A 72,089-nucleotide genomic window follows, 5' to 3' on the forward strand; every position below is an offset into this window, starting at 1 on the left:
TAACCTATCCAAGTCATCCTGCATCCTCTTAGCATCCTCCTCACAGCTACCACCGCCACCCAGCTTCGTATCATCCGCAAACTTGGAGATTCTGCATTTAATTCCCTTGTCTAAATCATTAATATATATTGTAAACATCTGGGGTCCCAGCACTGAGCCTTGCGGTACCCCACTAGTCACTGCCTGCCATTCTGAAAAGGTCCCGTTTACTCCCACTCTTTGCTTCCTGTCTGCCAACCAATTCTCTATCCACATCAAGACCATATTCCCAATACCGTGTGCTTTAAGTTTGCCACTAATCTCTTGTGTGGGACCTTGGCAAAATCCTTTTGAAAATCTAAATATACCACATCCACTGGCTCTCCCCTATCCACTCTACTAGATATTCAAAAAATTCGTCAGACATGATTTTCCTTTCACAAATATACGCTGACTTTGTCCGATGATTTCCCCTCTTTCCAAATGTGCTGTTATCACCTCTTTGATAACCGACTCTAGCATTTTCCCCACCACCATTATGAGACTAAGCGGTCTATAATTCCCCTGTTTCTTTCGCCCTCCTTTTTTAAAATGTGGGGTTACATTAGCCACCCTCCAATCTTCAGTAACTAATCCAGAACCTAAGGAAATTTGAAAAATTATCACTAATGCTTCCACTATTTCTTGGGCTGCTTTCTTAAGCACTCTGGGATGCAGACCATCTGGCCCTCGGGTTTTATCTGCCTTTAATCCCTTCAATTTACCTAACACCACTTCCCTACTAACATGTATTTCCCTCAGTTCCTCCATCTCACAGGACCCTCGGTCCCTTACTATTTCCGGAAGATTATTTATGTCCTCCTTAGGGAAGACAGAACCAAAGTAGTTATTCAATTGGTCTGCCGTGTCTTTGTTCCAAATGGTCACTTCACCTGTTTCTGACTGTAAAGGACCTGTGACCAATCTTTTTCTTTTCACAGATCTATAAAAGCTTTTACAGTCAGTTTTTATGTTCCTTGCCAGCTTTCTCTCATAATCTTTTTTCCCTTTCCTAATTAAGCCCTTTGTCCTCCTCTGCTGGTCTCTGAATTTGTCCCAGTCCTCATGTCTGCCACTTTTTTTTTGCTAATTTCTATGTTTCATCTTTGGACTTGATACTATCACTAATTTCCCTTGTCAGCCACGTGTGCACTACCTTCCCTGGTTTATTCTTTTGCCAAACTGGGATGAACCATTGTTGTAGTTCATCCATGTGATCTTTAAATGCTTGCCTTTGCATATCCACCGTCAACCCTTTAAGTATCATTTGCCAGTCTATCTTAACTAATTCACGTCTCATACCTTCAAGTTACCCTTCTTTAAGTTTAGAACCTTTGTTAACTATGTCACTATTATCTATTAATTAACTATGAATTAACTATGAATTAACTATGTCGCTCTCCATCTTAATGAAGAATTCCTTCATATTATAGTCACTCTTACCAAAGGGGTCCCGCACGACAAGATTGCTAACTAACCTTTCCTCATTGCTCAATACCCAATCTAGAATGGCCTGCTCTCTGGTTGGTTCCTCGACATGTCGATTCTGAAAACCATCCAGCATACATTCCAAGAAATCCTCTTCCTCAGCACCCTTACCAATTTGGTTCACCCAATGTATATGTAGATTGAAGTCAATCATTACAACTACTGTTCCTTTATTGCACGCATTTCCAATTTCCTGTTTAATGCCATCCCCAACCTCGCTACTACTGTTAGGTGGCCTGTACACAACTCCCACCAGCATTTCCTGCCCCTTAGTGTTATGCAGCTCTACCCATATCGATTCCACATCCTCCAGGCTAATGTCCTTCCTTTCTATTGCGTTAATCTTCTCTCTAACCAGCAATGCTACCCCACCCACTTTTCTTTCCTGTCTATTCCTCCTGAATATTGAATACCCCTGGATGTTGAGCTCCCATCCTTGGTCACCAATGGAGCCATGTCTCTGTGATCCCAACTATATCATATTCATTAATAACTATCTGCACATTCAATTCATCCACCTAGTTACGAATGCTCCTCGCATTGACACACAAAGCCTTCAGGCTTGTTTTCATCACACTCTTAGCTCTTATACAATTATGTTGAAAAGTCTTTTTGCTTTTTGTCCTGGATTTGCCTGCCTGCCACTGGTCGCAGAGTTGTGTTGTTTACTTAAGCATATTTATCACACCTACATTTGATCAATTGTTCAAAGCTAACTTTACACTGTTATTTGACAAAATCAAACAGGACCTTTAACAATGGAGCACTCTTCCCATTTCTTGGCTTGGCCGAATATCCTTGCTCAAATGAACAGTCTTCCTCATCTACTCTACCCAATACAAATGATTCCAGTCATTTTTACCCAACAAGTGCTTAAAAAATGACTTTTTTTTCTTTCATCTGGAGCAAAAACAAAACCCAATATTAAAAAGTCTAAGTTACATCTTCCTAGTAGTCCAGGGATTCTGGATTTTCCAGACATCAAAAAGTATCAATTAAGTTCCTTTTTATTTTATGTAGTTGACTGGGATTGCCGGGGCCCCTCCTCAATTTGGGTAGACATTGAAGCTTCACTAGCAAAATGCCCTCTTATTAATGTGCTTTTCCTGAATAATATGCAACTATTTTAGGAATATTGTCGCAATCCAGTAACAATTAATACAGTCAGGGCTTGGAGGGTGGTGTGACATACTGTGGGCACCGCAGCGAAAATATGACCTTTCACTCCTCTAACTGGCAGTCCAGATTTTTAGCCTGGCATAATGGAGTCTGGATTTAAACTTTGGATTTCTAAGGGTATTTTCCATCTAGGGGATTTGTTTGATGAAGGAACGATGGTGTCTTTTAGTCAAATAGTACAGAAATTTCACATAACAACAAGAATCTTTTTTGTTTCTTTCAGATAAGAGACTATAAACTGAAAAAAAAATCATCGGTAACTGATTTCTATAGTTCTGACATAGAAAAGAGAGTGTTTCATTCTAAGAGTGAAGTATCCATTAGTACCTTTTACAGCATCCTGAGGGAATGTTCTTGTGGAGAGGCTCAGCTGCTGGGAAGGTTCTGTGAGGAAGAGTTGGGAGTAGAAATTGCAGCTGAAAGCTTGGAAGACAACTGTGATAATGCAAAGAAGATTTCACTTTTCAATAGAACTAAACCATTGCAACTCAAAATTCTGCATAGAACCCATCTGACTTCAGATCGGCTCTCAAAATTTAAGATGGGGGTTTCTCCAAAGTGTTTTAAATATAAAATAAATACTGGAACCTTCACCTATTGTCTTTGGACTTGTCCCGAACTTCAGGCATACTTGAGTGATAATCTGGGTGAAATGGAAAAGATTCTGAAGATGGAGCTTGAACTGCACCCAGTGTCTTTTCTCTTAGGCTTACCCAGCAGGTGTATTATTTATGCACATCAGAAGAAACTTGTAAACATCCTGACTTTTTGTGCGAGGAAGAACATTTTATTTTGTTGGATATCTGATAAGGCCCCTTGACTTTTTGGTTGGCAAAAAATAATCACATAATACATTCCTTTGGACTTTTTGACATGTATGGTACACTCAAAAACAAATAGTTTTCATAAAACATGGCAAGCTTTTCTGCAGTATATAAATGTAAACCTGTCTGCTATACTAATAAGGGCTTTTGTATAGGATGTTTTGGTGATATATATATTTTGATGGATGTGTTCTGATACCTGATATCTGTGAGGGGAAGAAATATAAATGCAACTGTATCTGGAAATTGGAAGTTTTGTTATGCTGAGCAAAGGAATAAAATAGATTAATTAAAAAGAATGGATAGTAACATTTCAGGTTCCAGACTGACTCTACTAATTACGAAGGAGCACTACCAGCTCAGAATTTCTACATAGGAAAGACTGGAAAAACTCAGTATGGGTTTATAATATTGATCAAATGTCAATTTTAGTCCTGCCATGTGTCTATCTATTCCCCTCTTCTGTGAAATCATATGAGAGGATATCTGTATTAGTGTTAAGGACCACAGAGTTGGGATGATAAGGGTTATTATTCCGTTCATGATTTGAAGTTTGTCAGTATTTACATCCTACTATTCTGTTCTCAAAAATATACATTTTAGCAATGGCTTCATGTGTTAAGTATCTGGATCAGAAAATGGATCCAATAACCTTTTTGAGTCAGAATACAACATGCTACCAAATATAGAGTTGGCATTTCCATATTTCAGATTAGAACAAAAATAAAATTTGCCATAGCAGGTGTTTCCTGTTAGCTTAACAGCTACCGATAACAGTTTTGTAGAGACATTGCTGTGCTGTTGCAGAATGCTGCAGCAGTCTCTGTATACAGTGAATGAAATGAAAAGAAGTATTGGGCACAATGTTCAGTTATTAATGCCACAATAATTGCTTGCATATAGTTGGTAAGGAAAACAATACTCAGTTATCTTATATTGAAAATCTTTCAATACTGTAAAGCAAGTGTGTGGGTGATTGCATTTCCTAAAATACTTGGGAAATGACCACAAGTACACAAAATGTGTACATCTGTCTTGTTTTGAAGATGTTCTGAGAGTCAACCGTCTGGCAAAATCAATTAGTGTGGGAAGTTTTCGAACCACAACAATCTCTGCTTCCAGCAGAGCAGAGCAAACTTGAGTATAAAATCTGACAAAGAAACAAATAGTTCACTCCAAATGGACAACTTCTACAACATAGTCCAAATTGTTCTACTAAATTAATAGAAAATATCTGATTCACATTGACAGACAGACATACTTTATTGATCCCAAGGGGAAACTGGGTTTTGTTACAGCCGCACCAACCAAGAATAGTGAAGAGATATAGCAATATAAAGCCATAAATAATTATTAAGTTAATAAATAATTAATAAGCCATAAAATATTAACTTAATCATGCCAAGTGGAAATAAGTTCAGGACCAGCCTTTTGGCTGAGGGTGTCTGACACTCCGAGGGAGGAGTTGTAAAATTTGATGGCCACAGGTAGGGATGATTTCCTATGACGCTCAGTGTTACATCTCGGTGGAATGAGTCTCTGCCTGAATGTACTTTTGTGCCTAACCAGTACATTATGGAGTGGATGGGAGTCATTGTCCAAGATGGCATGCAAGATGGTGATGTGAAAATTGATAAGAGTGTAGGCAAAAGTTTGAGACCTAGCTGATTTTATTGAAAGTTGGCACACTGAATTTTGTAACAAGTAATTTCTGTCCTATTCTTCATCGCTCTTCTTTCTTCATTTTGTATCTGTACATTTCCATCCCTTCAATGGGAGTATGTCAGACATTTTTTTAATTAAATCAGCATTGAGTTCAGGAAGTTTATGTTGTAAACAGAGCTCAACTTTAAAAAAAGATAAAAGATTATGTTATTCTGTATGTAGGTTCAGAGTTGTGCTCCACATTCCAGTAAGCCTCTTTGTTCATCTCTTTACACTTTGGTCTTTCATTAGAGCACTTACTTGTAACCTTTCATATTCATGACATTTGTGACAGTTGAACGAGTCTTTAAGTGGTCTGTTGAGTGCTACTAGAATTTTTTATGTGATTTGTTCTTCTTTTAACTTGCAGTGTCTTTCATTAAATCTCTATATTCTCCTTTCAGTTTGTGTTGTGATTACTTCTAGGAACGTGAGTATGTATTATTCGGTTCTAATTTCCAGAGAAAAGTTGATTGCCAGCCACCTTCCAGAGATGGAATTCCCACTATCCTCAGGACAGTCATTTAACGCACAGCGAGGAGAAGGCACATAAACAGGCAAAGAAAACACTCTTGGGATACATGTCTGGAAACAAGTCCGTAAAAAGGAACACAATGATGATGACAAAGAACACATCGAGCGCATACAAACACACTGTAAGTGGGATATGTCAGTGAATATAGAAGGGAGATCACAATTCTGCTTGAGTGGTGGCACAACAATCTCCTTTCATTGTCAGCAGAATTACTGATTTCAGGAGGAGGAAACCAGTGGTCCATGAGCTAGTCCACATCGGGTATTCTGAGGCTGAGAGGATTAGCAACTTTAAATTCCTCGGTGTCATAATTTCAGAGGATCTGTCCTGGGCCTAGGAAATAAGGGCCATTGTGATGAAGCACAGCAGCATCTCTGTTCCCAAAGATTTGGCATGATATTGAAAACTTTGACGATCTTCCACAGATGATCAGAGAGGTGTATATTGACTAATTGCATCGCGGCCTGGTATGTTATTACCAATGCTCTTGAATGGAATATCCTGCATCCAAAACACGATACAGCCCAGTCCGTATTGGTACCAATACTGCTAAAGCCCTAACCATCACTGAGCACCATCTTCCATCATCAAGGACATACACGGTCTAAGTCATGCTCTTCCCACATTGCTGCCACTAGGAACTACACTGCAGGAGCATCAGGACACATACCATCAGTTTCAGGAATGGCTGTTTTCCATTATCTATCATGTTGTTGAATCAGAGAGGATAACATCACTCAACTTCATTCGTCCAATCGCTGAACTGCTCTCACAGCCTATGAACTCATTTTAACAATGACTAATCAAGGGCTTTTCATTTGATGTTATTAAAATGTATTACTTATTGTTTGTAGTCATTATTATTATTATTATCTTTTGCATTTGCACAATTGGTTGTCTTTTGCACGCTAGTTTTTTTTTCTGTCTTGTATTGTGATTTTTGGATTAGCGTTTGTGTCCCTGAAAAAAAATCTTAGTGTTTTATATGCTGAAAGAGAAACACTTTGAAAGTAAATATACCTTAAACATTGAAGAAAATTGCAGGTGCATCAAATATAAAATGATACAGAAGTGGAACAACCCTTGTGCCCATAATATCTGTGTGGAACACCACATCAAGTACTACTCATGCATTCTTCTTGCCCATTTCTAGTTTTTCTACCCCATATCTGTTCAGGTGCCCAGATGAATGTCTCCTAAATGCAACTAACACATCTGCTTCCAGTGGCAGCCCTGACAACGTTTATAAGTACTCATCTTCGTTGTGTCATGAACATGCCCGACATACTGCCTTTAAACATTCACTCCCCTCTGCTTAAAGCTATGCAGCGTAGTATTTGACTTTCTAACATGGGAACGAAATTCTGGCTATCTGTCTCACTTATCACCTGTCTCATATAAGTTGATGAATTTTTATCTTGTCCCTCCTTGAAATAATCCTAGGTTATCTAGCCTATCCTTACAAGTAAAGCTTCATAATCCCAGTAGCATTCGGTTAAGAGTCTTCTGCACCATGTACAGAACTTCCACATGTTTCAGAAATCGTTGATGAAAGTGGAAAGTTGTATCCAGGTGCAGCCAAACATACGCTTTATACAGCTACACCATGTAATCCTGACTCTTATCCTCGGTGGCCTCTGCAATGTTGTTATAGTGCAAGGTTTCATCCTTTCCATCCACTGAATTTACATTTTCACTTTCAGGAAGGGATGGACTTGAACCCCCAGATCTCTCTGTATAATAGTGCACCTAACCATCTATCATTGACGGACTGCCTTCCCATTGTCTTGCCTCATGTCCAAGTGGAACACGATTTGCCATTTTCTGCCAGCAACTTTTAATGATCCATATCCTGTTGCATCAGCGATGATATTGCTCCACCTGCACACATCCACCATTTTTATATCATCCTCCAAGTAAAATATAAAAACAGATATATCTAAATCAACAGAAATTCTGCAGACACCATGATACATATATCCAGCTAGATAATCCCTTTCACCACTACAAAATGCCATTTATGTGCAACCCGTTTCAGACTCCAAACTATCATGTAACTGTGCTTTCTATGCACGTTCGTCTTCCTGATCAATCCAGCAAAATGGATATTTTCAAGTACATTTATAAAAGGACAACATGCAAGCATAACCACCATCAATCGTCTTGGTTACAAATTACAATCTTGTCTACTTATTTGGTACTTTCCCATATCGTCTAGTTCCACGCACTTACTCTCTCATACTTGAGCAGTCAATCCATCACTCTATTCAACCTCTTGTTCAGTATCAATGATAAAAATAGATTGTCGTTCTTTTAACCTAACTTGCAAAGTTCATGCTTATACGCTGTTAATCTGGTTTAATCCCACCCGTGTACAAATTGTGAACCTTACTACAAGGGACTCGGTGCCTTATCTGTCCTGCAGCATCGCATCTTTCTACATGGGTTGCAGCTGCCCCAGAGGAACTCCTAATAAACAACATCTTTAAAGCCTGCAGACTGCACCAACTGCTGACACATGCAATGACCTGCACTCTCTTTCAATTAGATACCTCAGCAGTATATGCCAGAAGCAGTAAGCTTCCAATGTCAGCCCGGGACCTCGTATTTTTTAGCTCCTGCCTAAGTCACAGAATTCTGTTTGAAGATCTACAAATTATTCGGTGCCAAATGATGCATGACTAATTGCTACACAGTCTCTCCATCAGAATGTACTATGCCCGCTCAGAGACGTACTTGACCTTGGGACCAGTGAGGAGAAATAGCATTCTGGATTCTGTTTTGTACCCACAGAAACAGCTTCCTGTACCTCTGCTTTAAGAACTTCCTATCGCCTCAGTACCCCACGACTGAACAGCGGTGGAATGTATTGCTCTTTCAGGCTGCTGATACTATTTTTTTCCTGAGGGGACACCCCAACTCATCTCTTCAATGGTGCTTTCATATCTGGTTAGCCCTTGGGATTCACTCAATGCTTCCCTTTCGGTTACTTATCTAGATGGCTGACTGTCTTCTACAAAAATCTCTAACTCCTGTATGACGATCAATGGGCTCAGTGTTACTCCAAACAAATCATTCTTCCTCACAGGAACAGCAACTGTACACATCTCTTGCGAACAGAGTCGTGGGGACCATGGACTGTCCCCTGATTTTCCATAACTGGCAGGAGAACCACACTCTATTGAATGGTATTGCTGCTCACCCAATAATAAAATAAGTCTGGAAGTTAACACGGAAACAAAGAAAACCTATAATACGTACAGGCCATTAGGCCCGCAACGCTGTACCGAACATGTCCTTACCTTTGAACTTACCTAGCGGAGCCATATCCCTCTATTTTTCTAAGCTCCACGCACCTATCCAGGAGTCTCTTACAAGACCCTATCGTTTCCACGTCCACCACCGCCGCCAGCAGCCCATTCCACGCACTCAACACTCTCTGCGTCAAATAATAACCCCTGACATCTTCTCTGTATCTACTTCCAATCACCTTAAAATTATGCCCTCAAGGGCTGGGCATTTCAGCCCTGGGAAAAAAAAAGTCTCTGACTGTCCACATGATGGATTCCTCTTATCATCTTCTACATCCCAGCAGGTCACCTCGCCTCCTCCATCGTTCCAAGGACAAAAGGCCGAGCTAACTCAGTCTATTCTCGTAAGTCATACTCCACATCCAGGCAACATCCTTGTAAATCTCCTCTGCACCCTTTCTATGGTTTCCACATCATTCCTATAGTGAGGCGACAGGAATTGAGCACAGTACTCCAAGAGGAGTCTGCCCTGGGTCCTATATAACTGCAACATTACCTCTCGGCCCCTAAACCCAGTGCGACGATTGATAAAGGCCAATGCACTGTTTGCCTTCTTAACCACAGAGTCAAACTGTGCAGCAGCTTTGAGTGTCGTATGGACTAGGACCCCATGATTCCCCTGATCCTCCACAATGTTATATTCTGCTGTCATATTTTACATACCAAAATGAACCACTTCACACTTAACTGGGTTGAAATCCATCTGCCTCTTCTCAGCTCAGCTTTGCACCCTGTTAATGCCTCTCTGACAGCTCTCCGCACTATGCACAACACCCTCAAACTTTGTGGCATCGGCAAATTTACTAATTTATCCCTCTACTTCCTCATCTAGGTCACTTCCATAAAAATCACCAAGAGTAAGCGTTCCAGAACAGATCACCAAGTCACACCACCTGTCACCGACCTCCATGCAGAAAATTACCCGTGTATAACAACACTTTTCCTTCTGTAGGAAAGTCAGTTCTGGAGCCACAAAACAGTGTCCCCTTGGATCCCATGCCTCCTTACTTTCTCAATGAGACTGGCATGGTGTACCTTATCAAATGCCTTGCTAAAATCCATATACACGACATCTACGGCTCTAATTCCATCAATGTTTAGTCACATCCTCAAAAATTTCAGTTAAGCTCGGAAGGCACCATCTGCCTTTGACAAAGCCATGCTGGCTAATCCTAATCATATAATGCCTCTCCAAATGTTCATAACTCCTGCCTCTAAGGATCTTCTCCATCAACTTACCAACCACTCAAGTAAGACTCACTGCGCTATCTCTACTCCCTTTCAGGAATAAGGGAACAACTTCCCCGACACTCAAATCTTCCGGAACCTCATCCGTCCACATTGATGATGCAAAGATCATCGCCGAATGCCTAGCAACCTCCTCCCTCGCTTCCCACAGTAGCCTGGAGTACATCCCGTCTAGTCCCGGTGTCTTATCCAACTTGATGCTTTCCAAAATCTCCAGCACATCCTCTTCCCTAATATATACATGCTGAAGGTTTTCAGTCCACTGTAGGTTATCCCTACAATCGCCAAGATCCCTTTCCGCAATGAATATTGAAGCAAAGTATTCACTAAGCAGAAGTAAACAAGTAACTTAACTTCGATTTGCTCTGTTGTTCTTCGTCCTTTTCCAGAAGTCTGATATATTCATAGTCCACTGCTTAACCCAGAAACCGTATTTTCACCCCCAAGTCGTCAGAATGAAAAAGTTGCCGCGATACTGCGGGTCTTCCATATTTTCACTTCAAACAAGCGCTTACTGCATGTTGTCTCCTAGTCGCCATTGTACATCTCATTGCAAGCACGTTTATATACCTGCACTGCAACAATATTGGAAAATGTTCTTATACGTATCAGGTTGTCTAATCTGACACGGAAATAGGAAGAACGAGAACTCCGTGAACGGTGTTTATGTGTGTGTGTGTGTGTGTGTGTGTGTGTGTGTGTTGCGTGGTGTGGTGGGGATGATGATAAACTTTCACTAGGTTGAGTGCCAGGATGAGCCAGTGGGAATATCATTGAAATAAGTATTTCTGAGAAATTACAAAATCATCAAAAGTAGAGGAGAGGTACTAAAAGAACACGATAATGGAACAATCATACATTTCAGGCAAAAAAAAAAATGGTAGTGAATACTGGATAAGCACCGAGAGATAAAACATCATTTTGGTTTAAATGTTTAGACTTTTCGGATGCAAATAACCTAACAGATTTGTTGTGACGACGAACAATATTGATTGGTAAAATGGACAAGAAAATAAAATTGATTTGCTCTTTTTGATGTAAGTGGGAGTCCGGGCAAGATCACTGACCAAATCGCCAAAGTGTCCAACTGCCTGATATTCGGAAAGAGGGAGATATGTAATGTGGTCTCACAGAAAACCCACCGAATAAGTAACAACCTTTGCAATGATCTGAATAACCTACTCCTTCGCAGTTAGCTTCTATGACTGAATATTTTTTTTGGTTGAAGATACCACGTCGTTGCATCATTACTTTTTCTCATTATCTCAGCTCATTGCGTCCTCAGAATGCAGAACGCATCAATACCTTTAATGGACAAGTCCTTTCCCATTGGTGCGTTTCAGCAAAATAAAATTCATGTGTCAATTGAGGGGAAAGCTATTGGGTGTCGAGAGAGAAATATTGAATACTCAAAAAATTCTCGAAGAATTTGCTTTCAGATCAATACTTCAGGTATTGTTGTGCCTGCTCGTTGAACATACAGGTCTGATCGCTCAAAATGACGACCGAGAGATTGCTGTTGTCTACCTTGGCACTGATGGTGTTGAAGATCTGGAATTGTGAGTTCATTAAGAATATTGAAAATATTAGATCATTTATTGACATGGTCATTATCATTAATGTCCAATCTCGCGTAATTTTACAACACTGTTACAGAAAATTGAGTGAAATCGAAAGAAAACAGTAAAAATAAATGTTCAGTTTCCCCTTCTAACTTTCTGATAAATCAATGTTGATATGGTAAACAAAAAGCAGAGGAACATATCTGTCGCCCTGCGAATTCCCGACGAAATCAATATTTCATGTGCTTCAACATTTGGAGCGTACTGGTTGAATAGATCAGGAATCGGCCGATTTGTTTCCAAGAAACGATGACGGAAATGCTCCGTTGTAATTTGGCATTGAATTTCGTGTTTGTGTTTCCTTTCTCTAAGCAAATTTCTATTTCTATCTTTTGCAGTATAAGTACTTCTGTTAATTACCTGGAGTTCCCATTGAGTTTCTGTCAAATACTTCACTGTAAAGTTGCAGCGAAGGGTAGATTGATTGTTTTAACTCGAAAATTCGCGCTTTAGAAAACACGCGGCTGTTGTCATTTTATATTCGAAACAAATTATTAATCGATGTTGGATAGTGGGCACACTTGGGAAACAGCCAATCTGATTTCACAGTATATAATTCAGTGAATGCGAGCAACAACCAAAGTTACAGCTGCTGCTCTTGTTTGACGCTCGTACTCATTCCTATCGCTGCTTATGATCAGTTCTTTCAAAACACTCTGTTGCACAGTTAAGTGAACAAGTTTTTCCAGTGGATTTAGTCTCAGGTTCTGGAAATTATTTTCATATTTTACATTATTGAAATCATTGTGTATGATTTTAATTAGAATCTTCAGTTAAACGATATTTTGTATTTTGTATTTTTGAGTGGCTGGAGAAAAGTACCAGACATTTTTCTTGCAGTGCGTGCTTCCGTGTTCCATTGCAAGTATGAGAGAATTTGCCGTTCCTAGAATTTTGAACTCTCCATTCCTTTTCTTTCCAAGGTAAAACTAATAGTGCAAATTTTAGTGGGAAATGTTTTCTTTATCTCCTTTACGTAATGTAAAATGTTTAGTGCGTAACTGCCGTATAACGGAAAAAAAAAACCTCGGAGAACTTCAAGATGCACTGACGGACAAAATAAATTAACATTAAAGCAGCGTACACAGTATTCGTGGAATGCTCAACGAAGTAAACTGTCTGTTTCTCTTTATGCAGATACATTCTAATCTGCCGCGTGTTCTTGAATTTATCTTGTTTGCTGAATACTTGTTTGCTATTTATTTAAAAACGAATGCATGTCATATATCACCTTTTATTCGAATATGTTTTAAACTCAGGGAAATGGTGTAGAACATGGAGAAAGTTAAAATATTTGACCGTATGTATCCCTGAGTACTTGGTTCATGGGATCCTAATTGCCATCGGGTACTAGATCATTTATATATAGATACGCTTTACAAATCAGATCATAATAACATGAGACATTCAGGTATGAATCTGTGGTGAAAATTAGATTCCAATTAAAAAAAACTAATTTAGTTCAGAAATTCTGATTAAGCTAATAACTATGCGAACAGAATATCGATAGATTTTCATAAACTTCAATATTCATTTACACTTAAATATACTCTCTCCACGACGCCTTAAATGAATGCAAACTATTTCGTGTTATTTCTGGATGGAAATGAATTAATTTCTCTCTTGGAAAGTAGAGCTACGTATATAGTTACTCACACACACACACAAACGCTCATTCGCTCCTTCATGCCTTCGAGTCTGTGCCGAGCGGCAAACATCAACTTACAATTGAATGCTATTTAAAATGTTCCTTCTTTCTAAATCTCCAACCATAGATTTTCCAATCACCAACAAACCGGATCGTAAATTGCCTCCCGGGTGCCAGAGTCCGGGAATATCTCTGATTGAGTCGTCAGCATTCTTAAGAGGGAGGCCGAACAACCACAAGTGCTGGTTCATATATGTACCAGTGACATAGGTAGAACAAGTTACGAGATTCTACATAGGGATTTTAGCGAGTTAGGTGCTTAGGTAACGGGCAGGACCTCTTGATTTGTAATCTCAGGACTGTTATCCGTACCACGTGTAAGTGAAACCAGAACTGGAATATTAAACAATTTATTACATGGCTAATGTTCGTATTGGAAGGAGAGCATACAATACTTGGATCATTAGGATCTCTTCCAGAGAAGACGGGACCTATACAGAATGGACGATTTGCCTTGAACAACGGAGTGTTCAATCACTAGCGGGAACAATTGTTAATGACGCATGGTGGGTCTTAAAACTAGAATTGCATTGGGGTGGCAATTTGAGTATTAGAACAGTTAGTGGAGTTGATATGGTGCGAGATGTCGTTATGACCTTAGACAAAATTAGCAATCAAAAAGTTGAACGTGGTGCCACTAATGTCCTGAGCCACGTGTATTTCAATGCATGCAAATTCATAGGAAAATCCGATGATAGTGCTGATGATGGTTTACAAATAGTGGCAATGTGTACTGAGAAGAGGCTGTTGATAGGGCAAAATTTCAGACAACAGGATGAGTTGGAACGTAAAAACCGGACAAAATCGGAAAGAGTAAATACAGCACTGAAGGTGTAATATTTGAATGCGGTCAGCATGTGGAATGAACTAAATGGACTTGCAGCACAATTTCAGATTGGCAATTCTGATATTGTAGGCATCACAGGATCATGGATGAATGAAGATTATAGCTGCGAGTTAAATGCCGAAGGGTACATATTGTATCGAAAGGATAGGCAGGAGGGCAGAGACGGCGTCAAGGCTCTGATGATAAAATAGAAAAGCAAGCATTATAATGAACTGAAATCAGATCCGAAGATGTTAACTTATTGTGGATAGAGTTAAAGAGCTGGAAGGGAAAAATGACCCTGATGGGAGTTGCATTGAACTTTTCAAACAGTTGTGTTACGTACCCTGTAACTGGGTGTCTAACCAGCAGAGAAAGAAGAAACCGTTGGAGTCTGGTGGTACTATATTCAAAAGTGTGTATTAATAAAATAAGCAAATCAATATCAATAATGCAAATATGTAGATAATACAAGTTACCAATCATAAACCTAAAAGTGTGGGAATAATAATAAGCAATAATAAACAAGCTCTATCGATCTTTAGGAGATAATGAATTGTCATACAAAAGTATAAAGTTCAGTTCTGTTCATACGTGCTGAGGTAGATAGTGGTTGTTGTGTTGTAATCGTTGGAGAGAGAGAGAGCGAGCGAGCAGTAACAGCGACAGTCAGGCATACATTCCTCTTCGTTCTTGACCCGTCGTGTCGTTGTTGTGGTCATTCAGTTAATGACCCCTCTGTCCTTCAGCTAGAGCGTTCTACTGTGGTGGACTCGTCAGTCTGGTATGAGTGGACACACACACAAGTCCCCACCGGCCCTGCTGTGAGTTTAACTGACCGTTCTCTTTGTTCAGTCTCCGATGCCCCACACCTTTCCGTGGGTTCCAACACTCAATCAGTGCTCAATAGTGTGTCGCCTGGTGTGTCTGAAGGGTGTTTCTCCAGACCTCACTCCAGACTCATGGGGACTCAGTTGTAAATCAATTTTGAATGGCTGTGTCCTTCAAACCAGCCCCCTCCGGCTGTCCACTGAAGAATTTTAATGAACAGAATGGTATAAGATTAATAACCCTCTCAGAAGTCATAAGTCTCTCAGAAGTCATAATACGGTGAATCAACAAGTCTCTCTCCCCTTTCTTACCTCTCTCTTATCTGTAACCGAAGTTCTTGCATGTTTTCTTTTACATCGCTCTCTCTCATGAGCAGCAGAGCGACAGTAACTGTTTGTGATTCTCCCGGTGGGGGGGAGGGACATGAGTAACTCTGCATCCTTCTGCTCATCAGAGCTGTTCATCCTTCATATCACCCCCATCCTTCTGGGAATTTTCAACAAGATGAAAATTAAATAATACAGCAGTTTACAGAATTACAGAACCTAACAAAATACAGAAGTGGACTTAACTACAAAAATAATACAGATACACATTCAAATTAACATCTAGATAAACAGTCAGCGATTACATTGTCACTCCCTTTAATATGTTCTATCTTAATATCAAATTCCTGTAGCATCAGACTCCAACTTAGTAACCTATTTTTATTTTTCATATTAGCCAAAAATACCAAAGTGTTGTGATCTTAGCTTAAGTGTTCCAAAATGTGAACCAATACATGTGTGATTATAAGAGAGTACAAGACAAAAGTTTGTGCAAATATTAATCTTTATTTTACTTTAAAACTTAACATTCAAACAGTCAATGTTCCATGCTGTTTTTATCTTTATTATTCACATGCTTTGTCAAATTCCCTCAAAACCAGATCCTGTTATTCAAAGTGGCATTTGGTCAACCTTTGTCCCTTTTCCACTTAACTCTCACGTGGTTAGCTTGCTCACCAGTGTGGAATAAGCGTTCACATACTCCTTTCACAGGAGTTATCTTATCACCAATGTTTTCCAAACTAAGCCCATTTTCTGAACTTCCACACAATTCTTTATTTTTAAGCAATCATTAATTTTATCTTCAGGATCTTTCATTCTATTTGTTTTCAGTTTAATATCTGCAAGTGATTCCTCTTTATCAAAACAACAGTTTTGGTTCTGTCCCTCCAAATCACCTGCTTGAATAACATCAGCGAAATGTTTACCTTTAAATTCAAAACAAAGTGTAATTGATTCACAGGCACCTTATTCACAAGCCGTTGTTCAGTTAACTGTCCCTTCCCTTTTGTCAATCCTTCTGAAACAAATTCAGTCTTTAAATTTTCTTTATTCAATTTAGGAACAGCACCTTTCTCTTCTCCTTCAATAATATTCACATCACCAGCTTTCATCTACTCACTAACTTTTAACACACCTTCTAACACAAACAACTGAGAATTCTCACTTTCCACTGGTGCCAAGGTTAACCCTTTCTTCACTGAAACAAGTCCATCTGACCTAAAAGGACTGCATTCATTCTCAACTAAACCAGATACCTCAGACTTTTCCTGAGTTTCCATAATAAGTTCAGTACCCTGGAAGAAGTCATAAGTCTCTAAGAAGTCAAAATACGGTGAATCAACAAGTCTCTCTCTCCTTTCTTATCTCTCTCTTATCTGTAGCAGATGTTCTTGCATGTTTTCTTTTACATCTCTCTCTCATGAGCAGCATAGCAACAGTAACGGTTTCTGATTCTCCCGGGGCGCGGGTGGACATGGGCAACTCTTCGCCCTTCTGCCCATCAGAGCTGTTATGTTATGAAGGATGTAACCTACAAATTTCAAGGTAAGGTAGCAAATTCATGACAAAAGGGTAAGGTTACAATAGTCATGGGTGATTTCAATATGCAGGTAGAACGAGAAAGTTATGTTTGTGTTGGAATCCAGTAGGGGAGATTTATCGAGTGTCTACGAGAGGGCTTTTCGAGCCGGTCATAGTTGAGCCCACTTGGTGATCAGCTATTCGGGATTGTCTTTTGTGCGATGAACTGGAGTTTATCAGAGAGCTTGAAGAAAAAAATCCTCAGTGGAGAAGTGATCATAATATAATTGAATTAACCTGAAATTTGAGAAGAAGGAGTCCAGCTCAGACGAATCAGTAGTATAGTGGAGCAAAGGAATTAGAGAAGCATGATAGTAGTTAGCCAGAATTAATTGGAAAATAATACTGGCAGGGCTGCCAACAGAGTATAACGATCTGAAAGCATTTCTGAAAGCAATTCGGAAGACACAGGATAGACAGAGACAGAAATATGGGAAGAGGGGTTGGGGTGGCCCTGTTGGTGAGGAATGAGATTCAGTCCTTAGCAAGCGGTAACTTGGGAACAGGGGAAGTAGAGTCTGTGTGGATTGAGCTGAGGAACAGTAAGGGTAAAAAGACCCTAATGGGTGTTGTGTACAGGCCCCCAAACAGTAGCGTGGATATTGGGTACAAGTTGATTAGGGAGTTAACATTGGCATGTGCTAAAGGTAATGTAGTCGTTATGGGAGATTTCAACATGCAGGTGAACTGGGAGAATCAGGTAGGTGCTGGACCCCAGGATAGGGTGTTTGTGGAGTGTCTAAGGGATGTATTTTTGGAACAGCTTGTGCTTGAGCCAACCAGGAACGAGGCTATTTTGGACTTGGTGATGTGTAATGAACAGGAATTGATAAGTGATCTTGAAGAAAAGGAGCCATTAGGAAGTAGTGATCAAAACATGATAAGTTTTTATCTACAATTTGAGAGGGATAAGGGCAGATCAGAGGTGTCAGTGTTGCAATTAAATAAAGGAGACTACGGAGCCATGAGGGAAGAGCTGGCCAAAGTTAAATGGGCGGATGCCCTTGCAGGAAAGACAGTGGATCAGCAGTGGCAGATATTCTTGGGCATAATACAAAGGATGCAAAAGCAGTTCATTCCAATGAGAAGGAAGGATTCAAAGAGGGGGAAGGGGCCACAGTGGTTGACAAAGGAAGTCAGAGATTGTATAGCATTAAAGAAAAAGAAGTATGACAGGGCTAAGATGAGTGGGAATTCAGATGACTGGGAAAGTTTTAAGGAGCAGCAGATCTTAACTAAAAAGCAATACGGAGAGAAAAAATCAGGTATGAGCTCAGTCTAGCCAGGAATATAAAAGGGGATAGCAAAAGCTTTTTTTAGCTATGTGAAGAGAAAGAAGATAGTTAAGAACAATGTTGGCCCCTTGAAGAATGAATTGGGAGAAATTGTTATGGGAAACAGGGAAATGGCAACAGAATTTAATGCGTACTTTAGATCTGTCTTCACCAGGGAGGACACAGGCAATCTCCCAGATGTATGGATGGGCCAGGGTCATAAGATATCAAAGGAATTGAGACAGATTGACATTAGGAAAGAAACTGCGATGAGTAGACCGGTAGGACTGAAGGCTAATAAATCCCCGGGTCCAGATGGTCTGCATCCGAGGGTTCTCAAAGAGGTGGCTCAGGAAATTGCGGATGCATTGGTAATCATTTTCCAATTGTAACCCCTTGGGTCGCCTCAGGCTCGCTCAGCTCGTTCTCGTCTAGGGGGAGCAGCCTTCGGCCCCGTCAAACTGGGTAATCAGCTGGTGTGGATGCTGTGTGATGTCCCCGCCTCGCCAAAAAACAGACAGTACACCATATGCGATTAAATGAGTACAATTTATAAAGGTTACTATAACTAAGTGATTAATAACGATACAGTATATATGAAGAGAAAATTAAAGAAAAGGCACCAAACTTATCAAAGTCCAAACCATTTCGTGCACAGCCGTTGGAGCTCAATTACTGAAGTCTTCTGGCCACCATTCGCTCCCCTCCGAACTCTTCGACTTGCAGCTCAGGACCCTCCGAACTCCTCGACTCTCCAAACAGCTCAGGACCCTCCGAGCACATCTAGCTTCATCCCCCCCCCCTCCTCGGAGAATCTCCCGGCCTCGGACCCCCCTTTGCGGTCCGATCCTCGCCCAGTTTAGAGCATTGCGTCCTCTCTCTCGACCCCCTTGCGCCGATCTGCCCAAAAGGCCGTCAACAAAAGCTTACAGACTCAGAAGAAAGAACATTAATCCCCATTTGGTTTACAAAGGAATACCATTCTCGTTATCAGTAAATTAGCATTCCTGCTAGTTAACAAAAAGAAGAAACCCTCTTTACACTCTCCCTCCACCAAATAAAAGTCATGTCCTCATGACTACTAAATAATTCGCCACCTTTCCTGCCAACACACCGTAACCCAAGCACAAACAGTGACATCTCCTCCCTACACAGTAACCCTCACGCCTTGTCTTTCAGGCGCTATTTAGGCCAACTATCTGGGAGTTCCCTAACCCTTCTGAGACCTCCGTACCCCCTCACCTAAACCCTTCAGGCTCGGACACAACTGGGGATACCTTGGGCCCACTACCAACTCCTCTCTCAACCTCTCACTCATGCCCCACACTGCACACAGCTAACCCTCCCCGCTACACCTGACTCAATGGGAGAAGGGCCAAAGGTCTCTTCCTCAATCGAGGGAAAGTCAGCAAAAGGCAGCATGTACCACACATCCAGCACATCATCCATCGAATCTGTATTCTTCCTCATTCCTGTGATCGGTAGCTGCTGTTTGATCTTCTCCAAACGGAAATACGTGGCCTGCACTGTTCCCGCAGTCTCTTCAGCCTCCTGTTCAGTATTCACTGCACTTCTCTCCAGCTTTTTCTTCTTCATGACTTCTTTCAGATCAACTTTCAGGTTTTGCTCTTCATTTGAACTGTCGATGGTCACCTTCAGGTTCCCTTCAAGCCTCCGCTTCTCTCTTCTGAGATTTGTCTGTAATTTCTTCACCTCCGCAAACTCCCCTCTCCGGGTTCTCAGTTTGCTATTACTCTCAGTCAGACAACTTTCTTCATTCTCTCCAACTTGTAAGTCTTCCGAATGGTTCCAGATCACTTTCTCCAGACTCTCCGTCTTCATTTCAAACTTGGTTCCGTAGAGACAGTCACTCACGAGCTGCGACCTTCGCCAGCCCTGGCACGTGTCCCGAAAACACTTTAACTCGGTAGTTCTCAGCTGCTCCTGCAACGACCTCACTTCATATTCTCCTGAGGCAAATCCAAACACCAAGAGATCATCCACATACACCAAAAGTCCAAACGCCTGCACATCCCTTATGGTCTTCCACCTGCCCAGCAGGAAGTTTGCAAGGGCTCCAGATATGCCGTGTGGCATCTTTTTGGACCCCAAGACTCCTAAGGAATTTATTACGGCCGTCTTCTCCTTGTCGGCCCCACTCGTCGGGATCTGGCAACATCCACTCCTCAGATCCAGCACCTTAAACCATTTCGTACCACTCAGACAGGCCATCGCCTCTCCGGCCCTCAGGGCCATATTCTGGTCACTGACAGTGCGCCTCTTCAACGCAATACAATCCACACACACGCTGCCTACGTCTTCCACGGCTTCAGGGGCCAGTCGCCGCAACCTCTCTCTCTCCGAGGTGTCTTCAGCAGTCAACTCCGCTCCCTCGTGGTATTTCGCAGCGTCCACTAAGAGGGTCTCACCCTCAGATACTTCCCCCAGGCCGTACCGCCACTGGCTCTTGTTTGAATTCGGTATCAGCCCAATGCTGCTACACACGTCCACACAAGCAGCTCGAAACTCTGGGTGCATCGACAATGCCTCCAAACAACGCTCACCCGCCTCTTCCGGGCAGGCCCCCAAGCACACCAGCAGGATATTGGTTCTCTCTAGAACAGAAACGCTGCCCGTCTCAACAGGGTCCGGACACATCAGCATTAACGATTCATGAACCTCAGTCTCCTCCACATTTGCCTCCAGGAACTCCATTTTCACTGACCAACAACCGTCGTCTGGATAATCACCGGCACTGGTACCCCGAATCTCCAGTGTCCACAATGTCGTCAAGGATAAATGCTTCCAATAACGGTTATGAAACAAACTGTACAGCAACTTAACCGGCTCCCCGGTGCCGAGGATGGCTTTAACTTGACTTCCATCCATCCGTAACAACACCTGTGCGCGTTGCCCCTCTAAGCCTTCAGGAACAGAGTCTGTTCCTTTCGGGAGTTCCTTGGTACATTGCTGGGAACGTGCTCCCCCAGAGACCCCAAGCCGTTCCCCCACTGGGCCTCCTCTAAGTTTCCCGACACCTCTCGAATCAACGGAACAACTGATCCCATTGACAGATCCCCTTGGCACCACAAGCAATTTATCTGCCCCCCCCTAGGAAAAAAGAGATACCCTAAAAACTTCCCACCAATCTCCTGCCACGGATATGATAAGCCCCCCAGCTGCGGCATTTGACTTCCAGTCGAAACACACGCATTTTCCCACACTTTCCCAGAACTGGCAGCGGTCACTTCGAGGTAATTGCGCCCGACAGTTCTAACAAAGTCACCAGCCCGCCTACTCAAACTTTCAACCCGTCCATGTCGCTTTCCCTCAGCCAAACACTGCCACTCACCCAACAAATGAGGGGTCCGCTCCGCCCACACCTCCGCCCCTTTAGGGCTGGACGTTATTCCAACAACCGGGCGGAGCTCACCACTGCTGAAACATCCCAACCTGTCACTCCTCACTCTCCAAACAGTACGGACAGCCCATGGTCCCACCACCATTTCGTCAGCACTAGTCGGAAATCGAACAACGACCTCCAGGCTACCAACAGCAACCACCTCACCCAACACACACGTAGCGATAACCAGCAATCACACACCCACAAAGGCACACCAGCTCTTCGCCGCAGACACAATCCAAAGAGGGCGATCCCACAGCTTCCACAGAAATCATCCCCGGACGAGCACCCCACAATGTAACCCCTTGGGTCGCCTCAGGCACGCTCAGCTCGTTCTCGTCTAGGGGGAGCAGCCTTCGGCCCCGCCAAACTGGATAATCAGCTGGTGTGGATGCTGTGTGATGTCCCCGCCTCGCCAAAAAACAGACAGTACACCATATGCGATTAAATGAGTACAATTTATAAAGGTTACTATAACTAAGTGATTAATAACGAAACAGTATATATGAAGAGAAAATTAAAGAAAAGGCGCCAAACTTATCAAAGTCCAAACCACTTCGTGCACAGCCGTTGGAGCTCAATTACTGAAGTCTTCTGGCCACCATTCGCTCCCCTCCGAACTCCTCGACTCGCAGCTCAGGACCCTCCGAACTCCTCGACTCTCCAAACAGCTCAGGACCCTCCGAGTGGTCAACCAAGCACATCTAGCTTCATCCGCCCCCCCCCCCCTTCGGAGAATCTTCCGGCCCGATCCTCGCCCAGTTTAGAGCATTGCGTCCTCTCTCTCGACCCCCTCGCGCCGATCTGCCCAAAAGCTTACAGACTCAGAAGAAAGAGCATTAATCCCCATTTGGTTTACAAAGGAATGCCATTCTCGTTATCAGTAAATTAGCATTCCTGCTAGTTAACAAAAAGAAGAAACCCTCTTTACACAATGTTCCTTAGCTTCAGGATCAGTTCCTGAAGGTTGGAGAGTAGCTAATGGTATCCCACTTTTCAAGAAGGGAGGGAAGGAGAAAACGGAGAACTATCGCCCTGTTAGCCTAGCGTCAGTCGTGTGGAAGATGCCTGAGTCCACTATTAAGGACGAAATAGTGGCACATCTAGATGGCAGAAATAGGATTAGGCCGAGCCAGCTTGGATTTACCAAGGGTAAATCATGCTTGACTAATCTGTTGGAGTTTTTTGAGGGTGTAACAAGGATGTTAGACGAGGGTAAGCCAGTGGATGTTGTATACCTAGATTTTCAGAAGGCAATCGATAAGGTGCCACATAGGAGATTGGTGAGAAAAATCAGAGCTCATGGCATTGGGGACAGGGTTTCCACATGGATAGAAAACTGGTTGGCAGATAGAAAGCAAAGGGTAGCAGTGAATGGGTGTTTCTCGGACTGGCTGGAGGTGACTAGTGGGGTACCACAGGGCTCTGTATTGGGACCACAGCTCTTTACGATTTATGCCAATGATTTAGATGAGGGCATTGAAAACTATATCAGCAAGTTTGCTGATGATACTAAACTGAGTGGCAGTGCGACATGCGAAGAGGACGTTAGGAGGATACAGGGAGACTTGGATAGGCTGGGTGAGTGGGCAGATACTTGGCAGATGTCATTCAATGTGAATAAATGTGAAGTTATCCACTTTGGAAGCAGGAACAAGAGGGCAGAGTATTGTCTGAACGGTGTAGGGTTAGGTAAGGGAGAAATGCAAAGAGACCTAGGAGTCCTAGTTCACCAGTCAACGAAGGTGAATGAGCAAGTGCAACAGGCAGTGAAGAGGGCAAATGGAATGTTGGCCTTTGTTACAAGGGGAATTGAATACAAGAGCAAGGATGTCATTTTGCATTTGTACAGGGCCCTGGTGAGACCACACCTGGAATATTGTGTACAGTTTTGGTGTCCAGGTTTAATGAAGGACATTCTGGCAGTTGAGGAAGTGCAGCGTAGATTCACTAGGTTGATTCCTGGGATGGCAGGGCTGTCTTACGCAGAGAGATTGGAGAGACCGGGCTTGTACACGCTGGAATTGAGGAGATTGAGAGGGGATCTGATTGAAACGTTTAAGATTATTAAAGGATTTGATAGGATTGGGGCAGGAAATATGTTCCAGATGTTGGCAGAGTCCAGTACCAGAGGGCATGGATTGAGAATAAGAGGTCAGTTATTTAAAACAGAGTTGAGGAAGAGCTTCTTCTCCCAGAGAGTTGTGCAGGTGTGGAATGCACTACCTCGGAAGACGGTGGAGGCCAATTCTCTGGATGCTTTCAAGAAGGAGCTAGATATATATCTGATGGATAGGGGAATCAAGGGATATGGGGCAAGGCAGGGACTCGGTATTGATAGTGAATGATCAGCCATGATCTCAGAATGGCGGTGCAGACTCGAGGGGCCGAATGGTCTACTTCTGCACCTATTGTCTATTGATAAATACTTCCTGCAGAGGAAGAAAGGAAAAAGTATTCTTAAGGAAAGATGATACAACCGTGGCTAACACGAGAAGTCAAAGCCAGCATAAAAACCAAAGGGTGGGCATATAAAAGGCAAAACCTGGTGGGAAGTGAACTGATTCAGAAGCATTTCAAAACAACAAAAGACAACTATAAAGTCGGTAAAAGGTAAAGAGGGAATATGAAAGTAAGCCGATTAATAATATTGAAATGGGCACCAAACGTTCTGAGAGAGGTGGCTGAAGGGATTGTGGAGGCATTAGTAATGATCATTCAACGATCCCCAGAGTCTGGCAAGATCCTGGAAGACCGGTACGTCGCAAAAGTCACTCCATGCATCAAAAAGGGAGAGAAGCACAAGAAATGAAACTATAGGACAGTTAGCTGGCCTCAGTGGTTGGGAAGGTGTTGGTGTCGATTATTAAGATTGAGATTTCAAGGTAACTGAAAGCACATAATAAAATAGGCGGCAGTCAGCATAGTACTTCAAGAGAAAATCTTGCCCGACAAATCTTTTGGAGCTTTCTGTTGAAATAACTAGCAGTATAAGTGAAGCAGAAATCGTTGATGTTGTGTACTTGGATTTTTAATAGGCAATTGGCAAGGTGCCAGAGATGAGGCTGCATAACAAGTTAGGAGCCGATGGATTTACAGGAAATAATTTAGCATGGAGAAAGAAATAGCTGATCGGCAGGAGGCAAAGTGTAAGAATAAAGGCAACGTTTTACAGCTGGCTGCCGGCGACTTTGGTATTTCACAGGAGATTGTGTTGGGACCGTTTCTTTTTGCTTTTAATGCCAATGATTTGGATGATGGTATTGATAGTGCTATTGCAGCTTGCGGATGATATGAATATACTTGGTGGGGCAGGTAGTTTCGAGAAAGTAGAGAGGCTACAGAAGGTCTTCGGCAGATGAGAAGAATGGGCAAAGATATGGCAAAGGGATTTATGTAACAGGAAGTATATGATTCGTGAGATTTGCTGGAAGAGATGAAAAGGCTGACTACTTTCCAAATGAAAAGAAAATACGAAAAAATAACCGAGGCGCAAAAGATGAATTTGCAGGCTGAATATGTGGTGACGAAGGCAACTGCAATATTAACATTCATTTCAAGAGGACTAAAACATAAAAGCAACGATCTAATGGTAAGAATTTATAATGCAAAGAGGATGCCTTACTTGGAGTATTGTGAGCATTTTTTGGCCCCTTATATTCGAAAGGATATGCTGAAATTGCAAAGGGTTCAAAGGAGATACAAAACAATATTCACTATAATTCAGAAGAAAGTGCTCTTATGTAATTGAAAATTGTCAGATACAGAAAGAACCTGAAAAAGCCGATGAGTAGAGTATGTTTCCAGTCGTAGTGAAGTCAAAGACCAGACGATAGAGCCTCAGAATATAAGGGCGTAATTATAAAACGCATACGGAGGGTAATTTATTTCTTTCTTCCACAGAGAATGGGGAATCGATGGAATTCCTTGCCACATGCAGCTTTGGAAAGAGAGTCGTTACGTATATTAAAGGCAGAGCTTGTTATATTCTTCATTGGTCAGGGGATGAAGGGATATAGGGAAATGGCAAGAGATTGGGTCTAAGAGGAATTTGATGAATTGGAGGAACACACTCGATGGGCCAAAGATCCTAATTCTGCTCCTATGTCTATTGGCTTGTGGACATATTCCAGGAATATTTTAAAGTTCCCAGTTAACTTAAAATTAAACTCTATCCGGGAAGTGGGCAAAGTCCGAGTTTCCGATGCAGTACCTGCTACTCCACACAGGGAGAAGTTGAGTTTAGAACTGAACGCCGATCACATGTGCCTGAGCGGTGTCTCTATTAATGCAACATACTAGAAGAATCCTTTAAGTAATATGCGTTGTAATAATGCGTCTGCAACTGTGTAGTTGCAGAAACGTACACTTTTGTCTACTCGAAGGTGTTATCTTGCGAGATCTTCAGTGCATGTTTCCCTGTCAGCTCGCCTGCTTCTCTCGGTACTCTGAAACCTTCCCACATAGGATGGCTTGTAAGTTGGTAGTTTAATTGGATACCATGAACTATTGCTTGGTGGAACCCTAACGATAATGCAAAGGGCAGCTCATGGGATTTCGTGAGATGTAATAAGTGCAGGATGAAGGAAAATAATGAGTAGAAGAAATAAACTGATTTTTTTCGGAAAAGTACGTCGATTAGAGAGTTTGATGGGTTTCTTTTTTATCATCCGATAAGAAAATAATTTTAAAAAAGTTCTCAATACACAGCGTATGGGTTTAAACAACAGCGAATTGATAATGTTTCAACTGTTACGAAAAATAAAGAAATGATTATCTTTACCTATTTGTCACATGTAGATCGAAACATATAGTGAGCTATGATGTTTGAGTCAAATCCATTCAGCGAGTCTTCCGCTGCACTGCGCAAAAATATCACTACGCTCATGGCGGCAGCATTGCATGTCAACAACTCACCTGCCATAAGCATACGCCTTTGGAATGCGGTAGGAAACATGAGGAAGCCCACACAACCACAGAGCGAATGTAAAAACTCCTTTGAGGAGGGAAGTGTTCCCAAGCTGGCACTCTACATCGATGCGCATTAGCTACCGCTGAATAAAAAAAAAACACTCGTTATTTTATCCAGTTCTGAGGCTGAGTTAATTTATTCGTATTATTGTTTATGAGTCATAAACCTAATATAATGAGCGTAAACATTGCCTATTGACAACATAAGAAAATTGGGTCCTCGACTTCCTAACTGGAAGAAATCTTCTTCTCGCTGATGATCAACACTGGTGCTCTTCAGGGATGTGCGCTTGGCCCACTGCTCGACTCTCTCTACACCCATGAATGTGTTGCTACGCATAGCTCAAATACTATCTACAAATTTGCTGATGATACGACCATTGTTGGTAGAATCACAGATGTTGACGAGAGGGCCTACAGGAGCAAGATATGTCAACTAGTCTAGTGGCGTCGTAGCAACAACCTGGCTTTCAACGTCAGTAAGACGAAAGAGTTGACTGTGAACTTCAGGAAGATAAGATGAAGGAAGACATATCAATCCTTATAAAGGGATCATAAGTGGAGAGAGGGAGCAGTTTAACATTCCTGGGTGGCAAGGTCTATGAGGACCTAACCTGGTCCTAACATATTGATGAGTTATAAGCAAGGCAGGACAGCGACTATATATCATTCCGAGTTTGAGGAGACTTGCTATGTCGACAAAAACACTCAAACACTTCTATAGATGTACCGTGGAGAGCATGCTGAGAGGCTGCATTACTGACTGGAATGGGACTTGGAGCGGGTGGGGAGTTGCTATTGGACAGGATCGGAAGAAGCTACAGATGGTTGTAAATTTAGTCGGCTTAATCTTGGGTACTAGCCTACAAAATATCCAAGACATCTTCAAGAAAGGCAGCTTTATTATTAAGGACCTCCTGCACCCAAGACATGCCATTTTATTACCGTTATCATCAGCTAAGAGGTACGAACGCCTGAAGGCACAATATCAGTGATTCAGGAACAGCGTCTTCCACTCTGCCATCTGATTCCTTAGTGGACATTGGCCTCCTTGAACAACACCTCACTTTTTAAATTTTTACAATTCTGTTTTTCCCCATGATTTTTAATCTTCTTCTTCTTCTTCTTCTTCTTCTTCTTCTTCTTCTTCTTCTTCTTCTTCTTCTTCTTCTTCTTCTTCTTCTTCTTCTTCTTCTTCTTCTTCTTCTTCTTCTTCTTCTTCTTCTTCTTCTTCTTCTTCTTCTTTCCATCGATTTCTATTCCAAAACGCCTTTTACAGTAATAAGACAGACAGTGTCGTGCCCCCGCCATACAGTCTCACTGGGCTTCCAAATCTGATGCTAAGTGGTACACAGGATCGTAACAGACTCAGCGGATAAGGAAGCTGCCCCGCAGTGACACCTAATTAGTCTAGTGATGCCATCCGTTGACCAGCACTTTGGTTCATCCGCATGTAACCAAGGTGACTGTAACATTGACTCTTTTGGAAACATCTGCCACAGACACAATCAGACGCTCTGCTGCCGGCGTCCACGTTAGGTGCAGCCTTTGTCTAAAGAGGCATAACCTGCAAAGCGGCAACGCATGTTTACCTCCTTGACATAGCTAGTCACGATCCTACGACTAGATCTAGTCTATATTCATTCTCTGGTAGGTCTAACCTAGCCGTGAAGGTGAGGTTCCATTCCATTTTTAATTTATTCAATATACGTATACTGCAATTATTGTTGATTTTATTACTATTGCTATTAATATTATTGTATTTCTTTTTCTTCTGCATTGAGAATTGCATTGAACCGCTGCTGCTAAGTTAACAAATTTCACGACATATGCCAGTGATAATAAACCGGATTCTGATATAAGTTGAAGTGTGTGGTTGAACTGGACCAGAGGAAAAGGCGTGAAAACCGTTCACAAATTATAACAGTGGCCTTGTATTCATGAACATAACCATGCATTTTCCACCTGTTCAAAATCGATCACATGAACATAGCAATGTGTCAGACGGTTCCTGTCACAGGAGCAGACTTGTACGGAGCAGTCTTCCGTTTTAGGTGCGTAACCCGGTGTATCAACGAATGTATTTATAAACATTAGACTATCATTCTAACAATAGCACAGACGAATATGAAGAGACAAATGAGCTTTGTCGTGCCTAAGTAGAGAGAGTGGAGAACAAGTTTATTTTTGGGCAGAGTAACCCCATTAGTCTGCGTTCAAGTTGCCTTCTGGGCAGAAGGCAATGTTAAGCAATGAGAGTGTTCGCAAGTTTAGTGGAAGCAATAACAACCCATCATTTGTAATATCCTGAAATACATGAGCGGCAAATACATGTGATTGCAAGGATTAGTCTGCCAAATGGAACATATCATGTTGTTTTGCTTTTGAATTTAAATTTATTGTGAGAATCGCAGCGGCGTCTTCAGAGCCACAGAGTCAAGCAATGCAGCGGAACTAAGAGCTCGGAGGGCGGTACTGAGTGTGGGATGGAGGCGGATGTGGTGGTGGCGGGAAGGTGGGAGGTGCGGATGTTTTTACCATTGAGCACGTATTAATTTCATATCCCTCTTACCATGATTTCCTAATCCATAATTGTACCACCCCTGTAACTAGGAAGAGAAATCTAATTGTACATTTCTCATTTCAGGCCGTCCAGTGGATTGTCAGACCGAACAGTCAGGTAAGCTCGCTTAATTTTCACTGAGTGATGGTCTGTGTTGTTGAAACTAATTGTTACGGAGTTTCTGGCTGAGAAGTGTCTGCTCTTTTCATGGAACGACAAGCACCAAACTTCATGCAGAGCAGTCAGCAGAAAAAGTATTTTCAGCTGACTTTATTAATTCCTGAAAGTGAAAAGAAAACTCCCAGTTTTTCATTCCATCCTTTTAGTACTGAGCTGAAGACACATGGAGGATCAGTTCGACTCTTTCTCCAGGAAATTTCCACACCTCCATTAATGTTTGTGTTCGAGTACCTGATTGATGAGGACTAACTACAGTGGAGGCACGGAAAGAGCAGTTCATCAGCAGCTCTCCGAAGAGTAAACAGGAGTCAATGTTCCCTATAAGTTCTGTGAGTGCGCGGCCGCGCACTTAGACTTCGTTGCCACGGAGCTGGATTTTTTTTTTACATTTAAACATTTTAAATGGTGTACAGTTTTAAGGGGTGTGTAAATCTTTTCTTATTAGAGCATGCTAGGTCCGCAAAGCCGTAAAACAAATTAGAGGGAACATTGAAGCCGATCATCTTGTTTTCCTCGGAGACACCCATATCTTTCCGTAGAATGACTGGTTGACTCTCTGTTCTCTGGACGTTATCTGACCCTTTGATTACTTTCGTTATATTAAGCAGCTTATTGGGGGTTTGCCACAGCCTGATCTCCCCGTTGATCATCACGTTGTTCATGAATAGTTTTAATGTTTGAGGCGTCTTAACTCGTCGCTGTCTATGATATTTTATTTTCTGTTATTTTTCAGAAAGTTCAAAGGTAAGATTGGTGAATGGTGGCAGTCGATGCGCCGGGAGAGTAGAGATTCTCCACGAGGGAAACTGGTGGACTGTTTGGAACCCTGAGTGGGATCCTAAGTGGAACGAGCAGGCGACCGCTGTGGCGTGTCGGGAGCTGGGCTGCGGCGCCGCGGAGAAAACCCTGAGCAATACTCACTTTGGGAAAGGATCCGGACCCGTTTTATATTCCGATGTTGAGTGCAATGGGAGAGAGGCCAGTCTGCAAGAGTGTATAATCGATGAATGGCTTGAATCTGGTTCACATTCATACGATGTCGGCGTTATTTGCGAAGGTAAATATCAGGTTTTTTATACCTGTGGTCCCGCCATTTTGACTCCGATAGCAAATAAGCGGGGCGGACCACTCTTCGCTTGTGATGTCGAACTAAATCCAATTCACGTCGGGAATATACCCGTCATGTTGGAATTGCATTTCCTGTTATGTACTTCTGCTGTGATGTTAATTAAATACTACCAACAAGTGCATATATAGTCCGGTGTCAGCTCAACTACTCGAAAGAGTCGAGCAACATTTGTGGCGTGAGAGAAAAAGATGTCGTCAGGACTGTACAGATCAGGACCAGAAACGCCGAGAATTTTCTTTCCCCACAGCTGATGATTGTCACCCTCTTTACTACTATAGTTTGTTTTTATTTGTTCCAGCAACCAGCATTTGCAGCCTTTGATTAATAGTGCAATATGTCACTGAATCAGTCCTGTCCTATCGCCCGCCAAACACTTTCTATACAAGTACCACGGTAAATGTTCCCTCTCCGGTCTTTTGAACTATTTAGTCCCTCACGTTAAGCCTATGTTTTCAGTTTTTAATGCTCTTCTCTTAATGCCGAAAATTTATCTTCCCTGACAGATGATGTTCATGCCGCCGAAATGTTCCCGGTTCCAGCATTTCCAGCTGTTCATTAGTAGTGTGATACAGCACGGAAACAGTTCTCCCACCCCCACCCCCACCAAAAGAAAACAGGCAATAATCGGCCATAACAATCTTCGTTTGTTTGTCCTCACGAGTCCCTATATCCTTCAAAACAATGCCTATCCTTTACCAATCTAAATAGCTTTCAAATATTAACACTTTACCTGCCTCAACCACTTCCGCATGCTGCTCTGTCTACAGACCGTCATGTAGATGACGAGTTTGCCCCTCAGGTCCTTGTGAAACATCTGCTATCTCCGCTAATCCTATGCTTTCAGGATTTGATAAATTATTTCTGAAAGTAAAGGACGCTTGTATCCACCATATTTATAACACTCATCCTTTACAAACGATGCAGTTCCCATGGCAGCAACCCAGTTTTACAGCTCAACAGCTTTCATTTCTCAATTGCATGCTGGGTTCAATAGGGCAGTCCGTAGAGCTGTGAATTCTTAGCGTTTGACGGGGTAAGGTCTTCTCGTAATTTGCATCCAAAAGCTCAAGTATGTTTTAGGATACTTCCGGAACATCAGGTTTGTTAGCGTCTGTGATTGCAAAAAAAAAAAAAAAAAAAAAAAAAAAAAAAAAAAAAATAGGTAATGCATTTAATTCAGCATTGCTTAAATAGGAAAACATCTATTAAGGAAATTGCTGAAATTATTGAATTTGGAGGTCACCTTCGTCTGACCTTAATGTTGACTTCTCACAAAGTGCGCAAAGGGGTGGAATTCGAAACATTTGTACTTGTACACATCCAGAAGAAGAAAAACAGGAAAAGCAGATGCAGATCAGAGTATTGGTCATACATTTGTGTGGGGTCAACGTGTCTCACTAATTCAGTTGAGTGTTTGAAGAGCAGCTGAGAATATCAATGAAGACATACAAGTAAACTTTGAGAACGTTTTTCCATGTCTTCGCATGCCAATATCTCAGAAAGTTCGGGCGGAAACATAATGACATAATGTCCTGCACGATAAAGGAGACAAATAGAGGAAAGGTTTTCTTGTGAGCAAACCTGACCAGCGGTGTGCCACAGACATTATTGCTGGGAATTTTGTTTTCGTGACACACACGCACACACACACACACACACACACACACACACACACACACACACAGACACACACACACACACACACACACACACACACACACACACACACACACACACACACACACACACACACTCACACGCACGTCGAGCAGCAGATGGGATTGTCGAATGCAAAGGACCCTGTTTAGTGAACGATCGAGTATTTGGCCTTAACTAATGAGGAAACCCTGATCGCAAATACATGGTAGGGCATTGAAGAATGCAGTAGAACAGAGTGATCTAAGAATAATGGTTCATAGTTTCCTGAAAGTGGACTCCCATGTGGATAGGGTGGTGAAAAAAGCTTTTGGTATGCTGGCTTTTATAAATCAGAGCATTGAGTATAGGAGTTGGGATGCAATGGTAAAATTGTACAAGACATTGTTAAGGCCGAATTTGGAGTATTGTGCACAGTTCTGGTCACCGAATTATAGGAAAGATGTCAACAAAATGGAGAGAGTACAGGCAAGACTTACTGGAATGTTACCTGGATTTCAGCACCTAAGTTACAGGGAAGGGTTGAACAAGTTAGGACTTTATTCTTTGGAGTGTAGTAGGTTGACGGGGGACTTGATAGAGGTATTTAAAATTATGAGGGAGATGGATAGAGTTGACGTGGATAGGCTTTTTCCATTGAGAGTTGAGGAGATTCAAACAAGGGGACATGAGTTGAGAATTAGGCGGCAAAAATTTAGGGGATGCAGGAGGGGGAATTTCTTTACTCAGAGAGTGGTAGCTGTGTGGAACGAGCTTCCAGTCGAAGTGGTAGAGGAAGGTTCGGTATTGTCATTTAAAGTAAAACTGGATTGGTATATGGACAGGAAATGATTGGAGGGTTATGGGCTGGGTGCGGGTCAGTGGGACGAGGTGAGAGTAAGCGTTCGGCACGGACTAGAATGGCCGAGATGTCCTGTTTCCGTGCTGTAATTATTATATGGTTATATGGAAACAGAGAAAACGGAATATTTATCGAATTTGCATTATGTGGACCAAATGACGAATATAGAGTATGCACCTGGCGATCAAAAGTTTGTTTGTTACTGACTTTAGAATATTCCTGATCCATTATTATTTCCAGATGTTTTGTTCGCACATACAATTAACTTCCAACATGGGTGTGCAAAAGCTTCAGTAAAAATTAATTCACCAGAGATGAATAAATACGGTGCATTCTGAAATACGGTGATCCCTCGGAGAACAGATTGTAACCCAACGATATCAGACCCTGATATATGCTGAACTTAATATGTTTTACCTGTACATTGCTATAATTTTCTTTGCCATGTTTGCTGTTCACATCTTTATCAGGTCACAGAACTGCAAGGTTGGTGTCCGGAAATGACGAATGTTCGGGAAGACTAGAGTTGCAGTTTGGTGAATCCTGGGGAACCGTGTGTGACCTGCACTGGGATATGAATAACGCCAACGTGGTGTGCAATCACCTTCAATGCGGAGTCGCTGTTTCGGTGCTGAGGGGAGCTTATTTCGGAGAAGGGAAAGACCCTGTATGGAGCAAAACCCTTGCATGTCAAGGTAATGAGTCGAGCCTGTACGACTGTCCATATTATTTAAGGACTCATCATCAGTGCAACCACAAGAATGATATCAGTCTGACCTGCTCTGGTGAGTGTCGGGTTTCAGAAAAAAATAAATCTATATTAAGCCTTGATGGTATTTTGAAGGCAAAGTTCGCTTATCAATAACTCTTCCAAATAATGTTTCATAAATTGCATTGCTGCAGTATCATTCGATATTATTTTGATGTAAAATTGACCGACAGTAAAGAAGGGGTGGGGGTGAGATAATTGAAGATTTACAAGAAAGCAACATTAATGACTGAGTTCAATGTGGGGTTCTGAAGGAGGAAATTTAGAATACCTATAATTGGAGACTTTCGAAGGGATGAAGAAAAGAATCTTCTATCAAAACTTAAGTAATAGGCTGATAAATTACGATGGCATTGATCAATGAGTTAGCATATTAACAAAGTACTTGGGCATTATTCACCGATTTACTTAGTTATGTAACTGCACAAAAAAGGAATATTGGACCACGGAGGAGGGAAATTGACTAGCAGATCTTACGGACGGACGACATGGTAGAACCTACTACAGGCAGTATGATGTTTAGAAAAGAATGCAAATAAAATACATGAAGATAAGTACTCAAAAATATGTTGTGATTTTATAGGTTTGTAAGGAAGTAGAGTCGTGGTCTGGTCCTGGGTCCGCGTTTTGGTTCGCAGTCCTTTGGCTCTGGGCTCCCAGTCCTCCGACTGTCCCTTGTCTCGGTTGGACTAAACCGCAAACACCTGATGCTCATCTGGTTGGCTGGGAATGTTAGTGGCCCTGGGATTGAGCGTAGTTGGGGAGTCGTCTTGTGAAGCTTCCCTGGCAAGATTCTGATGGAGCAAATGTCTTGTCGAAGGATGGTACGGCCACCTGCCATATTTAGGCTGCGTTGGAGAACCATTGCTTCTTGGCGCCTTGCTGTCAGTAGTCGGCGCTGTCGTTGCGGTATGGTGTCGGCCGTTTCCCGAGCCAGCTGGGCCACTCCGATGTAGGTAGAGATCCGCTTGTTTCCGTAGCCAGCCAAGGTTGCTGGGCGTAACGGCTACTAGCAGCAGACCCGATGCAGAGATGGAACTGTCTGTCGTCCAAAAGAGACTGTTTGTCACTTCCTGTCCTCGCCCGGTGTGGTAAGTCAGGCCGCTCTGCTGTCACCCTGCGGGGGAAATTTGTCTTGCCTTGTCCTCGCCTCCGTGGGGTAAGACAGGCCGTTCTGCCATTGCCCTGCGGGGGTTTCTGTCTTGTCTTTGCCTCCGTCGGGTCAATCCGGCCATTCTGCCGTTACTTCTTCAAGCCTCAAGCCAAGCCTCAAGAACACCAAGTCTCTCGCCAAGCATCGTCACGTCTTCGCCTGGGTTTGTGGGTCCGAGCCGGAGGCAAGACACAGGTTCTGGATCCTTGTCCAGTCTAGTGCTCGGAGTCGACCCCAGGCTCCTTGTTCGGTCCCACGTCCTGCTCCTTTCCTAGCACTGCAGAATCTGCGTCCTGTATTTGGGTTCTGATACAAATTCCCTCTACGACAAGTAGGTTGTTCAAGAAGAACTCTGAAATTGAACGGGAGGCAAATGGCGATATTTTCAGAAAACATCATTCAAATGAAATCAGAAACGATATCGTAATAGAAGATAAACATAATAATCTACGGCAATTGCAACCCTTCGACCCGCAATGTTATACCTACCATGTAACCGACTCGAGAAGCTGCATAGAATGTTCCTAACGCATGACCCTCTCTTTCTCTAACCTCTTTGGATCCATCTGAGAATCTCTTAAAATATCTTATTTGTATCCCCTTCTACCACCATCGCAGATAGTGCATTCCAATTCACCCGGTACGCTGTGTGTGAAAGTACTACTTCTGACATCCTCCAGGACAGTGGTTCCCAACATTTTTTGGCCATGCCCCACCTAATCACCTCTAAAATCATGATGACCCCTGTGGCGATATATAATATTATTCAAAAAGTGCACTCCTATTCACCTGGTGGAAGCCTAAAATACCATTAACTTGGGTTAAACAAGCTTTCAAAGAATATGGCATTCCTGAAAGAGAAAAATAAAAGAACCAAAGGACTGTTAAAATTCTGGGGAAGAAATTATTAAGAAATTGTAAAAAAAAGAACATTAAGTTTAATAATAATAATAATAATAATAATAATAATAATAATAATAATAATAAAACAATGCCGATTCGTTTCTACAGCATACAAAGACAGATACACCGTTTAAAAGAGATGACGCAATGACACCTTCACACCACCAAGAACCGAAACCTAATGCAAAAAGCAGCATTGGAGCGACCTCGTACGAGTTTCTTACGCGTTTGGACTTGTTCATTCGTCCCTTCCTACATCAGTCAATTCAGTAATTTAATTATGAATGCCATTTGATGGTTGTAATGATGGTGATTCACTATATATACAGTACATACGCATTTGCACATGTACATACACACAAGTATTTTTATGTATGCATACTGTATATACACATATGTATTAACGCACACACACTCATACTCACACAGACTTACTAGAAAAAATTCACTGTTAATAACTCATTCTCGGATTGCCCCCCTTAAAAATCATATTATCCCCCTGTGAGGCGTACGCCCCACGTTGGGAACAACTGCTCTAGGACCACTTCCAAGCAGCTTAAATCTATGTCCCTTACTACTACCCATTTCAGCCCTGGGAGAAAAAGCCTGGCTATCCACACGATCAATGCCTTTCATCGTCTTATTCACCTCTGTCAGGTCACCTCTTATCCTCGGTCGCTCCAATGGGAAACCGATAAGTTCACTCAACCTAATCTCATAAGTCTCCAATCCAGGAAGCATTCTTGCAAATCTCCTCCGCACTCTCTCTATTGCAGCCACATACTCCCTGCAGTAATATAGTGTGTATAAAATGATGAGAGGCATTGATCATATGGATAGTGAGTGGCTTTTTCCCGTGGCTGAAGTGGCTCACACGAGATGGCACAGTGTTCAGGTGCTTTGAGTTTGGTACAGAGATGTCAGGGCTCAGGATTTTACGCAGAAAGTCGTGAGTGCATGGATTGGACTGCTGGCGACAGTGGTGGAGGCGGATACAATAGGGTCTTTTAAGAGACTCCTGGATAGGTATATGGAGATTAGAAAAATAGAGGGCTATGGTTGCTGTAGGTAATTTTTAAAATATGGACATGCTCGGCACAGCTCATTGGGCTGAAGTGTCTGTATTGTGCTGTAGGCTTTCTACTTGCTATGTTCAATGATGTGACCTGAACTGAACACAGTTCTCTAAGTGGGGCCTAACTGTCTTGTATTGATTTAACATTAACTCACGGCTATTGAATTCAAATTAGAATGAAAGAAAACAACAAAATAGTTCAAATAAAACTATATATTCTAAACTCTAACAAAATGCTGACAAATAACATGAAACAGATTAAACGCTGAAGTCCAAAGAAGATATCATCTGCAGATTCTGGAAATCAAGCGAATGCACTCAAAATACACGTAGGGTCATGACCGGAAACGTCCCATGTTTACTGTTTTTCCATAGATGCTGGCTGGACGGCAGAGTTCCTCCAGCAATTTGTGTCACTCTTTTGAGACAAAGCCATTTAACAACCAAAGGCTTTCATCACTACTGCGACAATCGAGTAAAAATGATTTACTAGTTAATAGTTAATATCTAGATGCTTGGAAAATGTTGAAGACATTACCCCTTTCTTGGAAAAAGAACCGCGAAAGATAGGTTATTGAGAAATGTGTCAAAAACTGAAGACGTTGTTCATGTCACGTCATTTCCAAGCATCAATCTACTGCATTAGTGAGGAATGCAATTAGGTCGAAACCCTCTGTACCATCACGATCGGAGTTTCCCGCTGCAGAACCGAGCAGAACACATGTCCGCATTGATCATGCATAGAGGCAAAAAATGAGAAGCCAATAACATTGCCGTTAATGGAACACAAAATGCCTTATGAATTCCGTGCGAATTACGATCAGGCCGGGGAATGTTGATAACGTCTTTGCGAAACCATAAGGCGAAACTAGTAGATATAGGAACAGAAATAGACCATTCAGTCCATCGAATCTGCTTTCCCATTTCATCATGTCTGATCCATTTTCCTTTTTCGCCCCAATCCCCTTCTTTCTCCCCATATCCCTTCATGCTCTGACTCGTGAAGAATATGTCAAGCTTTACTTTAATTATACCCTAAGATTTGAACTCCACAGCAGCCTGAAGCAACGAAGTCCACTCGCTAGCTAAATAAATTCTCTTTCATCTTCGTTCGAAAAGGACAACCCTCTATGCCAACGCATTGTCTTCTGGTCTTAGACTACCACACCTCTGGACATCGACTCTATCGTGAATGTTCAATATCGGTTTCATTTGGGTCAACCCTTATTCTTCAGAATTCCAGTGAGCACAGGCCTGGAACCATCAAAAGCTCTTCATATAATAAGCCTTTAAATCTCGGAATTATTTTCCTAGAACAGGCCATTAAGCCTCAGAGCTAGAGGTGGAGAAGTTCAGAGGTGGCGAAGTTACTGGAAGATACTTTAATGGCCAGGACCTGCAGGCGAGAGACCAGCATTCTGGCAGGCAGATTTGCCACTGCTACTCGGGAGTGTTTAAACTAAGTAGAGGGGGGGGGGAGACGAACGGGAAATATAAGGATGGAGTTAAAGGGAAAGACAGAACAGGAAAAGTTAAGGAACACAACAGTATTAACGGGGCAGAACGCTCAGGAAGGGATTGGAGAGTATGGCCAAGTGCAATAGGATTCGACGTGAAAGTTGAGGGGAGTACTGGATTAAAAGTATTCTACGTGAATACAGGAAGTGTAAGAAAAAAAAACTGTGGATGAGCTTGAGGCTCAGTTGGTACTTGGCAAGTATGATTTTGTAGGAATAACAGAGACATGGCTGCAAGACGACCAGGACTGGGAAAAAATATTCAAGGGTATGCGATCTATCGAAAGGACAAACAAGTGGGCAAAGGGGTTGGGGCTGCTCTGTGGGTGAGGAATGAAATTCAGTCCCTTGCGAGGGGTGACATAGAGATGTAGAGTCAGTATGGATAAAGCTGAGAAATTGTAAGGGCTAAAAGACCATAATGGGAGTTATATATAGGCCACCAATCAGTAGCCTGGATATAGGGTGCAGGTTGAATCAAGAGTTAAAATTGGCATGTCGCAAAGGTAATGCTGTGGTTGTTAATGGGGGATTTCAGCATACAGGTAGACGGGAAAATCGGGTTGGTATTGGAGCCCATGAAAGGGAGTTTGTGGAGTGCCTCCGAGATGGATTCTAGAGCAGCTTGTACCGGAACCTACCAGGGAGAAGGCAATTCTGAATTTATGTGTAATAAACAGGATTTGATAAGGGAACTCGTGGTAGTGACCATAATATGATAAGTTTTAATCTACATTTGAGAAGGAGAAGGGAAAATCGGAAGTGTCAGTATTACAGTTGAGCAAAGGGGACTATGGAGCCATGCGGGAAGATGTGGCCAAAGTTGACTGAAAAGATACCCTAGCAGGGATGACAGTGGAGCAACAATGGCAGATATTTCTGGAAACAATACAGAAGGTGTAGGATCAGTTCATTCCAAAGAGGAAGATAGATTCTATGGGGAGTAAGGGGCAACCGTGGCTGACAAGGAAAATCAAGGACAGTATAAAAATAAAAGAAAAGAAGAATAAAATAACAAAGATGAATTGGAAGCCAGGGGATTGGGAAACTTTTAAAGAGCAACAGAAGATAACTAAAAAGGCAATACGGGGAGAAAAGATGAGAACGAAGGTAAGGTATCGAGAATATAAAGCAAGATAGTCAAAGCTTCTTTAGGTATCTGAAGACGAAAAACAAACAGTTAAGATCAAAATTGGGCCCTTGAAGACAGAAACGGATGAATTTATTATTGGGGAACAAGGAAATGGCAGGCGGATTGAACAGGTACGTTGGATCTGTCTTCACTAGGGAAGACACAAACAATCTCCCAGATGTATCAATGGCTAGAGGACCTAGGGTAACGGAGGAACTGAAGGGAATTCACATTAGGCAGAAAATGGTGTTGGGTAGACTGATGGACTGAAGGCTGATAAATCCCCACGGCCGGATCGTCTGCATCCCAGGGTACTTAAGGAGGTGACTCTAGAAATCGTGGACGCATTGGTAATAATTTTCCAATGATCTATAGATTCAGAATCAATTACTGTGGATTGCAGTTTAGGTAATGTTATCCCACTTTTTAAGAAAGGCACGAGAGAGAAAACGGAATTATAGACCAGTTATCCTCACATCAGTGGTTCGGAAGATGCTGGAGTCAATTATAAAAGTTGAAATAGCGGCACATTTGGATAGCAGTAACAGGATCGGTCCGAGTCAGCATGGACTAACGAAGAGGAAATCCCGCTTGACTAATCTTCTGGAAGTTTTTGAGGATGTAACTATGAAAATGGACGAGGGAAAACCAGTGGATACAATGTACCTGCACTTTCAGAGGACCTTTGATAAGGTCCCACATGGGAGATTAGTGGGCCAAATTAGAGCAAATGGTACTGGGGGTAGGATACTGACATGGGTAGAAAATTGGTTGGCAGATAGGAAACAAAGTGTAGGCATTAACAGGTCATTTTGAGAATGAAATGCAGTGACTAGTGGGATACCGCAATGCTTGGTTCGGGGACCGCAGCTATTTATAATATACATTAATGATTTTGATGAAGGGATTAAAAGTAACATTAGCAAATTTGCAGATGACACTAAGCTGGGTGGCAGTGGATAATGCAGGGTGACTTGTACAGGTGAGTGGGCAGATGCTTAGCAGATGCAGATTAATGTGGATAAATGTGAGGTTATCCACTTTAGAGGCAGGAACAGGAAGTGAGATTACTATCTTGATGGTGTCAAGTTAGGAAAATGGGAAGTATCTAGGTGTCCTCGTACATCAGGCACAGAAAGTAAGCATGCAGGTACAGCAGGCAGTGAGGAAAGCTAATGGCATGTTGGCCTTCAGAACAAGATGAGTTCAGTGTAGGAGCAAAGAGGTCCTTCTTGACTATTGTGTGCAGTTTTGGTCCCCAAATTTCAGGAAGGAAATTCTTGCTATTGAGAGAGGGCAGCTTAGGTTCACGAGGTTAATTCCCTGAATAGCGGGACTGTTATATGTTGAAACACTGGAGCGATTGGGCTTGTATACACTGGAATTTAGAAGGATGAGATGTTATCTAATTGACACATATAAGATTATTAACGGATTGGACACGCTATAGGCAGGAAACATGTTCCCGATGTTGGGCGAGTACAGAACCAGAAGATACAGTTTAAGAATAAGGGGGTAGGGCATTCAGAACAGAGTTGAGGGAAAACATTTTCACTCAGAGAGTTGTGGATCTGTGGAATGCTCTGCCTCAGAAGGCAGTGGAGGCCAATTCTCTGGTTGCTTTCAAGAAAGAGTTGGATAGAGCTCTTAAAGGTAGCGGAGTCAAGGATATGGGGAGAAGGCAGGAAAGGGGTGTTGATTGTGTATGATCAGCCATAATGACAGTGAATGGCGGCGCTGGCTCGAAGTGTCGAATGCCCTAATCCTGCACCTATTGTCTATTGTCTATTATCTAACGTTTATTTATCAAGAGAATCTGATTAGAAGGCAGAATGGTGCTGTGAATGGGAAATTGTGTTCAACAGAACTTTGTAAGGTTTTTAAAAAAAGATTTAACAAAATGTGTAAATGAAGGTAGGTGATGTTGTACATGAGATTTCAGCAAAGGCATTGATGAGGTTCCACATGGCAGCCTGGTTTGAAAGATTCCCTTGTCCATTGTTCCCTCCCCACTGATCTCCCTCCTGGCAATTATCCTTGTAAGTGGAGGAAGTGCAGCACCTGTCCCTACATCTACCACACCCCATTCAGGGTCCCAAACAGTCCTTCAATACTTCAGCTGTGAGTATTCTGGCTTCATCTACTGTATTCAGTGCTTCCGATGTGTCCTGCTGTTTATCAGTAAGACCCGGCGTAGATCGGGAGTCCTTTTCAGCGAGAAGGTACACTCCGTTCTTCAAAAAAAAAAAAGAGTGGGGTCTCCCAGCGGCCATCCATTTCAATTCTGCTTCCCATTCCCATTCTGCCATGAGCCTCTTCCTGCTGCCGCGATGAAGCCACACTCTGGATGGACGAATATTCCCTCATATTTTGTCTGGGTAGCCCCAACCTAACCCGATGGCATGAACTTTGAATTTTTCGAACTTTCGCTAATGTGTTCTCCTCCCCTTTACCATTCGCCATTTCCAATACGCTCTCACACTTTATCCTCCTGCCTGCCTGTCACCTCTCTCGGATGATCCTCCCGCTTTGCTTTCTTCCATTGTCCTCTGTAATCAGCTTGCCCCTTTTTCTAGACCTGTATGCAGCCAATTTTCCAGCTCTTTACTTCACCGCTTCCCCCTACTGGTGGCTGCTATCTCATTGTGCTTTATCCTCCCCACACTTTCTTACCCTGAATCGTCATCTTTTTATCCCAGTCCCAATGAAAGGACGCCGCCCTAAGTGTGCACGAAACGTGGACTCTACTCTTTTCCATTGATGCTGCCTGGCCTGCTGGGTTTCTCCAGTATTTGGCGTATATTGCTTGGATTTCCAGCATCCATAGATTTTCTCATGTTTATGATAAGACCTCATAATGTATTGGAGAAAAAATGTTCTGGTTCAACGAGGCTATGAACGTATCTGCATAGTATGTACCTTCAGTGCGTTCAATTTCGATGAATTTTCCTGCGGAGAAACCGTTGTCAGGTAGCCATGTGGAGAAGTTGAAAAATCAACCAGTTTCTCAATTTTATTATTTAATCTGTTTTTATTGAGAGTAATTAACTGCCTTCAATTATTACTAAAACAGGGAAGAATGGACCACGCTTGGTTGATGGGAAGAGCAGATGCTCTGGCCGTGTGGAAGTCCTGCACGGAGGCCAGTGGGGGACACTTTGTGATGAATACTTTAGCCTGGAAGATGCTGCCGTGGTTTGTGAACATCTACAGTGCGGAGCAGTAAATGCAACTCCTAGAGGTGCTACCTTTAGCGAAGGAAAAGGACCATTGTGGAAGGATGACTACCGTTGTCTAGGGAACGAGACCCGATTAACTGATTGTCCAGTCTCAGCCTGGGGTCAGGTTAACTGTTCACATTGGAATGACGCTGGTCTCATCTGCTCTGGTGAGTCACAAAGAATGTCGGACAGAAAGTAACTACTCATTGGTCGTAGAAATTTTCACAAAGGTGATGTTTTAAATCATTTAACGATTTTGTTTTTTAGTTGTGATCACGTCTGTTTAAGATTAAGACGATTGTTACAGCTCCTTAATTTTAAAAACACAGGCCATGAATCCATTTTAGATTTATTAGAAATAGACAGTGCTTTAGTATAGAGTGAATGATTCTGAAGTTAGAGTCTAATTGTGTATAAGACAATATATTTATTAGTATAGTAGTTTTTGGCACAATGTAAAATTACACAAATATAGGAATATATTATTTATGCAGAGACTACCTGGGATATAGATTTAAAAAATGAGTAGACAAAGGACAATAAGAAATAAAGGACCCCATTACAATTCGCTGTGGATGAACAGAGTCTGGCATTGTTACTTAGAACATAGAATATTACAGCAAAACACTATTCCTTCGGCGCATCATGTTTTGCCGACCACGTTAACCTACTGTACTATCAGTCCAATCTTTCGCGACTGTACAACCATTCATTATTTTTCTATCGTCCATGTCCCTACAGTATCTCCCTCTATTTGCATCAGTAGCAGGCCGTTCCGTGCACACTACTCGGCTCTCTGCGTAAGAAAAGCTCAGCTCTGATATCTTCCCTTTTCTTTCCTCGATTCGCCGTAAGGTTAATCCTGTATGCAATCGCCCCTTTGAGCTTCGGGAAAAGTCTCTGTCTATCCACACTGCATAAGGCTCTTACCATTTTTTACACCTCGATGAATTCCAAGCCTGGTCTGCTTCACTCAAAGAGGGAAAGAAAAACAGTCCCTTTATGTTTTGTGTGTGCGAGGTCCTCCCCCTCACGTCTCCTAAACAGAAGCAGAAAAACGCTCCTGGGATGCTTGAGTTTAATGTTCGGGAACAAAATAAAGAGATTTATGAAACAAATCAGTGCCAACAGCGTAGCTTTGACGGGGGATCAGAATACATAACACATTCAGTAGTTATCAATATGTTCGAAGTTAAAACAGTATACTTCATATTTCCAGTTCCGGAGATGAAGTGCAGAAAGCGTGTTTATAGCTGAAATGGACTGAAAAACTTTACTGATGTTGCTCGCAAGCTAAGTCACACGTGGGGACACTTGTGTATAAAACAAACTCCGCTGTAAAATCGGATAAAAATATATGTTGAATACTCTCGATTGATATTAACTGTTTTATCTAACTTCTTCGATATCGTAGCTGAAAAGTGGTCTTTGAGACTGAGCGATGGAGGAGGCCGCTGCGATGGCCGATTGGAAGTTTATGATAATGGCACCTGGCATAGAGTGCAGGATAAAATTTGGAACCTCGATGATGCAAATGTTGTCTGTAGAGAACTGCGCTGCGGCTTCGCCACATCCATCTACAACTCCTCAAGATACAGAGAAACTGCACGGCCCATTCTGGTGACCGAAGGTCGATGTGATGGAAATGAGACGTATCTGCGAAACTGCAAAACTTCTTTCTTGCAAAGGTCTTCTGCTAACATCACGGGCGTTGGTGTCCGGTGTTCAGGTGAATATTGTCAAAAACGTGCCAATAATAGCTTGTAAACTGGTGTGGCCATTAATAATGCATCAAGAAATTCGGAATCATTCAGGCATACGGATCGGTATCTAGCCAGATCGGTGCAAATTTCCAAATTGAAGTATTTCAATTTTATACTACAATGAACCCCGACCACAGCACCGCATACCCCACGTAGACACAGCGCCTCCCAATACCACGGTCCATATACTCTACAGCATTTATAGATTTCAGAGGGTAAGTACAGGGTGAAAGCCCATTTTGCAGGCTGTATAGTTACGAGAATGAAGTTTCAGATGTGTGTGTGTATATATATATATCTATCTATCTATCTATCTATCTATCTATAGGAAACTCTCAGACTGAACTCTCATTATGAGGTCTTTCAGTGAACATGGTGTGCTCTATTTTATACATTCGCTGACAATGAAAATATCATTTTGTTCAAGGGATGCTGGTTACAGCAATTAAAACGCAATCTATGGAAAAATATCAGTAGGTGGCAGCGCAGCGGTGATACTGTAGCGCGCAGAAACTGCATTAGTTTGGTTGTGAAACTATCCGTCTTTATTTGCGTGTGCATTACCACAGTCAATAGATGTGCGTTTATTACCCTCGTAAAGAGATGTCTGCTTGACTGCAGACAAAACAACAGTGAATGGACTGCGATGAAGGGTACATCTGTTTGTTTATTCATCAAAGAAAAACATTATATCCCAGAACACTTCTCTTATCGGGTAGACAACACCTCTAATACATACTCTCCAATACTCACTAGTGTGTGTGTGTGTGTGTGTGTGTGTGTGTGTGTGTGTGTGTGTGTGTCTGTGTGTGTGTGTGTGTGGGTGGCTGTGGACTATGGAAACAATGACAGTAGGACGGGTATCAGACGGTGATGATGACTGGCAAATGAGAAGGTATCAGAGGGGACGGAGAACGGGGAACGGGGAATGGAGAAAGAGAGAATAGAGAGCGGCTGTTGGAGAAATGACCAGAAGTGGCAGGTATTTCTTCCGGGTTAAGGAGGGCGGAATTTTGATCACCTTGACGTTCATGGGGAATGCAGTTTTCGGATTAAACTTCGGATATTTCAGCCTGATGCTGCAGGTGCAAGATTTGCCAAGTAAAGAGCAACGAAACAGAATAGTTAAGCGGCTGATGTCTGGACTTATTTCACGGTAAATGACTTATGTTTAGAGGATCAAAACATGGGTCAATTGTGACGCTACGAATTTTCAGTGTTTATCCGATAATTGCCATTAGATTCACGTCGAGCGAAATTCTCAGAGATTTTCTTTGTATGCGTTTGTGTGCACTACTGCTTTAAAATGAAATATGATATAATTTGCTCATCCAGCCAGATGTGCATTGACAGTGCTGCACGGAATTCAATTATTTCGTATTTATGTTGCACAGATATAAGTTTTGTACTCAAATATTTAATGTAATGCGATTTTGCAGTCATGCGACGATAATTGGGCTGATATAGTACAGTGATTTCCGAAATGGAGTACTGGTGGAGAAGTTGATCTGTGAGTGAATGTCCCGTTCAGAAAAAAAAATAGATCAAAACTACTTCGAATACCAAGTGTTACCACCGTTTTCATACTTACCCAAAAAGCACATCTTCATTATGACGATATAATGAAATGGAGCTGTTACGTGAGACTTCATACGTCCCTTTAGCAAAGATCCTTCCTCTACCAGGGATGAGGTTCTTCTGGTTTATTTTGACATTTTCTTAGCACTTATTTTCTTATTCCATGTTGGAGGTTGGGTTTGTCCATGACAGAGTTGCTTACTATACCATAGCAAAAGCATGCTATCAATTGAGAACCAAGTAGACAAGCTGCTAATTAAACTCTGAAAATGTAAACGCTATTGATGTTCACCCCAGATAATTATATATAGTATTTGGATACTAGACAACGGTCAAATTTTGAGATGGCTGTAGCAGCAGTAAGAGCACAGACGTTATTATTAATTGGGGAAACCAACAACAACAGCAACAACAACAACAAAATCATCAAATGTATTGTGAAAAGTTGATATTTTCTGGTCTGAACACAAGGAATAGAAGTTAAGATTTACACTTAAAACAGCACTTGCAACATTTGAAATATAGGTCAAGTTAAACAATATTTGAAACTCCATCTTAATGAGGTATGAATGTAAATGGCTGGCAAGACACAAACGTCCCTGGAAAGTCACAGCAGTTGTGTGCACTCGTCGTTGGGAAAGAAAAAAAAAAAAAGCAAAGGAAGAGGCAGCCAAAAGAGCTAGCGATATGTTTGTTCATCAAAAGCAATCAGTTCCCTGTCTTTTTTTTTTCTCCAGAATTATGAGGATCTGGTTTGGCTGATGACTATCCTACGGATAATTTCCAACACTCAATTTCCATGATGGTCTTTGATCTGCTGTTTGATATGAATTATATTAATTGGCAAAGTCTATCATTCATTATTCAGTAGAGTTTACACCGGAACCCTATCTGCACGATTAACGAAGCACTCACTTAACATCCCAGAAAATACAGATAACAATGATGTATCACAATCTAAAAAATGATGTAGTTCTGTTGTAGACTGATTGAATTCCTGTATATGTGAAGACATCATGCCGAGTAAGACACGAGTCCATGAACATCAGTTCCTTATCAATTCCTGGCAGAATGTGACTAATTGGATCACCCCATACTTGATATTGTGATTGGACAGCCGTAGATCTTGGGCAGGAGGTACAGTAGTAATATTCTCTCCTCCCAGCGATATGGTCCAAAGCACTTTCCACTGCTTTGGAAGAGGAATACATCCTTCAAGTTACAGGGAACCACTCTGATATCGACCATGCTTCATACAGTGAAAATGTCAGATTAGAAGAAATACCACCAGCCACCCCCCACCCCCCTCCGGCAGAGTAAAGTGGCAAATGCCTGCCACCATGATTGATCTATGGTACTACATGCGGTACAATGGTGAAAGAGAAGCTCCACCGGGGACATTGAATGCCCAACGTTCTATGCAGGGCGTAAATGTGAAGTGCCATAACCTGGTTCAGACATAAACCAGTGACTGTGCGCGCAGTTCAGTCGAACGATCAAATCCGCGCTGCAGCCTTACTAAATTCTTACAAACTTTTGGTTTTGAATTTATACTTCAGCAACTTCAATTTCCAACATGCTGTGAAATGATTGCACAATTATTTTCAAACCTTAATATCAGAAGAAGTTTCATAAATGAAAACGAGGTGATGAGCTCAATTTGTAATGCAATGAGTAACCTTGTATGTTTCTGTTCAACAGACCACATGCAGTTAAGGCTATTCGGAAGTGAAGATGCATGTGCTGGAAGACTGGAGGTTTATTACAATGGATCCTGGGGAACAGTCTGTGATGACTCCTGGGATCTGGTTAATGCTAACGTGGTATGTAGGCAACTAAGGTGTGGTTATGCTTTGGAGAAAAAAAAAACTCCGAACTGTGGACGAAGCACTGGAGAAATTTGGTTGGATGAAGTGAGATGTTCGGGTAATGAGAAGTATCTCTGGACATGTCCTTCGGCGCTGTGGGGCGATCATGACTGCAGCCATAAAGAAGATGTGACAGTGGAGTGTTCCGGTAAGCGTAATTACACTATGCCGATTTTCTGCAATGTGGTATTGGAGTCTTCACTTTGGAGACGTGTTAAACGATTTATAGCACACATTCGGGTCATTGAAACGTAAACACAGAAACATAGAAATCTCAGAATCAGAATCAGACTCTAATCGCCAAGTACCTTGTGCACATACAAGGCAATTACTTCCGGCAGATGTTGCCTCTCTGCTCATAACAATAATAATGATAAATAAAAAATGAAAATATAGATTATACATACAAGTAGTGCAATCCAAGTAATAGTTAGCCGGCAGTTAACCGGCAGTTAACTGTTCTGCAAAGTGACCGCAGTAGGGAAAAAACTTCTCCAGTGCCTATTAGTCTTAGTCTGGAGGGATCTGAAGCGCCTACCAGACGGAAGCAGTTCAAACAGTCCATGAAATCAATAGCACTTTACAGGCCTTTCGGCCCACACTGTTGCGCCGACCATGTAAACTACTCAGGAAACTGCCAACAATATCCCTACCAAATAGCCTATATTTTTCTAAGCTCCATGTACCTATCTCGACCACCGACACTGGCACTGAATTCCACGCGTCCGCCACTAAAACACAGACAATACTGTTGCAGTAAGAGGCGAGTGGGTATAAAAAATAAGTTGATGCGGAACAGCCATTTTGATTATTAGGGGGACCAGAACAGCACATTTGCTCGCAGATGTTGAACAGACTGATCATGCTGTGAAGAGGAGACAAAATTGTTAACGACGCCAATAGTACATGCAAGATGTTAGAATCGAAAGAGTGAAAGATAATCTTTGCGTAAACTGCAAAGACTGAGTACTGGTTATAGAGAAGACAACAAGGTCGCTTCTCAAGCAATTGCATCAGGAAGCGCCCTATTATCTAATGGGTGCTGTCAGCAGAATGGACACTGAAGGAGAAGTTATTTCCAAAGGCTGAAAGTTTTCACTGATTGTGACATTTTGCATGGACCTTTACCGTTTATTTCCGACTATTTATTTCTTGCAGCTCCGCTTATTCTCGCTATCATACCTGAGCAGGGGAAAAATAAACAAAAACCTCTTCCCCATTTTCAAACAAAACATTCTCAGATTTAGTGCCTGAACTTGCCTGAAGACCAGCAGAAGTGTAGTACCAGTGCCACGGTTCCGATCCTCCAAATTCCTTAATTAACTAGATTATATATTTTTGTTAGCAACATGGACTAGCTGCAGCACAATTCGGCCCACAACGCTGTGCCGAATATGTCACTACCGTAGAACTGCCGAGGATTTACCCATAGCTCTCTAATTTTCTAGGCTCTGTGTGACCATACAGGAGTCTCTTAAAATATTCAGTCCTTTCCTCTCCACCACTTCCGCCGGCAGCCCATTCTACACACTCACCACCCTGCGTAAAAAAAAAACTTACCCCTGATATCTCCTTTGTATCTACTTCCAAACAACGTAAAACAGGGCCCTCTGCAAGTAGCCATTTCAGACCTGGGAAAAAGCATTTGACGATCCAGACGATCAATCCCTCTCATCATCTTATACACTGTACCTCTGTCAGGTCACCTCTCATCCTCTGTCGCTACAAAGAGAAAAGGCGTTCAGTCAATCTATTCTCATAAGGCATGCTCCCCAATCAAGGCAACATACTTGTCAATCTCCACAGCAGCCTTTCTATGATTTCCACGTCCTTCCTGTGGTGCTGCGACCAGAATTGAGCACAGCACTCCAAGTGGGGTCTGACTAGTGTCCTATATAGGTGTAACATTGCCTCTCGACTCTTAAATTTAATCCCACGATTGATGAAAGCCAATGCACCGTATGCCTTCTTAATCATAGAGCTGCGTAACAGTTTTGAGTGTCCTATGGAGTCGGACCCCAGAATCCCTCTGATCCTCCATACTACCGAGAGTCTTACCATTGATACTATATTCTGCCATCATATTTGACCTACCGAAATGAACCACCTCACACTTATCCGGACTGAACTCCATCTGTCACTTCTCAGCCCTGCTTTGCGTCCTATCAATGTCCCGTTGGATTCTCTGACAGCCCTCCACAAAGCCATCCATAACATCCCCATAACAACCCCAACATTTGTGTCATCTGCAAATTTACTAAGAGAACCCAGCACTTACTCATCCAGGTCATTTATTAAGACCACAAAGAGTAGGGGTCCCAGAGCAGATCCCTGAGGCACAGCATTGGTCACCGTCCTCCATGCAGTATATGACCCGTGTACAACCACAGTTTGTCTTCAGAGGGCAAGCTAGTTCTAGATCCACAAAACAATGTCCCCTTGGATCCCATGCCTTCTTACTTTTTCAATAAACCTTGACTAAGGTACCTTACTAAATGGCTTACTTAAATCCATATACACTGCATGTACGGCTCTAACTTCATCGATGTGTTTAGTCAAACCCTCAAAAGATTCAACCAGTCTCGTAAGGCACTAGCTGCTTTTGACAATCCCCAATCATATTACGCCTAACGACATGTTCATAAATCCTGCCTCTCAGAATATTCTCCATCAGATTACCAAATACTGAAATAAGACTGACTGGCCTATAGTTTCCTGGGCTATCCCTACTGCCATTCTTGTATCAAGGGACAATATCTGCAGTTCCCAATCCTCCGCAACCTCTCCCCTCCTCATTGGTGATACAATGATAACTGCCAGAGGCTCTGAAATATCCTCCCTCGCTTCCCACAGAAGCCTGGGGTAAATCACGTACGGTCCCGGTGAATGATCAAACTTGAAGCTTTCCGAAAGCTCCAGCACATCGTCTTTCTTAATATCAGCATGCTCAAGCTTTTCAGTCTCCTGCAAGTCATCACTACAATCACCAAGATCCTTTTCCTTTGTGAAAACTGAAGTAAAGTATTCATTAAGTACCTCTGCTATATCTTCCGGTTCCATACATACTTCCCCACAGTCACACTTTATAGGTCCTATTCTTTCACGTCTTATCCTCTTGCTCTTCACACACTGGTAGAATGCTTTGGGATTTTCCATAATACTGCCCATCCAGGTCTTCTCATGGCCCCTTCTGGCTCTCCTAATTTTCTTCTTAAGATCCTTCCTATTAGCCTTATGTTAGGAGGCATGGGTTCCAAAGTGACATTGCTTTGTGGATCGAGAACTGGCTTGTAATGTTAGAGATCTTCTAGATCACTAACATTACCTAGCTCTCTGAAACTTTTGTAAGCTTTTCTTTTCTTCTTGTCTAGATTTATTTTAACCTTTGTACACCACGGTTCCTGTACCCTACCATAACTTCCCTGTCTCATTGGAACGTACCTGTGCAGAACTCGACACAAGTATCCCCTGAACGTTTGCCACATTTCTTCAATTCTTTTCCTTGAGAATATCTGTTTCCAATTTAAGCTACCAATTTCCTCCTTGATAGTCTCGTAATTCTCCTAACTCCAATTAAACATTTTTCCCAACTTATCTGTTCCTATCTCACTCCAATGCTATTGTAAAGGAGACAGAATTATGATCACTATCTCTAAAATGCTCTTCCACTGAGAGATCTAACACCTGAGCAGATTCTTTTCCCAATACCAAATCAAGTACAGCCTCTCCTCTTGTAGGAATTTCTACATCTTGTGTCAATAAACTTTCTTGAATACACCTAACAAACTCCAACCTATCTAAACCCCTTGCTCCAGGGAGATGCCAATCGATTTCTGGGAACTTAAAATCTCCCATCACATCAGTTCTGATATTATTACACCTTTTCAGGATCTGTTTCTCTATCTGATCCACGATGCTCCTGTCACTATTGGGCGGCCTATAAGAAACACCCAGTAAAGTTATTTTACACTTCCCGTTCCTAACCTCCACCCACAGAGACTCCATAGACTATCCCTCCAGGGTGTCCATCTTTTCTGCAACCGAGGCACTGAACTGACCAACAGTGCCACGCCCCCACCTCTTTTGCCTCCCTCCCTGTCCTTTCTGTAACATCTAAACCTGATACTTGAAGTACCCATTACTGTCCTTGAGCCATCCAAGTCTCTGTAATTAACACCACATCATATCTCCAAGTACTGATCCACGCTCTAAGCTCATCGCATTGTTCACAACACTCTTTGCGTTAAAATAGACGCATCTCAAACCTTCGATCTGAGCGCGTTCCTTCTCTATCACCTGCCTATCCTCCCTCTTGCACTGTCTACAAGCTTTCTCTATTCGTGAGCTAACCTCCTCTTACTCAGTCTCTTCATTTCGGTTCCCCTCACCCTAGCACTTCTAGTTTGAACTTTCCCCTAAAGCCTTAGCAAACCTCCCCGCCAGGTTATTGGTCCTCCTTGGATTTAGGGGCAACCCGTCCTGTTTGTTACAGGTCATACCTGTCCGAAAAGAGGTCCCAATGAACTAGAAATCACAATCCCTGCCCCCTGCTCCAAACCCTCAGCCACGCATTTGTCCTCCAACTCATTGTATTCATATTCTCAATGTCACGTGGCACAGACAGTAATCCCGAGATTACTACCTTTCAGGTCCTGCTTCTCAACTTCTTTCTTAACACCCTGTAGTCTGTTGTTCCCTGATTTCCTTACCTGTCCACACGTTACGTTCCCTTATGAGTGTATCTAGCGATTTCAGTTGTTTTGAGGTATCGCAAATATCTATCTCGTGCCTTTTTTATTTATAAAAACAAGTTAAGTTTTCTACCGTACGAAAATATTATTTCTACCGTACGTTTGCATTAACTACTTTGTTCTCAGAACACAAAGAGATGCGCCTTGTGAAAGGAAAACACAGCTGCGAAGGGAGAGTGGAAGTGCGGTACCATGGGAGATGGGGAACAGTTTGTTCCGAAGAACTGGATAGTGAAGCTGCGAATGTGATCTGCAAGCAAATGAACTGCGGAACCTTGGAATCTATCGACTATTACTCCCAGAAATACGAAAAAGGATCTGATCCAATATGGCTGGATGGAATAAAATGTCTCTCGTACGAGTCGACTCTTTGGCAGTGTCATGCAAAACCTTGGGGGAAACACGACTGTCAATATAACTCACATGCAGGTGTTGAATGTAAAGGTAAAAGATGGAACACATTATATGGCGATTTGTATTCTAAACATCGTTGCTAAAAATAAATAGACAAAATTTTTCTCTTCTCATCAGAGGCCAAAAAACCGGACCGGTCCAGTGTAAAGGTTTGCGAAGCACGCAATATATCTCAACCTGTTTATGCAGCAGGTAATCTAAACTACAAGTTGCAATATCATTTTAAATTCCATTTCGAAGTTATGATTAATGCAACATCAGTGTTTTCTCCTGCATTAGAACCAACGTTGCGCGTTTCTGGCGGCAAAACCAATTGCTCTGGAAGGTTGGAGATAAAGTTCAATAATATCTGGGGCACGATATGTGATGATTCCTGGGATCTGGCCGATGCCAATGTGGCGTGCAGGCAGTTGGGCTGTGGCTCTGCCCTTTTGACTGGAGTGCCGGATAAAATTATCCAGGACGTCGGCGATCTTTGGTTGGACGAAGTGAAATGCAAAGGAAGTGAATCTTTCCTGTCCAGTTGTCCTTCCTCTCCACTCGGTCAGCATGACTGTGATCATAAGGAAGATGTCTTTGTTGTTTGTTCAGGTAGGTGTCCTTGGACAATTTCCATGTTATATTCAACTGATTTGTAAACATCGTAATCATAAACAATTGAGAAAGAAAATCTTAAGAAGACGAATTTGTTAATGTTTGTTCAAAAATTCTTTTCACAACAGAGTCCGCACCTCCCACTGGTCCAATCGGTTCAGGTATTTAATATTATGGCATTTTTCCTTTATTCGATCTCGAATCTTGTTTAATTAGATTTTTAATTCGGTATTTAGATCTGAAAAGGACTGATTTTCCGTTCTTATAGACAGACAGACAGAGGTACTTTATTGATCCCGAGGGAAATTGGGTTCTGTTACAACGGCACCAACCAGGAATAGTGAAGAAATATAACATTATAAAACCATAGATAAATAAATAATAAGATAATCATGCCATGTGGAATTAAATCCAGGAGCAGCCTATTGGCACAGGATGTCTGACACTCCGAGGGAGAGTTGTTAAGTTTGATGGCTACAGGTAGGAATGACTTCCTTTGACGCTCAGTGTTACATCTCGGTGGAATGATTCTCTGGCTGAATGTACTCCTGTGCCTAACCAGTACATTACGGACTGAATGGGAGTCATTGTCCAGGAAAGCATGCAACTTGGACAGCATCCACCTTTCAGACACCACCGTCAGAGAGTCCGGTTCCACTGCCACATCACTGGCCTTCTGAATAAGTCTGTTGTTTCTGTTGGTGTCTGCTACCTTTAGCCTGCTGCCCCAGCACACAACAGCAAACATGATAGCAATGGCCACCACAGCCTCGTAGAACATCCTCAGCATAGTCCGTCAGATGTTAAAGGACCTCAGTGTCCTCAGGAAGTAGAGACGGCTCTGACCCTTCTTGTAGACAGCCTCAGTGTTCTTTGACCAGTCCAGTTATTGTCCGTTCGTATCCTCAGGTATTTCTAATCCACCACCATGTCCACACTGACCCCTTGAATGGAAACAGGGATCACTGTTGCCTTATCCCTCCTCAGGTCCACCACTAGCTCCGTAGTCTTTTTCACATTAAGTTTCAGATGATTCTGGTTGTACCATGTGACGAAGTTTCCCAGAGGGTATCCTTTGTTCATTACAAAGGATATCCGGAGCGGTTAACATTTCTGCTGTAATCTTAAACGCCCAAGCAACTGTTTGGATCAGGACGTTGTAAAATTCTTAAAACTAATATATCCAACTCCTGCCAAATATATCGGGGAGATTACCTTATCCGAATATCGGGTGAATTGACTCATTATTGAGTATACAGAAAGTACCTTCAAATGAGTTCTAACTGAAACGTTGACGAATTTCCACTACGTATTAGGAAAATCTTAGCTGATGTTTGTGTGGATAGTTACAAATAATACATATAATTTGTTGGATGAATATCATCTGCGACTTGGAGAATAAGCGCAGATAAGTCCTTGATATGTTAATGCTGAAGCATTTGCTATTTTCTAAGTTCGTGCTGAAATCATCGAGATGAGTCATATCCAGTGAATTTTATATCAGCATTGCACTTCCAAGCAAATCCGTCACCATATTCCGGACGTTGCGAGGTAACACCTCCCTCGAAAAGCATATCGTTGGAATCCGACCAACAGACTCGTAATCGAACCACCAATGTTCCACAACTCTGTGTTCTCTTTCCCTATCGTACTCCTTGCAAGTTCACTGCTGCGTGGCCACATAATGCTCTAATCCCTTTACATGTTTGCACAACATGCCACCGTAAAAAGCCATATCACAATAACGAGGATTAGGAGTACAGGAAGGAGAAAGGAGGCTAAGTGATATCGGGTCATTAAAACCGTTCCCTCAAGTTCAGCAAAACAAAAAAGGGTATTTGTGACTGCAGAGATGAGTTTTATTTAATTCAACAATATTGATTATGAGTGCGTGGGAAGTGTCAGTAGTGTATCAAGCTCTAACCATGCAGACAGGACGGATCAGAAAGCTCAGAAACCTCTCTATTTTAGCAGGAAGTAAAAAAAAACATTTACACATCTCTATCGGCCTTTACCAGTTGTTAATGAAGCACCATAGAACGTATCCTATCCAGATACATAAGGGTTTGCTATGACACCGCCCTACATGGCATGGAAAAACTATAAATGCTCAGCAGATCTGGGAAACCAGCATTCCCTCTATGACCTCTTGACTTAACTTCGGACGGCCACAGTAAATTAGGCTGCACAATCAAAGCCCCGAACCAGCTCAGGAATTCTCTGATTCATTCTTTCCAAATGACAGAAGTTGCAAAAGCCTGAAAGCAGAATGCAAAATAGCTTCCAGCACGCTTGTATGAGCCTATTAAATTGATGCTTCGTAGAAAACTATCTACTCTTCGTTCTCCAAATTAACTTCGTTATGATCTTGCTCTTTATTGTATAACTGCACGTTATTTTCTCTACAGCAGTACCTGTTTTTCTGCATTCCGTTCTTCTTTGATCTTCCCCCTCACCACGTAATTATGTTAAGTGCACGAACAGTATGTAATAAACTCTTTTCACGATATTTCGATACACGTGACAACAATAAACAAATTCCCATTCGAATTCCGAAATGTTCGCTTTTAGCTAGTTAGTTCCTGTGCCGAATGAATTGAATAATCGGCGCACGCCTTTCCACTTCCTGTGAAATAGGAGGGGTGATTGATAATTTCGTGGCCTAAGGTAGAAAGAGGCAAATTTCGAAAACATAGTCACTTATTTTTCCTACATTTGCACACTTACTCAACCGATCGTGGAGCAGACGGATCCCGTCTTGTAGAAGTCGGCGTCTTGGACCTCCAGAAGTGGTCAAAAGCATGAGTGATTGATAGATTCGTGGCCTGTAGATGAGGTGAGTTATTAAATTCAAATATCTGCATTTCACTCAAAAAGTTGAACTGCAGGTGCATGTAACGAGGGCTGTATAGATCAATTCCTCCAAACGTAGGCCACGAACATCGTTACATGCACGTGCAGTTCAACTCTTTTAGTGATAATGCAGACAGTTTGAGGTTAATAACTGATCTCCTTCTACCTTAGGCCACGAACGTGTCAATCACACCCCTACTCCCCCCCCCCCCCGCCCCCTACCGTGGACCACTTCTGCAAAGAAGCGATTCTTATTCACCACGGCCGCTGGACTCAGTGTGTACATGTAGGAGGGGACTGTGTTGAAAAAATAAATATGCAGGGTATTCTAAAATTGACTCATTCTACCTTAGGCCACGAAATTATCAATCACTCCTCATAGTCTGACTGACCCATCATCGAGGTAGGCTGTTAGTCTGGCTTGTGTGGAAGCATATTTTGCATCAAGCACTGCTTTACGCTGTCGGTTAAAATGTGTCATTTATGGCATATCTGCAGCTTGCAGTCATCTCCTGTATTTATCGCATTCCAGCACGGAGAGATGTCGGTGTTTCATCGAGCACCTTGGCCTGTAAATTTGCAGTGCAGTGATCAAGACTGACATGAAAACGAACTAGATATTAAATGCTTCGAAAGCTGAGTTTGAATACTACTCCAAGAATCCTTATTCCTCTGAAAACTAGAGACACCCCCGACCCCCGCCTACATATGTGTATTTCTAACTCACGGGTACATTATGGAGGCTGATTGTGATCATTCAAGTCATTCAACTTGATTGCAAGACTTGTTGATCTCAGGGATATTCCTAACTATTTGACATCAAATAGTTCAAAATGTAGGAAAACACAGTGATACTAAAGATTGACGAACATTAAACATCGATTTTTCTGATAGGATGAGATTTCCTTTAGTCTAGAAAGGACGTTGCTGACTTTGAGAGGTAATTTTTCAATTGGAGGATTGACTGGGAGTTATTCCACTGTTTAATAGTATGGGGGAAACAAATGGCGCGCAGCGTCGTGAGGACAGAATGGCTTGAGACGTACCTTCAACACAAATTGTTCGCTGCATTGAGTTAACAGAACATCATGTTTACAAGCAGTTATCGACTGCCCATGACCTACTAATGGGGCAACTGACATTTCAACAGATGAGGAAAAGGGGGAAACGCTTCGAGCCCATATAATGTGCTTTGTACTGTGAATTCAGTGCTGTAATTCCAATACTTGGTTGTCTTCAGTTTCTGAGAATCTCGAGTTGCGAACATGGATGTTTGTGGTTGAACGGTGTTGGAATAGGCATGAATAATGGAAAACCAGGAGCAACCTTAGAGCAATGGACATGATTGTCAAGATTAATACCATTCTTGCTGATATAACTTTTCTCTTTATTCATTTGTCCATGACATCCATCGGACTCCGTGTGTGCATGCTGTTTCTTTTCACAGCAGAAATTTAAGCTCCAATTCTGTAACCCTTGGCAATAGCTCTATTACCCATAATGTAACTGCTCATTGCCGTCATGTTTTGAACAGATTATTCTGACTTTAAACAGATTATCCTGTTCGACTCCTAGTATATATTTCAGAACTGTTGTCTTCCACCTCAAAGATATCCACCAATGGATTCTATTTTTAAGAATCTTCTCCATAATTCTCTCATTGTAGCATTTGCTTCTTTTGACTTTTCCATGTTCAACGCCGATGGCGTACTTTGTAATGTTTACTCTGTTCCGTTCTATCGTGTCCTTTTGCAAGCTTTTTCTTCTCTACCGTCAAAACCCATAATTATTACTTCTGTTGTTTTACACGACGTATTTGACATCTTTATATAAATCTAATTCTATGAGTAATTCCGTATTATGTAGACTTACTTCGTAATTAAAATAAGCATTTCTCTTTGTGAATGTCTAAACCTTAACATTAAAGCGTCTGTTTTAATTTACCTACTGAATTTCTGTTTAAGTATTGGAAAACAGGTTCTCCTCCATCTTCTTTGCTGTCTGCGTGACGTTTGGAATCGTTGTCGTGGGCGAGTTATTCACAATGATAGTGATAAAGCGGAGAAGAGGCAAGATTCAAGCTTTAAATTTAATTATTATTGCTCGGAATAATGTTTCAAATTTTGTTGAGTAATTGTTGTCTTTCTACAGACTGTCGCGATATTATCCGATACAATAGGGATGGTATCCTCTCCTGTCTAGTAATAATAATCAGCGTTTCATCAGTTTCTATGTAGTTTACCAAATGTGTGGAACATCAATTGGCATATGTTTTATGTATCTAAATAAGCCCTGTATTTAGTGTTACTGTAATAAGTCTATGTTTACATGTCACCCTGAGGCTCGCCTAGCTCGTGTTCGTCTCGGGGAAACAGGCTTTGGCCCCGCCAAACTGGGAAATCACTATTGTCTGGATGCTGTGTAATGCAGCGCCCGGTTACAAACCCACAGTGCAAAACATAAGACAGTATACCATATGCAACTGAATCATCGAACTTTATGAATCTTAATTTGAATTTGGTTTAGTAATGAAAATAAAAAAAAGGCCCCAATTCAAAGAAAAGTCAAAGATTCTCGTTGGAGTTCACTCAGTAGACATTCTGCCACCTTCGGACCACTCCGTCCGGTGGTCCACTAGCTCTCTCCACACGTGTCTTCCCTCTTCATCCCTCCCGAACAAAAGATCTCGAAAAAGATAAATCACAATACAGAGCAACAATGTCCGATTGGATAAGATGGATACCACAGACCTGTTATATCCAGCCATAACCCAAGCATTGTTGTTACAGAGAAACGGTTACCTCAGCAGTGAACATAACACAGAAGTCATTATATTAGCAGTGAATCCTAACAGCGCGTTACAAACAGATTTTATGAATGATACTGACAGAATTTTCAAAGTTCCCGTACATCAGCGGTCATATATGACTGATTTCCCATTTTAATTTTAATAACGAGATTAATTCTTCAGTTTGTAACTTTAAATGCACACGAATTTCGGAATTCTCACTTCAACAGACGCAGAGTTTGCAGGCAGAGCTTCATCTGATATTTTTTACCAAGCAATTTATGAAGAAATTGAGAATACACCCTTCAGCAAGAATTTGAACGATGCACACGGTTCAGGTATGCCTTGCTTCTTTCATTTACTTTTCAGGTGCTAAAGACCGTATCTACCCATTACGACAGTAGAAGTCGAGAACTGTCAGTTCAAGATACCAAAAGATACTTCAAAGTTGAAAGGAAAGGACATTAGAGAAATATAGAAATAAAGACCTGATGACAATATATGTGTGGGTCAATATCAGAGTGGGAAATTCGGACTCTGGCACAGGGTGATAATGGCGAAGAGAAGAGAAGGCTCTACGTTTTCAAAAAGAAATTAAATCGTCTTACTTTCTTTCTTCTTGCACAACTAGAGCAGTGTGGAGGCCGGGTAAATTAGTGCAATGTTCCTCTTCCGGGATGGTGCAAGGCAGAGAGAGCTTTATTGTCCGCAGATCCTGCACTTGTAAGAAGTGCAGCAAGCTGCAGTATCCCACAGACCGTGTTAAGGAACTGGAGCTGAAACTGGATGAATTCCCGATTGTTCGGAAGGCTGAGGGGCTGATCGACAGGACTTACATGTAGGTCGTTACAATTATGGGGCAGGACACAGGACACAGTAAATGGGATGGTTAGCCACTGCAGGGTGCCCCCGCGGCTGCTCCCCTGAACAACAATTATTCTGCTTTGGACACGTTCGGCGGGAATGATCATTTAAGGGAAAGGTAGACTGGTCAGTTCTCTGGCAGTTAGTGCGGATCTGTGGCTTAGAAAGGAAGGGAGAAGAAGATGCGTGCTGCACTGCTAGCAGATTCATTTTCTTAAGTGATCAGTCAGATGTTTCTGTCCAGTTGAAAGATATTGTCATTTCTCAAAGGACAGGATCATGGAAAGCTCCGATCAGCTCCGAATAATTATTAAGTGGGAAGTGGGAGAGCCGTAGGTTGTGTCCACGTCGGTAATGTTAAGAAGGGTGATCACTTCCTCCAAACGGAGCTCACGGAATTAGGAAATTAGTTAAAAGACAGGAATTCCAGGGTTGTGGGTCAGCACCTCAAGGACAACTTTGTTTTTTTTTGTGTGTGATATCTTCCGAGTCGCCGTCTGTGATTTTGTTTTTATTATTGCAATGAGCTCGTGTTTGTTTTCATGCTCCATGTGCTCTTGTCTCCGCTAGTGCTCTATTCTGGCACCTGTATTACGGAGGACTCCGCTTCTCTCATGTTTCTCATTAGTAACTCTTTTGCTGACAATTCTCTCTGATAGTTCTCTACGTACCACCTGCCTCTCGCTTGATTGCTCAGTGTATTTTAGTTCTGCGTGTTCACATATTTGCTGCAAGATTGTGCCAGTGTTTTTTTTTCTCTGAGCCTTCCAGCATTAGTATCCGTTCTCTGTGCATCTTGAATATCGACTCTTCCCGTTTCCCGATTCTGGTTTTTGGATTTCTCTGGATGTTTCGATCTCTGCCTGAACTTTGGCGCTGACTTTGTTTCACCTCGGGACTTGTCGCTCAATTAATATCACTGTGTGCACAGTTCTGGGTCTGCGATTGGTTCGCTGCTCCAGCGTCCTGACAGTTGTTATCTTAGGATTGTTCGCCGTGACACGTGCCAGTAAGACAATAAATATGAAGATTATACGGAAGGAACAGTTTGATACTGCTGCACGGTGTTGACCTGGTGGTGAATAAAGTAAATTGCAGGCTGAAACGAACCTACAAAATCAGAAGTCGAGAGACTGAGCATGTATAATAGTTGTGTATACTTAAATGAACAAATTATGGTAGGAAACGCTTTTGAGCTTCGGACATGGATTAGAACCAAGAGGGTATGACATTATTATCGTGATTGAAACCTGGTTGCAGAAGTGACAGGAGAGGCAGCGCAATTTCCCAATGTTTTATTGCAAGATACGTGATATCACAACCGTGATTATAGGTGGATTGGTGACATTATTTATATGGGAAAATGTCTTAGCAGTGTTCATCTAGGGAAAACTGCTGAGCTCGTCTGCTGAGGCTAAGTAAGTAAGACTATCGAATAAGAAAAGGACGAAAAGGGGGCATGTTTTTAATCACAGAGTAACCGAAATCATCAGAACAAGTAACAAAATAACTTGATGAAGGTAGGATAGTGGATGTTGTCTACATGGACTTTAGCAAAGCATTTGACATAGTCCCTCATGAGAGACTGATCCAGAAAGTCATGAGGTATGGTATATGTGGAACCTTGGTTGTTTGGATAAATAATGGGCTTAAAGAAAGAAAGCAGAGGGTAGTTGTGGAAGGAGCGTATTCTGCCTAGAGTTGGATGACTAGTGGAGTGCCGCAGGGATCTGTCCTCGGACCCCTGCTATTTGTGATTGTTATAAGATGTAGAATTGTGATGTAGAAATGGAAGGATGTGACAGTAAGTTTGTGGATGACACGAAGATTGGAGGAGTTGTGGATGGAGCTATAGGTGGTCGAAGGTTACAAGAGGATATAGACAGGCTGCAGAGTTGGGCAGAAAGATGGCAGATGGAGTTCAATCCGGAGAAGTGTGAGGTGATGCATTTTGGAAGGACAGAACAGAAGACTGAGTACAGGATTAATGGTCAGTTACTTAAGAGTGTGGATGAAGTAAGGGATCGTTGTGTTCAAATCCATACATCCCTCAAGGTCGTTGCAGAGTTTGATAGCGTAGTTAAGATTAACAGGTGGACTGAGTTCAAGAGTAGATAGGTCATGTTGCATCTGCAAAAATCTCTGGTGAGACCGCACTTAGGGTATTGTGTTCAATTCTGTTCACTTCCTTGTGGGAAGGATGTGTAAGCTGTGGGGAGGGTGGAGAGGAGATTTACCAGGATCGTGCCTGGATTGGAGAAAAAGTCATATGAAGCAAGGTTAGCAGAGCTGGGGTTTTGCTCTTTCTAGCGTAGAAGAATGAGAGGGGACCTAATAGAGGTCTACATGATTATGAGAGGCATAGATAGGGTGGATAGTCAGTACCTTTTTCTCAGGTTACCAATAGCAAACACCAGAGGGCATACGTACAAAATTAAAGGAGGGATGTTTAGGGGAGACATCAGGGGTAAGTTTTTATTTGACACAGAAGGTGGTGAGTGCCTGGAATGACTTGCCGGGATTATGGTGGAGGCTAAAACATTAGGGATGTTTAAGGGCCTCTTGAACAGGCACATGGATGAAAGAAAAATGGAGGGTTATGGAGTAGCGTGGTATTATAAAGTTTTTAAAGGATTATATTGGTCAGCACAACATGGAGGGCTGACGAGCCTTTACTGTGCTGTTGTGTTCTATGGTTCTATGGTTCTATGGACTAGTTCGTCATATATAGACAGGCGAGTTTCCTTGAATCAGTACAGAGACTTCCCAATCAGATAGAACCTGTTTCGTCCGGATATGACTACCGGTTCCGACCTCCCCCATTTGCTCTATACCCCTCTCTGACATTTTACCTCTTTTCATCTGCCACTGGTTCCTCACACTTCGTACTTACCCCTTCACCTGTGGTCCACTCATTTCCTATCAGATACTCTTTTTCTCCAGCATTTGTCCATTCGCACTAACCTGGCTTCGTATATCATCCCGAGCTAGACTCCTCCCCACCCCTTCACAATACAGTTCTGCCATATTGCCCTTTCTTCTGAGTCTCGAATCTTCAACTGAAACTTAAATTATGTCCGACCTGCTGAGTTCCTCCTGCAGTTTGAGTGTGTTGCTTTGGATTTCGAACATTTGCAGACATTCTCTTGTGCATAATTGTTAGTGTTTGGAGGAAGATCAAGGCAAGGATGTCCTTTTGCATTTGTACAGGGCCCTGGTGAGACCACACCTGGAATATTGTGTACAGTTTTGGTCTCCTGGTTTAAGGAAGGACATTCTGGCAATTGAGGAAGTGCAGCGTAGATTCACTAGGTTGATTCTTGGGATGGCAGGGCTGTCTTACGCAGAGAGATTGGAGAGATTGGAGAGATTGGGCTTGTACACACTGGAATTGAGGAGATTGAGAGGGGATCTGATTGAAACGTTTAAGATAATTAAAGGATTTGAACTGATTGAGGCAGGAAATATGTTCCAGATGTTGGGAGAGTCCAGTACCAGAGGGCATGGATTGAGAATAAGAGGTCAGTTATTTAAAACAGTGTTGAGGAAAAACTTTTTCTCCCAGATAGTTGTGGAGGTGTGGAATGCACTGCCTCGGAAGACGGTGGGGGCCAATTCTCTGGATGCTTTCAAGAAGGAGCTAGATAAATATCTGATGGATAGGGGAATCAAGGGATATGGGGACAAGGCAGGGACTGGGTATTGATAGTGAATGATCAGCCATGATCTCAGAATGGCGGTGCAGACTCGAGGGGCCGAATGGTCTACTTCTGTACCTATTGTCTATTGTCTATTGAAAGAGGAGATGGATGTCAAAGCTATGTTTTTATGCCAGAGGGTTGTCGGTTCGTGGAAGTTCTGCTAGGGGTAGTTGCCGTAGCAGATACACTTGGCACGTTTAGGCGACTCATGAAAACATGGGGGGAAATGCAAAGGAGATTTATGTTGGAGGGATTGTTCTTAGAGTAGGTTAAGAGTCCATCGTGGGAAAAAGCGTCTACAATGTTCTTTGTTCTCTGCTGAAGAATCTTGAAATTGCAGTGTACTGGAATGCTGGAAGGAAAACAGACCCCAACTGAGCTGAGGTGGGGAATTGATGTTGCCAGCAGTAGCGCCCTCACCCGTTTTTTTATATTCAGTACACTCCATGAGTTTGTGTCATTGTTCTTTGTAGTTACTCGTCGTGCTCCAGACATGATTTTTCTGCTGTCCTTACCCCGAGCACACCTATTCTGCATCAGTTACACCAGCCTTGATTCTCAATTTTCTGACTGCTACTATGCTAGTTCCTCACGAGGTGCCCACAATATTCTTACTGAGATGATGAAGGATTTATAAATTCAGTCTGTTAGATTAAATAAATCTCTCCATCAACTAATCAGCTATCTCTTTTCGTTGACTTTTAGAATTTGGTTCCATTGATTCCATCAATCAAATCGCATATTACACCAGTAACGCTTTTAACAACACCGAAATTAAACCAGAATGTATTGAAGAAAACTCTAGTTTTCAAGGTTGGTATACGTTTCTTTCTGTTGTTTCTGTTTCCTTTACTTATGACGTGACCTGGTAAGAGATCTGAAACTTTTCAGAGGGATTTTTGTTATTTGATGCGTGTGCCAAAAGCTCACCTGCAGCCAAGCTAATTAAATGTTATTTCTTTGTTCGTTTCGTGTTGAAAGATAAATAGAGCGGAGTTTTGTTAACTTTTGGTAACTTGTAAAAAGCCAGGGTACGGATAAAGATCTGTCCTTCACCAAAATGCCTATCCCAGGTGATGCATAAAGAATATCTCTCATCCAACATGTAGCGGTATACCACATTGTTTACAGGAATGTCGATTTGACTCATTATTCCCCCTAGGTCTGGTTAACACCGAATATAACGGCGAAGAAAATAGAACTATTGATTCTCCTGATGCTATGATCCTGTTAGCCGACGGTGCGGACGATTTTCGGATGCTCAGAGTTGCCGATGAAAGTAAGTTCATCTTCCTATTCGTAGGAATCAAATTTCTGGGTAACAAAACATTGATATCCTTATGCTCTTGACGCATTAAACGTGATGAGTATATTTGGTTTCTTAAAAATACATACGTTGGGTATGTAGTTCACAGTAGTTATAAATCTCACCGCTGAGCATTCAAACTTCCAACCATTTCTGTATCAAGACGCATCGACGGATCTTTGGGATGTTTACACCTTCACCGGTAAGAAATAAATTTATTTGTTTTTGTTCACTCTTTGTGTCCTGTCCGCTGTAATTTATCATCTGAATAACTCAGTTGAGATTGGGGTTCAGTGAGTTGCTCAATTGCTGAAGGTCTTTCTTTCACAGTAAAAAGTATTGTGTAAAATATATTTTAATTTTGAATCGAAATAATCAAATCAGGGGAAAACTGTCAGAGATATGGTTTTGCTGAAATATAATTTTCTCTGTATTAAGTTGATATCCAATCATGTCGTATTACTGTCTGTTCAGGTTGAGGAGACCAAGAATTTCAGTGAAATTACCCTATGCCTTTGAATTTCATCACTGAAGTTAAAAAGACAATAATATCTGCACACAATTTTGTATTTAATATTGCAGTCTTAATTTAACCAACTTAAAGTGTGAACTTTGTTTTATTTCACAGGTAAATTAGTGTAAAGTCCACGATCCCCTCTTCTAAAGCGAGTCTTGAAGAATGGAAACCTTCCGAGTAGCCTGTCCTTTCATCTCTCCAGAAAGATGAAGATGTCGATCGTCAGGTTATTGGCCTCTCACGGAGAAATAACAATGGCAGAAAGACTGACTTCTCTTGAGGCATTTATTTTCTCACTTGACACATAACTTGCATGACATCATGTTTATTCAGCTGAATAGAAATAAATCTGGTAATAAATAAAGAGCAGTATTTTACTCTTGAGCCTTATTTTACTCTTGATCTCGTATATTTTATTAAAATTATCCCAGGCTGTTCTGAAGTATGGTTTTACGGCTTTATTGTCCTTTATTTTCCTGTAGCTGTTGCCAGCCGCAAATTTATTTTGATTTGTTCAATGAAAGTTTCAAAGAAATTAAATAAATATATCATTTTATGGGTAATGTAATTCCCATACTTGTGTTTAATGTTTTCATATTTTGCCCTAAACTAATGCCAGGACATCAACATGCTGATTTCTGATTACTTCTAATCTGAGAAACAGATGCATAACATTATAAAACTCATTTACTGACGATTCAAATGTCGCGACTACTTTGGATCTGGCAGAGCAATGTGATTTACTTAACAAAGTTCTATTCAACAGTTTGAGGCAAATATAAGTGAAAGTTAGAAATCTGATAAACGCTGGCGACGGTGCATGAGTGAGCGAGCGAAAGCGGGAGAAAGAGTGAGAGAGAAAGAGAGAGGGAGGGAGAGAGAGTGGATAGAGAGAGACTTATCAGCAAATTCATAGATGGTATTTGAGCTACGCCTATTCACACTGTCATGGCAATGGTCAGTGGAGCAGATGGATCAATGGAGAATGAGCAGTGAGGTGTACCAGTGTTTACCGTAAGCGAAGAGGACATGTTATCACCAATCTGTACAGATTGAGGTCTTCGGGTTAGGATGTCAAGAATCTAATTGTGGAAGTATGTACAGAGGCCCAGGGTTTGTAAATTCTCAATCAGGACTGCGCAAATGATGGTATTAAATGCTGAGCTATGGTCAATGAACAGCATCCCGACGGGGGTGTTTGCATTGCATTGCACAGGTGCTCTGAGGCCGAGTGAAGAGTGATTCTGATTGCATCTGCCGTTACCTTTTTGCGGCGATAGGCAGGGTCCTCATATTTGCTGAAATAGATGTTCAGTTCATTCATGGGCAACATCTCAAAGCATTTCATCACTGTAAATGTGAGTGCTACCGGACGATAGCCATCAGTACAGCTCACATTATTCTTCTTAGACACTGTTAAAATTTTTGCCTTTTTGAAGAGGGTAGGAACTTTTGACCGTGGCAATGAGAGTTTGAAAATGTCCTTGAATACTCCCGCCAGTTTGTCGGCACAGGTTTACAGAGCCTTACGAGGGACTCTATCGTGACCTTCACCCTTGCGAGGATTCACTCCCTTTAAAGAGAGCCTCGCATCTGCCTCTGAGACAAAGATCACCAGGTCATTAGTTGCAGCAGGGTTCTTCACAGCTGTAGTTATTTTGTGCCTCTCAAGCGGATATTGAAGGCATAGAGTTCATCTGGCAGTGAAGCCTCTGTGTTATTAATGTTATTGGGCTTTGTTTTTGTAGGAATAAAATCTTGCAAACCATGCCAGACTTGTCGTAGGTCGCATGTCTCCTCCGAACTCATTCAAAATTGTCTTTTCGCCGTTGAGATAGTCCTCTGCAAATCACACTTTGATTTCCGGTACCGAACTAGGTGGCCAGACTTGAATGCCAGAGATCTAACATTAATAGGACGACTCACCTGCTGTTTCAGCCACCGCTTTTCGTTTGGAAATGTACAGTAAATCTTTGCAGGCACACAGTCATCAGCACAGTTATTAACGAAGTCGGTAACAACAGCAGCATACTCATTCAAATTCGAATATGATTCCTGGAATACAGTCAGTCCACTGATTCGAAGCAGTCCTGTAAGAGCTCCTGGATTTCCTTTGTCCTTACCTACTTAGTCCTCACTGCTGGTGCTTCAGGCTTCAGGATCTGCATATACCCAGTGAGCAGAAATACAGCCAGATCATCAGACATTCCGAAGTGAGAGCATTGAATAGCACGTCAGACAGTGGTGTAACAGTGGTCCAGTGTGTTGTTTTCTCTGACATTACAGGCGATCTGTTTATCGTAATTGCGTAGTGATTTTTTTTTTCCAGATTGGTTTGGTTAAAATACCTTCAAAAGATCGTTAAGGCGTTAGGGTGCGCGGTTTTGTGCATGTTGATTCGCTTGTTCGGATAATCTAAAGCCTGATTATTATTGATCTGAGTTGGAATGTGTACCGCTACCAAAATGATCCCGAAAAACTCCCATTGTAGATAAAATGCACAGCACTTAAATGTGAGATATTCCAGGTCTGGGTAACAGAATTGGGACAGCACTGATATTCCTGTGCTCCCAGCAGAATTGATCAAGGGGTATACTCCTTCATGTCTGCTTTTGAAAGACTCTATAGATCTATCCTGACTGTTTATAGTAAACCCGTCGATCCGTATATCTGCATCGAGGACAGATAGATTTGAGGATTCGGTGAAATAAAGATACACGCGTTCCTGATTCAGCACCCCAGCTCTGAGGTCATCGATTTTATTCAGCAGAGACTACATGTTTACCAGCAAGATAGTCGATATTGAGAGTTCAAAACCACATCCCTTAAAAGCCTTTGTATCCTTGACTTGCATCCACGTTTCCCAATTGGAATCCGCCGAGGAATCAGTCCAGAATCAGCACTGTTTCAACCAGTTTTATGCAGTAATAGTTCTTTTAAAAGCATTAATACATATTTGTTGTCTGTACTGACGTTGAAGCTACTGTGCCTTTTAGCTGTATCAGGCTGTATCATTGAGAATTCAGTTGACACATGGGACTGCCAAAGGCGGCCCGGAAGCCACCAGACTCATTATCTGGCTCGCCCTTAGATAAATGACTGGGGGATCATTGTGTGCATAGGATAAACCTATGGAGATAAGGAGATGACATCCAAATCTCCAATGAATGATCTGCTGCATTTAAATCTAAGACATAACAATATTCAGCTCATTTCTCTCACTGAAGTTCCCTATTATATTGCCAGGCAAGCCGATACTCATCACTGTGGTTGTAGAACAGCAAATATTTCTTGGAAATTACGTTTCCTTTACATGTAAAAGCAACTGTTACTAGTCCAGTTAAACATAAAACATACGATAGTGCAACACCGGAACAGTTCAAGATTCTGTGGAGCCAGCTAAAAGGGAAATCAAATAGTAATACCCCCACCCTACAAAACGTCCATATGTTCAATCGTCCTTATGTTCACTTACTTATCCAAACGTCTCATTGAAACTTCCGATGCATTTGCCCCTACCACCATAACAGACTGCGCATTCCAGTCATCCACGGATCTATGAATAAAAAACTCACAATCGCATACCATCGCACAACTTATCGACTCTCAGCTTCAACGACTTCCCACTGGTACAGACATGTCTAACTCATGACGATTTAATTAAAACTGCCACAGAGGTGAGCAAATTCCAAGACCACTGACAAAAGGACATCTTGTTACTTCGTAAAATTTATCTGTAATCCTTTTCTGCGATATCCAGTGCAGAGCTGTCTGGTGTCTATGGATTTGCACTTTCAGTTGAACAGTATGGAAAACTTTAACGTTGATTTAGTACAGACTAGCGCTAAATTAACGGTAATGAAAATGGATGTAACTATTGGGATCCAGGAGAAGGGGTCGGCGGGGTGCGAATATTTTCCGTGAGGAAGAAACTGCAGGGACCGGTCCGAAATGCAAGATGAGTCTCCCGCATCTGGAGACTGAGACTACAAAGGCGGAATGCTCAGGTTTCTGCCAAGGGCAGGGAAAGAGAGGTCCGATTTGGAATATCTAATTAGCCCGCCCGCGAGGTATGAAAAACCTGAGTTGTAGGCGGCCCTTACCTCCATAGCGAATAAGTAGAAGAATGCTCTGTTCAGAGAGCCATTTATTGTACTCCGCCTGTTCTAAGGAATGAAGCCGACCACGAAAGTAGAATAGGACGAGACCGCTGAGGTGTTAGATGAGTGGCAGTGTTCTAATGATGTATAACGACAGTGATGGGTTGAAAGATTGAGAGCGCGGACTGCATGACGTAGTGAGAATAGTAAAGGCACTGAAGATCCCTGCCACTTCTGCGGCCAACATGCAAGCGCCAGGCAAGGTGTTTGGTGCGACGGGAAGCCCAATAGACCTCCTGATGGGGTTTCAGAACATGAGTCAGGATCTGCGGGAAAAGCTTTCTGCCGACATTTTTCAGCTGGAGAGGCAGCTACATTGCTTGCGGCGTAGAGAGGGCATTCAGTCAGCTGAAGTCGTTCCGCTAAGAAAGAACCAAATAGTGAAAGGCGCCCAGTCCCAGAACCTGAACGCTTGGAGTCTCCGAATGCTTCGTAATTCGCACCCCGCTTCCTTGTTTGCTGTGCGGAGCAGAGAAGTATGAAAAGAGCAGAATTCGTCGGAGGCGCGCCAGGTCTCAGTCAGCAGGGTACAGTCTTTGGCAGTGACTGCGTTAAAGTGATTACGGATAGCCGACCCTTTGGAGAAGAAAAAAAAAGATCGTAGTAGAGTTGAGAAATGATATGTCCCGGTAGTTAACAGCGGGTGTGGTCACACACTGACTGATGGAAATGATAGGGGACGGACAATGCAGACGGCTGCTAACAGCCGGCGCCCCGCGAGAAGAGGAGCGGCCGGTCTTTTCTGAGAATACTGCGCTAAAGAGGGACTCTGCGAGCAGCAGTGTGAACGGCAGGAAATACGCCAGTGAATGATCCCCCGAGAACCTAAGCAGGATGAGACTTCGGGGAAACTTAAAAAAAATACGCAGTGAAGTGTCTCTGGGGTGGGGGGCGGGGGAAGTGGTGCTGGACACAATCCCAGCCATATTTCAAGGAAAACTTTAAAGCGAAAAAACGCTATTCCTGAAGGCTTAGTGGGGCCAAGATCTAGTGTATCGCTATCGGTAGAGGGTATTTATATCAGAACCATTCTTGAAAGAAAGTCGCAGGTCACTTTCCTGGAAGGTTATTTTTACAACCAGTATTCGACATATTTACAATTGACGGCATTCTGTGCAGTAGAGACTCGGGGACCAAGTTGGTGCGATTGTCCGTATTACTGTAATTTGTCAGAGAAGCTCAACTTTTTGAAGGCAGCTGTGGGAGCAACTGAGGTCCTTGATACATGAGCGCTGTTTTGTCCGGAATCCGTTGAGAGTGGCGAAGTTTTATTTCTTGTGGTGACCAATACTACTATTGTGAGGAGGCTTCTGGGAGACTGCAAGGAGAGAGTTGGAGAGATCTTTCTGAAGACATGACCCGTTCACCCGGTGTTTCGAACTGCTTTCGAGGAAATTCGTGGCCGCACTCTAACGGATCGTGAGTTTAGACGAGCGACTGTGTGGTTCACGCAGTCAAAGTCTATCGTGTTACCGCCCGGGGAATTAGAGAGTGTGATGGAAAATGAAATATCTCGGAATACCTGAGGCCGCTGTCCTCTTGGTGGAAGCACCTGCGACCACGAGGAGGAGTCAGGTGTGTTGCTGCGTTTCTGGTGAGGACTGAACTGCAGAACCCACAGTTGCACATGCGAACAGGATGGCAGTGATAATCAGGAACACTACTACAAGGGATCTCAGGGACAGGAATTATTTCTTTAACTATGATGGCAAAATATTTTATTAATGGTAAGATTCTTAGCAGTGCGGACATCAGAGGGATCTTGGGGTCCGAGTCCACAGGACGCTCAAAGCAGCTGCGCAAGTTGATTCTGCGTTTAAGATGGCATATGGTGTATTGGCCTTCATTAATCATGGACTTCAATTTAGGACTCGAGAGGTAATGTTACAGACTTATAGGACGCTGGTCAGACTCTACCCGGAGTACTGTGCTCATTTCTGG

At 42.3% G+C, this 72,089-nt stretch overlaps 1 long non-coding RNA gene across 1 annotated transcript; it reads left to right on the forward strand.

Annotated features, from left to right (window-relative positions):
- Nucleotides 1–48,168: 48,168 nt before the first annotated feature.
- Nucleotides 48,169–53,557, forward strand: LOC132392560 (uncharacterized). Its single transcript, XR_009511584.1, has 3 exons — nt 48,169–48,348; nt 53,078–53,395; nt 53,483–53,557. It is a non-coding gene; the product is annotated as an uncharacterized LOC132392560 (long non-coding RNA).
- Nucleotides 53,558–72,089: the final 18,532 nt, after the last annotated feature.

This window comes from Hypanus sabinus, chromosome 1 (genome assembly GCF_030144855.1).
Source record: "Hypanus sabinus isolate sHypSab1 chromosome 1, sHypSab1.hap1, whole genome shotgun sequence".
Lineage (NCBI taxonomy): Eukaryota > Metazoa > Chordata > Chondrichthyes > Myliobatiformes > Dasyatidae > Hypanus > Hypanus sabinus.